This window comes from Eriocheir sinensis, chromosome 48 (assembly GCF_024679095.1).
Source record: "Eriocheir sinensis breed Jianghai 21 chromosome 48, ASM2467909v1, whole genome shotgun sequence".
NCBI lineage: Eukaryota > Metazoa > Arthropoda > Malacostraca > Decapoda > Varunidae > Eriocheir > Eriocheir sinensis.
Window position 1 is genome coordinate 11,724,021 of NC_066556.1, and position 72,089 is coordinate 11,796,109.

Sequence of the window (72,089 nt, forward strand, 5' to 3'; positions counted from 1 at the left end):
GTTGTGCGGGGCGGGGCGCGCGGGCTGTGTGGATTGTGCGGGGCGGGGCGCGCGGGCTGTGTGGGTTGTGCGGGGCGGGGCGCGCGGGCGGGGTGGGTTGTGCGGGGGGCGCGGGCTGTGTGGGTTGTGCGAGGCGGGGCGCGCGGGCTGTGTGGGTTGTGCGGGGCGGGGCGCGCGGGCTGTGTGGGTTGTGCGGGGCGGGGCGCGCGGGCTGTGTGGGTTGTGCGAGGCGAGGCGGGGCGCGCGGGCTGTGTGGGTTGTGCGAGGCGGGGCGCGCGGGCTGTGTGGGTTGTGCGGGGCGGGGCGCGCGGGCTGTGTGGGTTGTGCGGGGCGGGGCGCGCGGGCTGTGTGGGTTGTGCGGGGCGGGGCGCGCGGGCTGTGTGGGTTGTGCGGGGCGGGGCGTTGCCCTCGGGTGAGGCTGGGTGCTGACTTGACGCTCACGGAGCAGGAAGGCCGCGCGCTGCGTCAGCAGAACGCTAGGTACACACTTCTCTGTCTCTGCCCTCACACACGTCACTGAAGTTACAGTTGAGAGAGAGATATAACAATTCGGAGTAGGTCGTAACCACGCTGCACACCATTTTTTGTTACCCTTTTTTTAAGTGTTTTTTTCCTTTTTATATGGGTTTTTTTACTTTTTAAAGTAGTTGGTGTTAGTGTTAAGTATTACGTTTAAGGCGCGAACTGTTATTCACTCGTCACAGGGCCGGTGTTACCGTGGCCTGCTTCACAAGTTGATTGTAGTAAGTGAGATAACACAATAGCCTTTTAGTTAAGTGATGTGTGGCCGAGCGGTAGCCGTTATAAGTTCACTTTAGTTCATTTTAGTTCTCTCTCTCACATGGAGATTAAATCATACGAATATACTTTAAGTATATTAACAGTATTATACAAAAGTTTACAGTTTTCGTGAGCGAGTCGCACGAAATGAGAGACAGCCACACCACATCGTGCAGGGCGGCGGAGCCCCGCTCGCCTGCCCGTCACCCGTCTTCTCTCCTCGTCTTCGCGTTGTTCGCCTGTTTTATTTGCTAGTTTGTCCGGAAGGGTGTGGGTTCCGGTTGATGACGGATGATGAAAGTCATCATTTCCTGATCTTAGTGTCAGTTCATCACAGCTTCCCACGGCCAAAAGCACAACGTGTTGTTAAACATCCTGTGGTGCGACACCGACCGGGTGTCGCCACACGTACAGTCATACATTCACATGTACATTATAATATACACATTACAAGCAAAGCGGCAGCGGTAGCCAAACCAGGGCTGGTCGGTGGACCTGGAGGTGTACTGGCGGTGTGGGACGTGCTCTCGTTGGAGAGCTTTGAGCCGCTCAGTAAAGGCTCTCACCATGGGCTCTGCTCGCCCAGACAGAAGGATGTGCCAGTCTGTCTGCTGCAGATCACTCTTTAGGGAGAGCCAGTCAGCTCTGTCCCTCAGCAATATGGTGTGAGGTGATGATGAGTACTGGGGGGTTTGGTCATGGGTTTGCTCATGTGGCGCCGAATATGAGATTAAATAAACTATACTTTAATACTATGACAAACAGTAATTAATTAAAAACAAGGTAAAAAAAAGACTCAAAGGTCAATAAAACCTACAGGAGGTTGAGGACGCCAGCCTCCTGTAGGAAGCCATAAACGTCATGTCCCGGGAAGAGTGCTTTCTCCCTCAGCAACAGAGAGAGAGAGAGAGAGAGAGAGAGAGAGAGAGAGAGAGAGAGAGAGAGAGAGAGAGAGAGAGAGAGAGAGAGAGAGAGAGAGAGACTCCCACCTCCGCCCCGACCCCGGGGGAGGTACCGCTCTCGCAGATCCCCCAGACTGGGGCACTCGACCAGCAAGTGGCGAACATTCATGGGGACCAAGCAGTGTGGAAGTCATGTGTTTATCTAGTGTGACCCACCCTAAGGCGGGCCAGGGCACTCTCCCTCTTACGACTTCTTATGTGGGAATACGACCAGGGACGCACAACCATGGTTGTGACTTTCCCCATCTTTGTAGTGGCAATCATAGCTACCCACCTGCGCTGCCACACACTCTGGAGTGCAGACCGCACGGTGGGATGCAAGTCCCTAAATGTAAGAGTACACTGCGAGGGAGGGCGAGAAGCAGCGGCCCGCACCACCTCATCGGCCACCTCATTACCACGCACCGAGACGTGGGCAGGTACCCAACAGAAGGTCACCTGATGCCCACGCCACTTTGCTAGAATTAGCCAGCTAAAAATATTTAAAACGATGGGGTGGGTGCTCCTAAAATCTTATACTGCGGACATGGCTGCCTGAGAGGCAGAGTAGACAGTAAAAGTACCGACAGGCAAAGTGAAGATGGTGCGAATTGCTAAAAGAATGGCAGATAGTTCTGCTGTAAAAATTGAAGCGATAGCAGGGAAAGTTCCAGAACGGGAAAAGTCTGGAAAGAAAGCTCCAAATCCAACGCCAGCATCGGATTTGGAGACGTCCGTGTATACTGGTAAATATGTGGCGTGACTAGCTGTGTGGGACAGGAAGAGCTGTCGATCGGTTGCCGCTGAGATGTTTGCATTGATGAAGTTGAAGTACTGGGAGAAATGTATATTTGGGAACTCCCACGGTGTGATGGGGGGTATCTGATAAACTGCTATAGGGAAGTATGGTAGCGAGAGGTCCCCAATGACATTCCGGACACGGAAACCAAAGGGGCGAAGTAGGAGAGGTTTGTTTCTATATATTATATCTACATTGGTGTCTAAAGCAACGGTGTATGCAGGGTTGTTAGGTTTGCGTTGTAGTCTGTACCAGTATTTAATTAGAAATCCGTCTCTATGCAAGTGCAAGGGTGGCACTCCCGCGTCAACTAATAGACTTGACATGGGGGATGATCTAAAGGTACCTGTTGACAGTTGGACTGCAGCGTGATGGACTGCATCAAGTGTGCGGAGGTGGGCGGTTGCTGCCGATGTGTATACTTGGCAGCCGTAGAACAATCTCGACCCGATGAGTGCCTGGTAAAGGCCTAGGAATATTGTGCGGTCAGCGCCCCATAAAGTTCATGACAGAACACGAAAGAGATCGAGCTATCTCATGCACTTTGTTTTTAAGGCTTTTAGGTGTGGAAGCCATGTGAGGCGCCTGTCGAAGACGAGTCCCAAGAACTTGTGTTCTTCCACAACAGGTAGACGTGAGCCGCACATGATGAGATCAGGGTCTGGATGGTGGCCTCTCAGGCGGCAAAAGTGCATGGCAACCGACTTGGAAGACTTAGAAGCACATTGTTGAACGACTACTTCCTTTCAGTATTCACACAGGAGGATCGAACGACTATACCGGAAAGAGTTCAGGTGTACGAGGGCGGGGATGGCGATAAATTGAGGGATATAATCATTACCAGGCAAGTAGTTCAGGATGAGATAGATAAGCTTAAGAAGAACAAGTCGCCAGGTCCTGACGGGATATTTCCGAGGGTATTAAAGGAGCTAGGTGATATAATCAGTGACCCACTGACCGACATCTTTAAGATGTCGGTAAATACTGGCTATGTGCCGAGCCTATGGAAAGTAGCTAATGTGACGCCGATTTTTAAAAAGGGGGACAGGTCAGTTGCTTCAAACTATCGCCCAATTAGCTTAACATCGGTTATAGGGAAGATGCTGGAGTCCATAATAGCCAGGAACATTCAGGAGCATTTAAGAAACACTAGCTTAATTTCACGCAGCATGGGTTCACAAAAGGTAGGTCATGCCTCACCAATCTCTTGTCCTTCTACAATAAAGTATTTGAGGCGGTTGACAGAGATGAAAATTATGATGTAATCTATCTTGATTTTAGTAAAGCGTTTGACAAAGTTCCTCACCAACGACTGTTGCTTAAATTACAGGCTCATGGAGTAGAGAGTAAAGTTTTGAACTGGGTTAAGGTGTGGCTTAACAATAGGAAGCAAAGAATGCAAATCAATGGTAAAAGATCTGACTGGGGATGTGTTACGAGTGGGGTCACACAAGGTCCACTTTTGTTTATTATTTATATCAATGACTTATACACAGGAATTAGTAGTGATGTTATTAAATTTGCAGATGATACGAAGATCGGTAGAGTAATTGAGTCGGATCAGGACGCTAGTATTCTCCAAGGTGAACTCAACAGATTATATGACTGGGCGGATAAATGGCAGATGGAGTTCAATGTAGGGAAGTGCAGTATTCTGAGTGTAGGTAGGAACATCCCTTCACATAACTATTGCTTAAATGACACTCTCATAAGTAGGTCTGGGTGCGAGGGATTTAGGGGTCTAGTGAGCTCTTGATCTCCCCCCAAGGGCACAATGCATTCAAGCTAGAAATCGAGCTAATAGGGTACTGGGATATATTTCAAGGAGCGTAAGCAACAGAGCCCCCAGTCTTCCTCAAACTATATTTAGCATTAGTTAGACCTCATCTTGAATATTCTGTTCATTTCTGGTCAACCTACTATATAATGGATATCAAAATGTTAGATCGGGTGCAGAGGAGGATGAATATGATTCAGGGGTTGAGAGTTGAGAAACATGGAAAGACTCAAACAGTTAAACTTGCATTCTCTAGAAAGGCGAAGGGTGCGTGGAGACATGATCGAGGTTTATAAATGGATGAAGGGCTTTAATAAGGAGACATCAGGTTTTGTTGGTAAGAGAACCGGGTAGGACACGAAGTACGGTTTTTAAACTGGATAAATTCAGATTCAACAGGGACATAGGCAAAATTGGTTTACTAACAGGGTGGTGGATGAGTGGAATAGGCTTAGCAGTCATGTGTGTGTGCCCCAATATTCACACATTCAAAATTAGACTAGATAAATTCATGGACAGCGATAATAGGTGGGGTTAGATACACGGGAGCTTAGGGTCAAAGGAGCTGCCTCGTACAGGCCTACCGGCCTCTTGCAGACTCCTGCGTTCTTATGTTCTTATGTTCTTATGAAGGTGAGAATCGGAACCCATGTTCCTCCCCCCATATGGATGTCTGTCGATGGCATGTTGCAGTTTTCGCTTCGCTGTGGACATCCGAGACGCCGAGTACCAGATAGCCAGGTCGTCGACATAGAGGGAGGACGACACCCCCTCAGGGAGCGATGCTGTAATTCCATTTATGGCCATGGCAAAGAGGGTGACGCTCAGGACGCTTCCTTGGGGAACTCCTGCAGTGTCGTAAGCCTTCCCGAGGTCAAAAAGATGCACACCATGTGTTGTCTGTCTGCAAACGAGCGGCATATAGCTGACTCAAGACGCACAGGGGCGTCTACTGATGATATCTTCTGAAAGCCTGACTGGTGAGGAGACAGGTGGCCATTACTCTCTACATGGTGTACTAGGCGAAAGTTTACCATCTTCTCCAGGAGTTTGCATCGGCAGGATGTTAGAGCAATAGGTCGGTAGTGTAAGGGCTTTGAACCATCCTTCCCAGGTTTACGGATGGGAAGTACAATGGCTTTGCGCTATCCAGTTGGTATGATGCCAGTCTGCCAAATTTTGTTGTATATTTGGAGCAACAGGATCATGGTGGTAGGACTAAGGTGTCGGATGAGGCATATGGGATGTTATCGGGACTTAGCGAGGGGTCGTTACAGAGGGAAAGAGCTGATTGTAGTTCCCGCATGGAGAAGCGAACGTTGTATATTTCGGTGTTGAGAGATGAAAAGTCTAGCTGGCATCTCTCCTGTTCTTTCAAATGCCGGCGTACTTCGTTAGGTCTAGAGTCCCATTGAAACACAGCAGCAAATGCTCTGGCTATGACGTTTGCGACTTCGGCGGTCCCTGATACTATGTTATTGTTGATTTTCAGTGCAGGTGGTGTGCTTGATGAAAACTTTCCTGCTATTTTGTGTACTCTCTTCCACACTAGTGCCAGTTGTGTCTGTGAATTAAGTGTGTATACATAGCTGGCAAATGACGATCGTCGTGCTTCTTTCCGAGTCCGGCGTGCTTGTGCTCATGCTTTCTTGTTGGCGATGTGGTTGAACTCTGTCCTCTGCCTCTTGTAGCAGTTGAAGGCCCGGCGTCGGCAAGCCACTGCCTGCTTGCATGGGTCAGACCACCATGGCACAGGTGAATATGCGCCGTAAAAAAGGTAACTGCATCCTTGGTTGTCTCAAAGTCATCAATATTTATCTCTGTGTGAGTTATGGTCCGAAAAAGCTCCCAGGCTGCCCGATCTAATTTCCAACGTGGTAATCGAGGTGACAGTTGGAAAGTGGAGTGGGAGATGAAGATGGGGTAGTGGTCACTGCCATGTAGATCCTCTGATATTTTCCACCTGAAGTCCAGATAAGCATCGGGGGAATTGAGTGAAAGGTCAATAATTGACCGAGTATCAGTTTGCATATGGTAGTGTGTTGAATGACCGGTGTTCAGTATGCAGAGGTCTAGGTCTTAAATTACAGATACGACAGTGGCTACTCTTGGGTTGTTGATGTTATCCTCCCAAAGTGTATGCTGGCTTTTGCAATCCCCAACTATTAAGAAAGGTGAGGGCAACTGGCGTACCGGTGTCAGGAGGTCTTGCCGATTGATTGGTGTGCTGTATGGGAGATACAAAGAGTACAGAGTGTAGGTGCGTGTTATTTGGATTTGGGCAGCAGCAGCCTGCGATGGAGTATTAAGGGAGAACGGAGAATGTGCCACGTTATTGGAAATGAAAAGGCAGGTGCCTCCTGAAGGAGCTTGTGTGGTGTCTGATGGCGAGTATATGGCACTGAAATTGCGTGGGGGGGAATAAGCGTTTTTTTTTTACAACAGAAAAGACGGCTCAAGGGCAACAAAAAGAGTGTAGAAAAAAAGCCTGCTACTCACCGCTCGCACAACAGACAAAAGTAAAGAGTGACCAAAAATGAGGTCAATTTTGGGTGGAGAGGTGTCTTGATACACTCTTCTTGAAGGAGGTCAAGTCATAGGCAGGAGGAAATGCAGATGAAGAAAGGCTATTCCAGAGTTTACCATGTAGTGTAAGGGATAAAAGAGTAAAGATGCTGGTTAACTCTTGCAAAAGGGGTTTGGACAGTATAGGGATGAGCTAGAGTAGAAAGTCGAGTGCAGTGGGGCCGCGGGAGGGCGGGAGGCATGCAGTTAGCAACTTCAAAGAGCAGTCAGCATGAAAATATCGATAAAAGATAGAAAGAGAGGCAACAAGGTGGCGGAATGCAAGAGGTAGAAGACTGTCAGTATGAGGAGGGGAGTTGATGAGACGAAGAGCATTTGGCTCTATTTTGTCCAGGAGAGCTGTGTGAGTGGAGCCCCCCCACACGTTATGCATACTCCATACGAGGGCGGACAAGGCCCCTGAATATGGACAGCATCTGTGAGGGGGAGAAAAACTGGCGGAGACAATACAGAACGCCCAACCTTGAGGAAGCTGATTTAGTGAGAGAGGAGATATGAAGTTTCCAGTTGAGATTTTGAGTTAAGGATAGACCGAAGATGTTTAGTGTAGAAGGTGACAGCTGAGTGTTTCCGAAGAATAGGAGATAGGTGTTTGGAAGATTGTGTCGAGTTGATAGGTGAAGAAATTGAGTTTTTGAGGCGTTGAAGGACACCAGGTATTTCTTGCCCCAATCGGAAATGATAGTAAGGTCTGAGGTTAAGTGTTCAGCAGCCTCCAGCCTAGAATCGTCTACTATCCATATCAGACCCGATGACATACCGTTTTTCGCAGATTTCTTTCAAACGAAGACTCGGATCAGCATGGGACTTTGCCACAGATTGTTTCACACACTCCGCTAATTTTTGACGCTATTGTGCAATGCCAGATGCGATTAATTATGGCGTTTACTCCTGACTGTGACGGTAAAACCTGCGTGAGCCACTTACACATTCGAACAGGTGAGGCGTGACGTATTTGTGACGTGTATCCACCACCTACCTCCACCCCTGGCTTCCCCTACTCCCATCCTTCCCTTTCCCGCCCTCCTCCTTCTCCCCGCACTCTCTTCCACCGCCCTCTTTCTCCCCCCCCCTCTCTCGATATACATGCGATGTGAAGCGTTGCGCACATATAACTTGTCTATAATGGCGGATAACTCGAAAGTATAGGCTAAGTATGATAGGGTGTTTTATGCACACGACCCTGATTCCTGCTCCAGCGTAACAATGTTGCTTAAGTGCTATGTGAGGTTTGTTTGGCAATTATACAACCATTGAAAGTTGTACGAGTATATGACCCTCCTTCCCACAGGTTACGTTGAGCGTATGATGGGATGAAGCACGTAGCTGACGCTTGATTATTTATAGGAAATCGCGTAAGAGACGGAATGGAATAGGGGTGGAATTTAAGCGGGAATTCATTGCAGAGTAAAAACGTGAAACGAAATTGGAGAAATATATGAATAATTTATTCTGATGTTAGGAAAAGACTGCCATACGCTGTGTTCATGTAGGTATGTTAAAAAGTCATAGCAAACAAAAATAAACAGCGAGTATATGATGGGTGGATTAATAATGTAAATAACTGACCACATAGGCTATGTTACTTCAACATTCATCACCATCGACAAACAGGTCATCCTCGTCATCACTGCTGATGCTGATGCAGACGGGATATAATTTATATTTATCTGCCATTGATTCAAGTAGTAGTACGTGTGCATAGATTCATATCTCGTGTACAGCACAAGTGTTTGAGAAAAAGAAAGAGAGAGAGAGAGAGAGAGAGAGAGAGAGAGAGAGAGAGAGAGAGAGAGAGAGAGAGAGAGAGAGAGAGAGAGATGGAGGTATGAGGGAGAAAGAGGGCGGGGGGAGAGAGTGCGGGGGAGAAGGAGTCTCATGCTGATCCGAGTCTTCGTTTGAAAGATATTTGCGAAAAACGGTATGTCATCGGGTCTGATACAGATAGTAGTTCCTGTTGAGTTGGCCTTCTATCAAAAGAAGTTGAATAATGCAGAATAGAGTCATCGGCGTAAGAATGGATAGGACAATTCGTATTGGAAAGAAGATCATCAATGAACAACAGAAAGAAAGTGAGAGATAGAACAGAGCCCTGAGGAACACCACTGTTGATAGGTTTAAGAGAAAAACAGTGACCGTCTACTGACAGTGATAGATCGGTTAGAGAGGAAACTGGAGATAAAGGTACAGAGAGAAGGATAGAAACCGTTGGAGGGTAGTTTGGAAAGCAAAGATTTGTGCCAGACCCTATCAAAAGCTTTTGATGTCTAACGCAACAGGGAAAGTTTCACCGAAACGGCTAAGAGAGGATGACCAAGAGTCAGTTAGGAAAGCAAGAAGATCACCAGTAGAACTCCCCTTGCGGAACCCATAATGGCGATCAGAAAGAAGATCAGAAGTGGATAGATGCTTAAGAAACTTCCTAACAGTATCTCTTGGAGATATAGACACTGCGGCTGGGAGTCTTTTAATAGTAGCTGGATTTCTTCCCAGCTTCCTCGCAACCCGCGGCAGTTCCACTGTATGATCTTGAATATTTTATTTTTATTTATTCAGGGCGCCCCGGGAAAGGGACGTCCCTGTCTTCACAATGGTCCGTCGCTGGAGGGGTTGACCCCGGCGCTATTATTTTCCTTTTCGGCCCAATGGCTGATGCGTCCGGCCTGGGAAAGTCTTGTTTTCCCCGGCCTATTGCTCCTGCCGGTGGCTTTCTCATCATGCCCTCCCCCATCTTTCCGCCTCCTCGACGAATCGGCAAGGGAGGGAGACACGGGTGGTGCCTCCGGCACAGACTGTGCGGAGGCGGGGGACACGGGCGGCGGCAGGGCAGCACCGTGACCTTGAGCAGCAACGGTCACCAGCTGAGGGACAGCCGGTGGCACTGGTGCAAGGGTGGCTGCCGCAGCCAGCACCCGGGATTCTCCAAGCGACCCAGAAGCGGGCGTAGGAAAAGGCACTTTAGCAGGAGGACTATCCCCATGGGATTCCTCACTGCGCGTGCGCTTCTGCTGATGGGGCTCACTGCAGCCATCAGCAGGCGTCTGGATCGATGAGGTAGCCTTTTCAGACGAAACTGAGGTTGTGGGAGAAAGGGACTCTGTGATGTTAGAACGGCGATTGGCATGGTCATTAAGGGCAGTGGCATATATCATTCCGGGGCTGGACATCTTGGTGAGGGCAAGTTGTTTCGCCTCAGCAAAGGAAACCCTCTCCTGGTTGCGTATATTAAGTACTTCTTTTCCAAACCGGCAGCGCTCACATTCCTTTGATAAAGCTGGGTGAGGCAGGGCAGTCGTCACCGTAGTTATCCAAGCCACAAGACACACATACTTTTGCAAGTCCATTTTTCAAGCGACGACAGGTCTGGGTGACGTGGCCATATGCTTGACATTGGAAGCATCTTCTTGGGTTGGGGACATAAGGCTACACGTTAAGATTAAGCCACGCCAACTTGACAGTCTTGGGCAGTACAAAACGGTTGAAGGTAATGAACAGGGTTGGTGTAGATGTGAGTATTCCGTCTACTCTTCGTTGCACTTAGTCACATCGTAGTTTATGAGTTCGTTCATCAGTCTTTCTTCTGAGTAGCGGAGAAGGTCCCGTGAAAAGATAAAACATCGAGATTGGTTCATGGTGTCATGGGGAGAGCAGGACACTGATGCATCCGGAACAGATGTAAGGGCGCAGAGCTTTGAGCTCTCCTCAGGTAACGAAACTTCAACCAGCAAGCTCCCGTCTGGTTAATTTATTTTTCACTCATCTTATTTCAACTACTTAAATAACAAATAACTCGAAAAACGACGTGAAATATAATGAAAGAAGTGTTAACACATACGTACCTCTGCGGTCATCCTTGTACTTGACGTTTGTACCGTAAAATGCCAGCTTCTATGATAACTTGAGCGGAAAATAACCAGTGACAGACCTCTATCGTGTTAAGCATGTAGCTTGATTACGGGGAGTAAGGAAAAGTGGACCCTCAGTGAGGAGTTCTGACATGCGTAAGTCGCCTGTCAAATCAGTACTTCAGTGTTGGGATGTCAAGTGGCCGAAGATAGCACGTAAAGCACCACTTTCAGATAATACGTTGACCTCGTTGACGAAGACCACGATACAACCTGAACGAGGAGGGAGGCCTCTGCAGCTGCGGGAGTGTGTGTGTGTGTGTGTGTGTGTGTGTGTGTGTTGGGGGGTCTTGGGGAGGCGACTTTTTTTTTATTTTTACATTTTTCGCCTATGGCGCATGTAGGTATTCTTGATAGGGCCTGATGGTATGACCCAGTCCGTTGTGGCGCGGGCAAGTGTTTATCGTAGTCCTCCCATCTTGCATTGGCTCATGCTGCCCCCCGGAGCTCATCTTTGATCCTAGAATCTACACAGAGTCCGGGTTGATAGATGGTCTTCTGGACAGCATGTGGGTAGTCTTAGGCCATTCGGCAGTGGCTGAAAAATCCCACACTATCCACTCAGCCACCGCCTCCCCCGATCTCATTGGTGTGTGTATTTACCTAGTTGTAAAATACAGGAAAAGAGCCGTACTGGGCTCGTGCTGTCCCGTCTCCATAACGCTTATTATCCAGTTTGGCTTTAAATTTATGAATCGTTTTTGCACACACAGTCTCCTCGTCAAGTCCGTTCCATGTTTTATGCTTCTGTATGGAAAACTGTATTTCTTGATGTCTCTCCTACAGTCGCTCTTCTTCAATTTCTTACCATTGCCTCTTGTCACACTTCTGTCACGTACCACAAAGTACCTGTCCAATTTCTCCAATCCCTCTTGTATCCTGAACAATGCTATTAGGTCCCCCGTCTCCTTTCTTCTCTCCAGTGTTGTAAGTCCCAATTTCTCCAGTCTTTCTTCATAAGTATGTTCTCTCAGAGTTTCCGGTAATTTAGTCGCTGCTCTTTGTATTCTTTCCAACTTTCTAATTTCTTTCTTCAATCTAGGTGGCCACACTAATGCTGCAAATTCCAGTCTTGGACGTATCATCGATGTTATTAGTTTCTTCACCATTTCTTCATCTAAATATGTAAATGCTGCTTTTATGTTTCTAAGAAGATTGTATGTTTCCCCAGTTATCCGGTCTATATGTTTTCCAAAGGATAACTTGTCTGTTATGATCACTCCCAGATCTTTTTCTTCAGTTTTTTTCATGATTCTTTCTTCAGTTTTTATCATGATTCTTTCATCACTCAGAGAGTAGTTCCCCGATATTCGTCTACTGCTCTTACCAAACTCGATCATGCTACACTTTTCTGTATCGAATGTCATTTTCCATTTGCGTGACCATTCGCTTATTCTATCGAGATCTTGGCTCAGGGCTACACAGTCTTCTTCATTAGCCACCCTCCTCATTATTTTAGAATCATCAGCAAACATATTCATATAGCTTGTCACCCCTTCTGTCATGTTCTCAATATAAATTACAAACATAATCGGAGCCAACACCGATCCTTGGGGGACTCCACTATAGTCGGTCCAAATTATCTTGGCCAATTTGCACCGAGAGGCCTCTCCCCCATTATGGCTAAGCTCCGCCCCCCTTTCACCTGATTGGCTGTTGATGACATCATGGATTGTATCAAAGACACGTACCAAATATATATGATTGAGATAATCTAACTTCTTTCATGATTAAAAAATATTCGAAACTTAATTGAATAACGACACTCTACTTAAACAATCAATGACATCACCTAAGAAACAAAGTACAATCATAATACTGCAAGTTTTCAAGGGAGAACGGGCCCTGCAAAACGAGCACTGAAGGCGATGATAGTAGGCTATCTATAAAGTAATGCACACTTTCCGTCATTATTTCCTACATAGCTCATTCATATATGCATACCAAATATAATCACATAAAAAAATATATTCTACAGTAGATTCATACAAGTAGGAATCATTGTATTGAGGAATAAATTTCGTATCTGTGGCTGTTGCGCTGAGCGTACATACGTAGCCTACCCGTCGCCCCAAGCCACAGATACATATCTTATTCCTCAATACAATGATTCCTACTTGTATGAATCTACTGTAGAATATATTTTTTTATGTGACTATATTTGGTATGCATATGTGAATGAGCTATGTAGGAAATAATGACGGAAAGTGTGCATTACTTTATAGATAGCTCTACCCACTGTGTGAGGACGCTATGTATTCCAGTTCCAAAACCTTGTTCCCCCATGAAGCTTCACTTCCTTCCGTTGACCAGTTTTTCCATGACACTTCCTTACAATTAAAATCTCCCATTATCAGAATCTTATCCTTCTCCTCTAGCAATCTCCTTAGGCAATCTAATGTATCTTCCAGCTGCTTGTACAATTCTTCTGTCCATGAATTGTTTTTTGGAGGGACATACATCACTACGATATTTCTGTATCCTCCCCTTTGCAGTCTTATTCCCACACTCAAGACCTCCGCTTCCACTTCACCATAGGTGACACCCTCCACTGTCCATTCTTTTTTTCAACTCCTCCTCCTTGTTTATTTTCTCTATTTCTCATCCATACATTATATTTACCATCCCCTAAGTTAAATGCATCTATACTACCAGTCAATTTGGTTTCCGTAATCCCCATAACATTTGTTTTTTCCTTACTCAGGTAATCTCCTATTTCTAACATTGACGATATTAACCCGTTCACATTAGTATATGCCACCTTCAAGCTGTCTCCTCTTCCCTTCTGTACCACTTCCTTAGGTCCATGTCTATCACTCTCCAGTAAAACTTATTTTTTCTCCTCTTCCGACCTTGCTTCATTCTTTTCATTGGCTTGATTCTTCAATTCTCTTATCATGTTCCTTTCCTCCACACTTCTGTCCTTTCTTACCCAGACTTCTTTGTAGGTCTCTCTTCTTGCTAACTTCCATGATTTTCCCATCACCTCTTCTGCAGCCACTTGAGACCTAAATCTAATTTTTACTGGTCGTTGGGCTCCTTCATACTTTCCAAGCCTGAATACTTCTTCGATCTCCCCTACCAGCTCATGACCTTCCTGAATTGTTTCAATTACTTGCTCCACTGCCTTCCTTTCTTTCTTTTCCCTTGTATGTCTGATCGGCATGTGCTCTTCATTAATGCCCACCACTACTACAGACTTCCTTTTTTCAACCGTGTCCCTCACTATTTCTGGTTTTTCTTTTATCACCTTGATCACCTTTTCAGTTATAGCTTCATCCTTAGCCTTGATTTGCTCCTCCACAATTTTCTTAAAGCTAACATTCTCCTTTTCTTGTTCCTCCTTCCAGACTTATGCGTTTCCTTTAATTCCTTGACTTTAACCTCCGCGTCTTCTGCCTTTTTCTCGTTCAAAGTTACCTGCTTGTGCAGGTCATTGTACGCATTCTTCCAAACATCCTTCTCTGTCTTCAGAACGTCCGCCTCTCTCTCCAGCGTCCCCATTCTATCTCTCATATCCTTCATCTGCCTTTCCAAGTCTATGAGCCTCCTTCTTAATATACTGTCTCTTTTTGCTGCTTGCCTTGTCCTGACCCCTGCGCTCTGAGGTGTAAACAATGCCCACGGGGTCGGCAAGGCCGCCGCCCCCGCCTCCTCCTCGCTCATTTCTCAATGTTGTACACAGTCAACAGCCTTTGTTTCTTCGGGACAGCACGATTGTACCCTAGCACGGCTCCCACCTTAGTAATTCACGTCTTGGATTTAATCCCACGAAGCTGTGATGTGAATTTGGAGCACGTCTTGAGATCAGCTGTGTCAGTCCGCCATGTGTGAGTGAGTGTGTGTGTGTGTGTGTGTGTGTGTGTGTGTCAGAGAGAGAGAGAGAGAGAGAGAGAGAGAGAGAGAGAGAGAGAGAGATGAATTGATTGACCTGCATTTCATTCTCTAGTTGGATAAAACACTGCTTTATTGCTTGCCTAAATCCTTTGATTTTGTCACCGTCATTCTCGTGTTCAGCCATTCACTCTCTGACGTACAGTCTCTGGTTTGGGTACGTAAATCAACCGTTCGCTGAATATTTAAGTTATTTATTCGAAATTCATTATTGATATATGTCTGACTAATATGCGTTCTACAGTTACTATCCAAGGATTAGTATGTCCATATTATTTCCTACAATGTTGTTGATTCATCCCTTTTATGCCTTATGTTAATAGTATATCATATATATCAAAGGCTGTAGAGCTATAAAAAATCATTATGATCAAATCATTTCATGAAGATAAATGAAACTCAGGGAATAATCATGAAATATGTCGAGACAAAAAAATATTGTATAATTCTGTTAACATAAAATATCCGTATAGAACACCCTTGCACCAATGAGATTCTTATGTCTGTTGCGGGAGTACAGTCCATGTCAAAGCAGCGAAAATTATTACGAGTCACCTGGTATAGTTTGACACAAATATGAAGTCTGTTTGGGTGAGGCCCCAGTCTCTACAGCTCTGCCGCATCACACTCAATACATCACTTTCTCATATGTCAACTATTTACTATCTGAAATTGGATATTCAATATTCTGTACACATTAAATACGACTATATAATGCTATGAATGTGTTGCATTTGGCAGTGCTTTGGCCCCGAGCGGACCCTTCCCTAACTACCTTAAAAAAAATCATGTACTTCATACTGTACTCGTCTCTCTCTCTCTCTCTCTCTCTCTCTCTCTCTCTCTCTCTCTCTCTCTCTCTCTCTCTCTCTCTCTGTGGCCAGTGGCACAAATTAAAAGAATGAGACGGCTCGTTCATTTTATCAACGCAATCATCACACCTTCCAAACTCACCTCTATGATGCGTCCGGGAAAACCAGCGGTAGCGTTGATAAGGCTACGTGAGAGGCCGAAATGAAGGGGACGAGACACCGGCGAGGGTTTGACGCCGCCATTTGGCTCACACACCGCAAGCATGAAGGTGTTGCTCTCCCTGCTAGCCCTAGCAACCCTCGCCACCGCCTCCCAAGGTAAGATTGTCCTTCATTCTTTGATCTGCGTCGGTTATGAAGGAAATATAACCTTCTCCCTGCATGCTATTTTCTTCCTCCACCTTGGAGGTGGGAGTCGTGATGCTATGTTGATCGTCTCCATTAATTAATCCCCTCCTCCTAGTACCTACCCATAGCAAAATAGTCCTTTCCTTTCCTTATCTTGCCTCCTTACCTACTGATGGCAAAGCTGTCTTCTTCCCTCCCATTTTTACCTTCCCTTCAGATAACAAGTTCGTCTTCTACCTTTATCCAATCCCCTCTCTCCCTCTCGATGGCAGGACGGTCCTATATCTCTCTCTCCTCTTTTCTCCCTCCTTCCTGATGGTAATACAGTCATCTCGCTTCCTACTCGTCCTCTTTACACTTTACTGAGTTCACTGAGGCGAACATCTGCTTATCGTCCACTACTCTTAGTACATTCTCACCCACCTCCCTGCACTCCTACCCTCGTTAATTAATGACTGAAGATGCCTCGTCACAGAAAAGTGGAAGATTAATCAACCAATAAATAAGGGCATATGTAAGGGTTACGTCGCCTTATCCACCCTACAACGCCGATCACGGAGGTTCTTTCGGGCAAGTCTCTATGCACACCTCCTTCCCATTCCGACAGGATTTATCGCCAAGCTCAAATCACGAATTATGTGAGCCTTCCCTTGGCCTCCTCCAGTTGGGGTTGCCTCCTACAGAAACAACCAGGTGGGCAGTGGCGGCCTTTGGGTAGCGTGTCACATGCCCGCATAGCTGGAGTTGGCATTGACAGACTAGGCAGGTAATAGATTTCGAGTCGGGATCTCATAGTAGTTGCTGGCTTGGCACAGTCATTGAAGCAATATTTCACGATTCTGAGCAAGCATTAATTTCCAAAGGAATCCGCTTCTCCAAGTCATTATTCAGTGTATCGGCAGTGTCATATACTCGTGCTGAGCGAGTCCAAAAACCATGGGCAAAGCTAATCCGTCGTAAGACTTCCTGATGATACCCATCCTTGTTCTGAACTAGGCTACCAAGGTATATGAAATTTTACACGAAAATTCAAAAACCACCAGAACCTGCAGCGACTCTGCAGAGGAATACTGTAGCAACGGCAAAAAACAAGATAAGTGGCCTTAACATTGCCAACAGATTCTGCACAATATCTCTGGTCCACAACTTTGCCAAGTACACAGTCAATACAAGTGTTGAAAAGTGATGTGGCAAGGACACAGCCCTGCCTCACTCACGCGTTCGTTCACGAAAGAGCCGGACACGCCTCATACATACACACTTCACAGCACTTTCAGTCCCAGGATACGGGCCAGTCAATAAACCAGCGGTCCTTGCACGAATCCCAGGGAGTCGTGGGATCTCCTGCGAGTCCCTGGGTTTGATTTTGTACATTTTAAAGACTCATTTATGACAACTGAAAAAAAAGGTATCACTTTGTTCATACAATATTTGTAATCAATTGCCTGCTTTTCATTAGATCAATCAGTTCCTTATTTGTTCATTTTCCATACATGCATCTTATTAAATATTGATTGCAGTGAAAATGACCAAGTCTTGACTAAAGTATGGCGTCTGTGTGTGTGTGTGTGTGTGTGTGTGTGTGTGTGTGTGTGTTTTACGCATTCATGCACACACACACACACACACACACACACACACACACACACACACACACACACACACACACACACTCAATGCGTGTCCGTTTGTCTGTGTAAATGGGCATTCCGTTTTATTAAACAGTATAGGAAGCAGCTCAATGGTAAAGCCAAAGCACACACACACGGCCCGGTAGCTACACACGGCCCGGTAGCTGAGTGGATAGAGCATCGGCCTCACAACCAAAAAGACCGGGGTTCAATTCCCCGGCCGGGTGAAGATAAGTTGGATTTATCTTCTTTCACGTGTAGCCCCTGTTCACCTAGCAATGAGTAGGTACGCGACGTCAGGCAAGGAGTTGTGATCTCGTTGTCGCGGTGTGTTGTGTGTGAGTGGTCTCAGTCCTACCCAAAGATCGGTACTATGAGCTCTGTGCTCTTCCGTAGGGGAACGACTGACTGTCTCGAGAGAGACCCGCAGCAGACCAAGAGGTGAATTACACACACACACACACACTAAATACATTAAATCCATCTAACCACTGCTCCTGCAAAAGAAAACAAAACTGAGTTGCCAGAAGAGAGGGGAAACTTCCGATGGAAAGTTGTCTTGATACTCCCGTCCTGAAAGAGTTCTAGTCTTAAGCTGGAGGAAATACAGACGGAAGAAGGCTGTTTCAAAGATTACCAGCGAAAGAGATAAAGGAATAAAGATGCTGATCGATTCCTGCATAAGGGATTTGGATAGAACGCTGCTTGAGGGGTGGAGGCATGCAGTTAGCAAGTTCAGAAGTGCTGTCATCATAATAATACTCGTAAAAGATAGGAAGAGAGACAACACTGCGACGGAATTTTAAGAGGTAGGAGGCTCACTCAGTAAGAGGAGGAGAGTTCATGAAACGAAGAGCCTTCTCGGCCGTATAGATAAACATTCCCATCAGACGAAAGTAACCTTAAAACCTTTTGAGCCGTGAGTGGATCCGTCGCAGCGCGGGGAAAATAACTGAACAGACGACAACAAAGTAGCAGCGCAGGGAATCTCATTCTCTTTCCCTTTCCACTGTTTACCAGTTGGTGTACATTACCTCAGTAATCTTCATTGCATTTATTGATCAGGTTAGCACATTTCATGGGCTGTAGATCGCGTTTTAGCTGTTTATGGACGGGTCATACCTCTGTGTATGGCTAAATAGTGCCGTTGTCTTGTTTAAATAAGTATATGATAAAATAAGCCGGAAGTCTGTCTCATTTTCCTAATAAAATATTTAAAAGGCGTCTAATGTAACGAGAAATATTTGATGATAATTTACGGTTTCTTTGAACTGACGTGTGTGCTTGATTTTTTTTCTTTTACAGTAAAGGAAGCAGTTCAAGGAAAAAAAAAGAAACAATAATGGAAAAAAGCCCGCTACTCACTGCTCCTACTAAAGAGTCAAGAGGAGTGGCCGAAAGATAGGTCAATTTCGGGAGGAGAGGTGTCCTGATACCCTCCTCTTGAAATAATTCAAGTCGTAGGCAGGAGGAAATACAGATGAAGGAAGATTGTTCCAGAGTGTACCAGCGTGAGGGATGAAAGAGTGAAAATGCTGGTTAACACGTACGTAAAGGATTTGGACTGTAAAGGGATGAGCTTCAGTAAAAAGTCGTGTGCGGCGAGGCCGCGGGAGGGGGGGAGGCATGCACTTAGCAAGTTCAAAAGAGCAGTTAGCGTGAAAATATCGATAGAAGATAGAAGGAGAGGCAACATGGCGGCGGAATTTAAGAGGTAGAAGACTATCAGTAAGAGGAGGAGAGCTGATGAGACGAAGAGCCTTAGACTCCACTCTGTCCAACAGAGCTATGTGAGTGGAGCACCCCCCACACCTGAGATGCACACTCCATACGAGGGCGGACATGGCCCCTGTATATGGATAGCAACTGTGCGGGGGAGAAGAACTGGCGGATACGATACAGAACATCCAACATCGAGGAAGCTGATTGAGTGAGAGATGTGAAGTTTCCAGTTAAGATTTTGAGTTAGGGATAGACCGAGGATATTTAGTGTTGAAGAAGGTGACAGCTGAGTGTTGTTGAAGAATAGGGTATAGGTGTTTGAAAGATCGTGTCGAGTTGATAGGTGGAGAAATTGGGTTTTTGAGGCATTGAAGTACACAAGGTTCCTTCTACCCCAATCGGAAATGATAGCAAGGTCTGAGGTTAAGCGTTCTGCAGCCTCCAGTCTGGAGTCATGTAATTCCTGGTGAGAGGGTCTTCTGTTGAAAGAAGTTGAATAATGCAGAGTGGAGTCGTCAGCGTAGAGTGGATAGGACAGTTTGTTATGGAAAGATCATTGATGAATAACCGGAAGAGAGTGGGTGACAGGACAGAGCCCTGTGGAACACCACTGTTGATAGGTTTAGGGGAAGAACAGTGGCCATCTCCCACATCAGAGATAGAACGCCGGGAAAGGAAACTGGAGATGAAGGAACAGAGAGAGGGATAGTATCTGAAAGAGGGCAGTTTAGAAAGCAAAGAGTTGTGCCAGACTCTATCGAAGGCTTCCGATATGTCTAGCGCAACTCAGAAAGTTTCACCGAAACGGCTAAGGGAAGATGACCAAGAATCAGTTAAGAGTTGATGCTATCAAAGAGTATGATTAGACATAGGGTGTGGCTGGTTTTACGGAACCAGTAATTTGGAAGGCAGTTACTCCTTGCCCCCCCCCCCTTTTTTTTTTAACAAATCATCAGTTTGCATGGTAGCTTCCAAGACCTGCACATTTTTGGGATGGGTATAAAAATTCAGTTGCTTTTCATTATAAAGTATGTTTGATGTGATAGAATATATAAGTTTGTGTGTGATGTCAAGTGACCATATAAGTGTTTAATTAATAGTCCTAATGGTCACACGTAGCATGAATTTAGGGAGCAAACGTTTTTATCAATGATTATTCTCTAGGAGAGAGATATGTTAAAATTCTCGGAATGTTTGGATCAGATGTTGGTAGCCTAAATATTTTGTTTATAGCAGCATCCATTTTTTCCAATTGATCATTTTTATATTTCATTTGAGTGTTTTGAGATCTCATTTGTTGTGCTAATAAATAATAAACTTAATTGACAATCTTAACACTACGACTGTGGGGAAGACTATGAAGAACAGAGGATTTGTGAGAGTTAAAAAGTTAATTAATAAGAAAAATAGGTGAATATAACCTAACCTAATAAAAGTAACCTAACCTAACTTAACTAAAGTAGCCTAAAATAACCTAACCCAAGTATTATTGACAACGCCACTTACACTGGTTTACAAAAAAAAAAAAAAATTGCTCTGAGGCAAGCACGCGAATAGGTGTTTTTTTACTAATTTTGATGCGGTGCATTCAAATTTCTGAACAGTTTTGTTCTATCACTTCTAGCTTTTTTGCTTTCACATATACCATTTTTATTATACTGCACATTAATTAAAAACCTAATGTGTTTAAACTGTTTATTTCATCTACTACAAAGGCATATTACAGAAAAAAAACAGCATTGATAAAGAGCATTAATGGAACTAAATCACTTGGGTAGTACAATTCATACAAATCATAGTACAGCAGACACTCAGAAGTGAGTTTTATGGACGATCTCGTGTACTTTGCCTCCGGGATGTCACGTCGGAGCATTCAGGAGAAGTCCCCCTTCATGCTGGGGTTTCACTTGCCTTGGTAGTTGCTCTCCATCTTATTAATATCTTGGTGGAACCTTTCTCCCTGCTCATCACTCACTGCTCCGAGGTTCGGAGGGAATAAGGTGAGATGGGAGTGGAGAAAGTGAATTTTAAGTGACATTCGGCATCCCATATCCTCATAAGCCTGTAACAGTTTATCGATGCACTCTTGGTAACCTAGTACCCATGTATTACCAAGGAAGCCATGACAGACTGACTTAAATGTTTCCCATGCTCTCAGTTCCTTGAGGGTAAGAAGCTCCTCAAATTCCTTATCCTTCAGCATCTCTCGGATCTGTGTGGATACATAGCTGGCAAATGAGGATCGTCGTGCTTCTTTCCGAGTCCGGCGTGCTTGTGCTCATGCTTTCTTGTTGGCGATGTGGTTGAACTCTGTCCTCTGCCTCTTGTAGCGGTTGAAGGCCCGGCGTCGGCAAGCCACTGCCTGCTTGCACTCGTCAGACCACCATGGCACAGGACGACGTAGAGTATTTCCCGTTGTCTGTGGGATTGTAAATTCTCCCGCCCGGTGAATATGTGCCGTAAAAAAGGTAACTGCATCCTCGATTGTCTCAAAGTCATCAATAGTTATCTCTGTGTGAGTCATGGTCCGAAAAAGCTCCCAGTCTGCCCGATCTAATTTCCAACGCGGTAACCGAGGTGATGGCTGGAAAGTGGAGTGGGAGATGAAGATGGGGTAGTGGTCGCTGCCATGTATACAGATTCTTTGATCTTTCCCACCTGAAGTCCAGATAAGCATTGGGGGAGCTAAGTGAGAGGTCAATAATTGACCGAGTGTCAGTTTGCATATGGTAGTGTGTTGGATGACCGGTGTTCAGCATGCAGAGGTCTAGGTCTTCGATTATAGATGCGACAGTGGCTCCTCTTGGGTTGTTGATGTTATCCTCCCAAAGTGTATGCCGGCTGTTGAAATCCCCAACTATTAAGAAAGGTGAGGGCAACTGGCGTACCAGTGTCAGGAGGTTTTGCCGATTGATTGATATTCTTGGTGGGAAATACAAAGAGCACAGAGTGTAGGTGCGTGTTATATGGTTTGGGCAGCAGCAGCCTGCGATGGAGTGTTAAGGGAGAACGGAGAATGTGCCACGTTATTGGAAACGAAAAGACAGGTGCCTCCTGAAGGAGCTTGTGTGGGGTCTGATGGCGAGTATATGGCACTGTAATTACGTGGGGGAGGATGAGCGTATGCTCCTAACAGTGTCTCTTGGAGACATAGACACTGCGGTTGGGGTTCTTTTAATAGCAGCTGGGGTTCTTCCCAGCTTCCTCGCAACCCTCGGCAGTTCCACTGTATGATCTTCAATATTTTATTTTTTGTATTCACAGCGCCCCAGGAGAGGGACATCCCTGTCTCCACAATGGTTCGTCGAAGGAGGTTTAAACCCAATGCTATTATTTTCCTTTTCGGCCCAATGTCCGATGCGTCCGGCCTGAGAAGGTCTTCTTTTCCACGGCATACTGTTCCTGCCGGTGGCTTACTCACTCTGCCCCCCCCAATCTTCCACCACCTCGACGAAGCGGCAAGGGAGGGAGTCACGGGTGGAGTCTCCGGCACAGACTGTGCGGAGGCGGGGAACACGGGCGCCGGCAGGGCAGCACCGTGACCTTGAGCAGCAGCGGTCACCGGCTGAGGGACAGCCGGAGGCACTTGTATAGGGGTGGCGGCCGCAGCCGGCACCCGGGATTATCCAAGCTACCCAGAAGCGGGCGTTGGAGAAGGCACTTTAGCAGGAGGACTTTCCTCAAGGGACTCCTCACTGTGCGTGCACTTCTGCTGATGGGGCTCACTGCAGCCATCAGCAGGCGTCTGGAGGGATGAGGCAGCCTTTTCAGGCGAAACTGAGGTTGTAGGAGAAACAGACTTTGTGATGTTAGAATAGCGATTGGCATGGCCATTAAGGGCAGCGGGATATTTCATTCCGGGGCTGGACATTTTGGTGAGGGCAAGTTGTTTCGCCTCACCAAAGGACACCCTTTCCTGGTTACGTATATGAAGTACTTCTTTTCAAACCGGAAGCGCTCACATTCCTTTGATGAAGCCACCACAGCGGTAACACCGTACAGGGCCAGGACAGTCGTCATGGTGACATGGGGAGAGCAGGACACTGATACACCCGGAACAGAAGTAAAGGTGCGGAGCTTTGAGTTGTTCTCAGCTGACGATACTTCAACCAGCAAGCTCCCGTCCCCTTGTGGCATGATCTTGGGTTCACGGCCGCAAGCCTTTACCAGAGAACGGTGTACTTAAAAACTGTCGAGGTCGTTTATCGAGCAGTCATCCACAGACTTGACTACTATATATTTATCAAATGAAATAGGCTCATATATACCAGGCATATCTTCTATTTGGGAGACTGGGGAGTTCCCAGGTTTACGCGAACTACACCGTGGACATTTCTGTCGCACGGACTTGTCTTGAGCAGAACCCTCTAGGGCAGTGTTATTCACTAATTTTTGCAAGAGAGCCACTTTGGTTAAACACATTGATTTAGAGAGCCGCAGCTACTGCGCGGCCTAGAGCTAGACGTGTCGCTGATGTTTCCCGTATTAGACACGTATGATTTCGCGCGGCCTAGAACTACGTAGACGTGTCGCTGATCAGTTTTCCCGTAGTAGACACGTATGATTTCTGTACGACTAGGGCAGGGATGTTAGAATGTTATCGCTTACTGTGACTTTGTCTTCCATCTCACCTCATGAAAATATATATCTTTCTTGATAAATTATTAAATTATTTTTCTATGTATTTTTTTTATTAATTAATTTATATATTTTTCGAGAGCCGTGAATTGAGTCATTGCGAGCCGCCAGCGGCTCGCGAGCCGCGCAATGAATACCACTGCTCTAGGGCCTAAGCGGTAGGGACTTTCCAGAAGCGCCACCAGGAGCCGTGTAAGGCTTCAAGGTGGCGACGAGAGAAGACCGTTTAGAAGAATCCGTGGACAGACGGACGTCAGGAAGTGAGGCAGGCCGGGGTAGTGGAGTATTAATACTCATACACTAGGATTTGCTTTTCACTACCCCACACCGCCACCCACCACGGAGCCCAACAAGGGGAGGCTGGATGTTGAGGCTAGACCGCACCCAACAGGCCCAGGGGTAATGGGGAAGTATACGCAGCCACTGCCAAGCGTTTAACGGCGGCCGCGGGACCGTTGCGACCGCCCACCCGACAGTGACCGCTTGACCCTAGCCAACACATGACCAGCCGATTGATTCAGCGGGGCCACACTGAATCACCCGTCTTACCCCAACCTTCCCACTAAAGGAGCACGTTGCCCACCGAGGGGAACTACACCCCGCTCCGCGGAGGACTCAGCTCTCAGATGAGAGGCCACGGGGAGTATACGGGACGCCACGCACGACAAACACGTGGAGACAATAGCCCTGCCCTAGGTGGTAAAAGGGCGGGCGCAGACAACATCACCAGAAGGCCTCCTCTACATACTAGTGATGAGGGGGGAGCACTTGGTCCACGAGGTTGGCGGACATCAAGCCCAATCGAGGTAGGCAAGCTACCACGGTAGGTAATTTTTTTTTTTTTTTTTTTTTTACATTGCAGCCTATTGCGCCGGTAGGCTTCTTCCGGTGGATCCTGATGGTCGGTCCAAGGCTTCTTTCCGGTAGGTCCTGATGGTCGGCCCAGCCCGTTCTGGCGCAGGCGAGTGTTTATAGTGGCACCATCTTGCATTGGCTCATGCTGCCCTCCCAGAGCTCATCTTTGATCCTAGAATCTAGAGTCCGGGTTGATAGGTGGTCTTCTGGACAGCATGTGGGTAGTTTTAAGCCACTCGGCGGCGGCTGAAAAATCCCAGCTTGGTGGCACCGGGCGGGGATTGAACTCGCGTCCTCCTGAACACGAGGCCGTTACTTTGACGACTCAGCCACCGCCGCCAACCCTGCTTCAAGTCCCGTCACCACGACGGGGAGCCAGTGAAGACAAACTGCAATGCATGCAACTATGACTCACAAGGAAAAAGTGTGAAAGATGATGATTTGAAGATAGACATAACGAACTTCTGGAAGGCTATATACCAAAAACAACAAAAAAAATGACATCTGAGAAATTTGGGAAGGAAAACGAAATGACTATGAAAGGGAAATAAAACAAGCTGTAGAAGAGAGAGTTAGAGGTAAACTGGTATTGAAAGGGAATCAAGTCATACCAGTACACCTAGCGGAACATTTTGGTGTAGCCCTACAATTAAATAAGAGACATAGCAATAATGTCTTAGGTCCAGACACCCAGACAGGACATAAAAAAAGTTACAAAAATTGAAGGAAGGTACAGCACCAGGTCCAGATGGATTAAAACCAGAAGTATTTAAGTCCATGATTAAAAGTGAAACTTGCATTACTACACTGGGAAACTGTTATATCAAAATACTAGAGAGTGGACACAAAAATGAAAGTTGGAGCACATCAAGAACTACACTGATTTCGAAAAGCAAAAAGCCAACAGCTAAAGACTTTGGACGCATCGCACTTACAAATATTAGTTACAAGATATTTTTGGGTATTATTAAAGAAAAAAAATAGAACAGCACATGAAAGATAATGAGTGAGCCACAAGCTGGATTCACACCATAAAGAAAAATAGTAGACAATTATATGTACTGAAAGAATGCACTGAAAGAAGCTTTAAAAAGAAGAAAACACTTTATGTAATTGCAATAGACTTTCAAAAATCTTTCGACTCAGTTAACAGGGGTAAACCTATTGAACTATGATGAAATACAAAATAGACCAATATGTTATTACAACCATTACAGACATATATACTAATGATAAAGCAAAATTGTATATTAATAATAAATTTCAAGTAGAATTGGAAATAACATCTGCAATAAGGCAAGAAAACAGCAAGAAAACATAGGATACAAAGATGAGCTTCTAATTATTGCAGCATTATTCTTTGCTGATGATGGGCTAGTGCTGGCCCAAAGTCCAGACGAGGCAAAAAGAGCATTTCAAGTACTGAGAGAAATGTCATAACACTGTGGACTTAATATTAACAAAGAAAAGCGCCAAATAATTATATACAACCAAAAAAAGGAAAACCTACCTGACAAGATAGATTGGAAATCTTTAGCCATGCCATCATTCTTATATGCTACAGAAGTATTTTACTATACGAAAAATGACATTCAAACCTTACAGACTCTAGACAATCAAGTATACAGAGCAATCTTAGAATTACCAAGATATACAGCAAGTAGTGCTTTAAGATCAGAACAGGGACCAGCATCCAGTCAGACAAGAGATATCAAGACAAAGATCCTCTTTGTAAAACATATCCTTGAAGATGGGGGAAACACTTTTCTTAGGAACATATTCCTGAAACAATATCACCAAAATGAAATAAATTATATCAAGAAAATTAAACAATACATGAAAGCTCTTGACAGAAATCTGCATAAGATTAGCACCACATCAAAAGGAAAAACTAGTGGAATTAGTGTATGAAATGGACACTGAAAAATTGAAAAAAAGACATTAAGCAGAAAGGAACACCGAGGATATACAAGAAATTCAAAATAAACATCAAATAGATAGACAGGTATGACAACACACTGAAAACCAAAATAATAATTAAAGCAAGAACCGACACACTAGAGCAGGGGTTCCCAACCTGGGGCACATGTACCCCCAGTGGTACATTTGCACTTTTCAGGGGGTACATTGGGTCCGAGAGAATAACCACTACTGTACAATACATGGTGTTGTAATCTGCATTCAAATTGCATAATGTCATGTTATTTTTTGTTTTCAATTTCCTCATTTTACTAAGCAAAACTGTTATTTAAATTATATCATCAGTCTACACATACAGATTTCATTATAAAATAATACCAAAATATTACAATTTCATCGTTTTTTTATCCTAAATTTTTAGGGGTACACGGGAACCTATAAAGATACCCAAGGGGTACAGAGGAACAAAAAGGTTGGGAACCCCTGCACTAGAGATAAAATGAAGGGAAAGACATAGAGGAAGGAATATCAAATGCTTTTGTGGACATGAATTAGAAATGATGGAACACTTTATTTTGAACTGTGGGAATTATAGTGACATTAGAATGAAATACCCAATCATGCAGCAGCCATATGTGGAAGACGCAAAAAAAATAATGCTGATATTCTCATCTTCGAGACAAGTCAAAAGAAGGAAATTGAAGAAAGAAATAATCTACTCTATGATCTCTGGATGGCAAGAAATTAAATATTTCGGGAAATACAAAACGGCCATACAGTGGTCAACTATCACTTAGAACACAGTATAAACAAACAAGACAAAAAATCAACGATAGAAACGGATAGCCGTTACAAAGGCAAATCTCTGCAGTCTACAGTCAGTCGGCTGCTGCTGCTAATGAACCAATAGATGGTACACATAATGCTACACAAGTAATATTTCTAAAAAATATATATATATATATATATATATATATATATATATATATATATATATATATATATATATATATATATATCGATTAGTATCTCAATAATAAGAAATCACATAATATGCAAATTATACATCACGTTATAGTATAAATTATTTTACTGGCACAAAATTATCAAATAATTTTTGGGAAGTGCAATACTATATCAACGAGAGTAAACGTTTCCAACTTTCTTTTTCCAAGAGACAATCATATCAGAATTATCAATAACTGTTATTTGCTGGAACAATTTATCACAGGAAACAAATTTCCATGACCTCAGCTATAAGGATAATCATGTTCTTGAACTTTAATTTAATCAAGGAATACATATTGCTATCGCAACTTTTTCTTTTTTACATCTTGGCCTATGGTAGGCTTGGTATGGTAGGCTTTTCTTTGGGGGGCCTGGTGGTCGCCCCAAGCCCGTCGTGGCGCAGGCAAGTGTTTATAGTGGCGCCATCTATTACTGGCTCATGCTGCCCCCCGAGCTCATTCTTGATTTCCCTTTGACTGTTCTTCTAGAGTCCGGGCTGATGAATGATCTTAAGGACAGCATGTGGGTAATCTTAGGCCACTCAGCGGTGATTGAAAAATCCCAGGTGGTAGCGGCGGATTAGAACCCACATCATCCACAACGGTGCGAATGCGGGACCGGCACACTAACCACACAAACTTCACAGTGCAGAGATTTTATTAATTTAAACAATAAAATCAGCAATTTGGGAGGCGGTGGCTGAGTGGGCAGCGTGCGGGCGCGGCGTCCAGGAGGACGTATGTTTGCCTCCAGCCCGCCCTTACAAACAAGCAGGCAATTTTTCAGTCAACGCCGTGTGACCTAAGACTACCCACATGTTGTTCTGAAGACCAACTATCAATCCAGACTCAAGATTCTCTCTCTAATATGATCAAAGGAGCCCCGGGGGGCAGCATGAGCCAAGCAAGATGGCGCAATTATAAACACTTGCTTGAGCCATATCGGGCTGGGGCAGACCACCAGGGCCCACCAAAGGAAAGCCTACCGACGCCATAAGTGATATGTAAAAAAAAAGAAACTTTTTTCGCGCAATATGATAAATGGACCTTATTTGAAGTGTAATCATCAGTGACGCTGTAATCATCTACATATTTCATTATCTAGGGCTATATTTTTGCAATGGTGGCACTGATACCTAGTGCAGAGGGTTTGCTTAATTAAGTAGATATTAGGTAGTTACTAAACGCAGTTAATATGGGTTCAGATGCTAATGGTAGACTATTTCCACGAAGTACATCTTTAATATCTTTATCGACCAACAACATTTTGTTCGCAGCAATACATTGCCTAGCTGTAGGATTATTGCTACAAGCCCTCATACTTTTAACTCTACCAAAAACAGCTCAATATGATTTGACTAATTTTGAAAGTTTAGAAAGGGATCACAATAAGCAACAAAATGTGAATACATCTTTTGCAAGCCGTAAATACAAATAAGAAAATCCAGGAAATCAGTCATACGATTAAACAAGCACTGGGTCACCAGGTTCATGTCCCCACCCTAATGGGTGTCAACCTGAGTTAGCTGCTTCACCCTGGTCAGCAGATGCCCCGCCTCCACCAGTTCATCATCATATACTAGGTGGATCACCCCCATACGGGGGCCCATACCGGGGCGTACAAGGCCTTTGTATATGCAAATCATCTGGGATGGGGAAGAAAATTGGTGGACACGATAGAAAACGACTAACCTCGAGAAAGCGAAGTTAGTAAGAGATGAAATATGAAATTTATAGTTAATATTTCAAATTCATAATAGACCGAGAATGTGACGTATTTAATGCTACTAATGGCACTGACAGAGTTGGCTAAGGATAAAGAGTTGATCCTCATGGTTCTCATAGTACCAGGCACACCAACAGCTCTCTCCTCCTAAACTTTGCAAGATCCAAGAGCTTGAAAATTGTACATTCTTGACGTCAAGAACCAGAGGGGCAACGCTGGACTTGGCTTAACGATGATGGAGGGGTTGCCAAGGAGACTGACCACATGTATTTAAGCACTCGTTTCAAGTTCTGACTCACTCACACACCTTTCATCACTCCCCGCACCTTCCCTCACATTTCCATATCCTCACTCACCTCCATACTCCTATATTCTAACTCATCACACAGTAGAACATGATCTCACGTAACCATAAAGTAACCACGAAGTAAAATAATGATGACTGGTTGTAGAGTGAAAGTAGGAGGGACAGGCGAATACTCTCGGTCATAGTCAGGAGCCTACTGGAAAGGAAATCAAGTCTACTGACTTCACTCCGATGCACCACCCTCTGCGCCAATTGGTTCCAATTTTGGGAGAGAAGTTATCCGACTTGATATTAGTGACTGCGATACCTTTCCAAGGTTAAGGCGGGCACCATGCCGGAGCAGTATAATCCATCCATTTAAGCTTGATCCGTCCCAGCAGTGGCTGGAACCCTAGCCGAGTATGTAAGGACGCTAATTGGTTGTTGCTGGGCGGGATGTCTAATATTTCAGTCACCCAGCACAATCGAGTGGTTTCAGATAATATTCATATTTCTTTACCTACCTCAACTGTTACAAAAGGTAAGTAAATTTTATTGACGCCATTGGATTGAAGAGTGATTGTTTAACTCTAACGTGGCTCTCAGAACTCGATAGGGTAAAATAATAAACTCAATATGGTGAGTAGAATTCAGAGGAGGGGTTGGCTGAGTGGTCAGCGTGCGAACGTGGTGAGCCCGTTGACCTAGGTTCGAGGCCCACCAAAACACGCTGATTTTTCAAGTATTCGCCGAGTGGCGGCAGATTACCCACATGCTGCCCAGATCTTCAATCAACCCTGACTTCAGTGACTTCGTTGAAGTGGAGCACCGGGGGACAGCATGGCCCAAGCAGAGTCATATATCACTACAGCCACTATAAAGAGAATTCGCCTGCGCCACTAACGGGCTGAGGTCGTCCAAGAGGCCCCTTAGGAGAGCCTGCCGGCGCTACAGACGGCATAGAAAAAAAAAACTATATGTTTATACTTTTTACAGATTCTTTCTTGTTTCCTCGAATATCGCACCCTGTCTAAAATCTAAAGGCACCGTTGTAAAATGAGATTTTTTTTCTCACCAAACAAACGTAACATTCTTTAAAGCAAGTATCAATAACAAGTGTAATAACATGTATAAATATTTAATGTCGTTTTTTTTACTTTACTCACCATAATTTCTCTATATTTTTTACCAAGTGAGTTTTGAAAATCGTGTTATTGGTGTACAATTACTGCCTAATCAAATGATGTCAACAAAATTTACCTATCTTGCGAAACAGACAAGCTAAGTAAATAAATACGGATATTTTCTGAATCTAGGCAAGTGTGTTGGGCAACGAAGACGTCAACAGACGCCAATAGCCAATCAGCAGTGTCCTTACTTTATCTGCTAGAGGCCAGGGATCTAGCTTAAGTGAATGAACTTGTTGCAAGTGTGCACCCATTTACTGATCTCGTCATTGCCAGGCCTCTTCGTCTCAGAGAATCCCACGGTATTAACCTTCAGCTTTCTGAGCTCAATTCGACAAATGTAGTCAGGGATCCTCCAACAGGCTCAAAACGTTCCAGGAGCATACACGCAAAGGCTTTCGAAGGTGGATCCCGGTCCCTGTTCTGCTGTCGAGCGCCGCTTTAGCACCACCCTCACCTTATCTCACCTCACTTATCCCGGAGTCTTGGAGACCGTCGAGGCACCACAGAAGACTTGGCAACCAGTTCCCTCCATTCTTCCCGGTTTTCAGACGCTTTTAGGCAGCTGCTAAATGCGAGGCCAGTCCATTTACTGATATTGTCCTCCCATCTCTTTCTCTGTCTTCCTTTCCTTCTGCCTCCTCGCACTGTTCCTTGTAGAATGGTTTTGGCAAGTCATGTTGATCTTGATACATGATCATACCAACTCATTTTCCTTCTTTTCACTGTGAACAACAGGTCTTCGTATGGTCCAATGGCTTACCTTACTCTGGTCTGGACCTCCAAGTATGTGAAAATGTGGTCTTTGTATGAGATGCCAAGGATCTTGCGGAAGCATCTCATCTCTAATGCCTGAATTCTTCTCTCAAGTTTAACTGTCAAAGTCCACGTCTCACAGGCATAAAAAAATATGGCAATGACCAGGGAGTGCATCAGTCTGATCTTGGAACTGCTTGCGATGCTTCTGTCATTCTTTGTGGGTTTCAGTCTGGCTAGCGCTGCTGTCGTTTGCGCAAGTCTGGACAGCACTTCAGGTTTTGATCCCTCATCTGAAATAATTGCCCAGAGGTACTTGAAGCTCTGAACTGTCAAGAGTTTTTTTCTCCCTTGATAGTGATGTTAGCGCTGATCCCGTTGGTGTTGCTGGTCATCAGTTTTTTTCTTTTCGGCAATGATCTCCATGCCGGATGGTTCAGAACATTTATGAAGGCGCTCTGCTGGGTTGGCTAGTTCCTACTCTTTTCTGCTAGCCCGTCGATGTCATCGGCAAAGCGTAGATTTATTACTACCCTGCCACCAATGCTTACTGAGCCTTGATGTCCCTCCAGTGCGTCAGTCATAATTCTCTCCAGGTAAATGTTGAAAAGAGTGGGTAAGAGTAAACCGCCCTGCCTCACTCCAACAGTTGTCTTGAACCAGTCTCAAATGGAACCATTGAGGAAGGCTGCGCTAGTGGCCTTCTCGTAGAGGCATTCAATGCTTTTGATCAGGTTAGCAATGATGTTATACAGTCACATGATCGCCCATAGGGCTTCATGTCACACCCGGTCGAAGGCTTTCTTGAAATACACAAAAATGTGGTACAGGTCCTACTTGTGCTGATGATATCTCTCACACATTATCCTTTTTTTATATTTTTTTACAGCAAAGGAAACAACTCAAGGGAAAAAAATAATAAAAAAAAGTCAGCTATTCACTGCTCCTATAAAAAAAAAAATCAGAGGAGTGGCCAAAAGAGATGTCAATTTCGGGAGTAGAGGTGTCCTGATACTCTCCTTTTGAAAGAGTTCAAGTCGTAGGGAGGAGGAAATACAAATGAAGGAAGATTGTTCCAGACTATACCAGCTTGAGGGATGAAAGAGTGCAGATGCTGGTTAATTCTTGCATAAGGGATTTGAACAGTATAGGGATAAGCTTGAGTAGATAGTCGTGTGCAGCGGGGCCGCAGAAGGGTGAGAGGCATGTAGTTAGCAAGTTCAGAAGAGCAATCAGCGTGAAAATATCGATAGAAGATAGAAAGAGAGCCAACATGACTGCGGAATTTAAGAAGTAGGAGACTGTCAGTAAGAAGAGGAGAGTTGATGAGACGAAGAGCCTTAGACTCTACTCTGTCCAAGAGAGCTGTGTGAGAGGAGCCCCCCCCACACGTGAGATGCATACTCCATGCGAGGGAGGACAAGGCCCCTGTATATGGATAGCAACTGTGTGGGAGAAAAGAACTGGCGAAGACGATACAGCACGCCCAACCTCGAGGAAGCTGATTAAGTCACCGAAGAGATGTGAAGTTTCCAGTTAAGATTTTGAGTTAAGGATAGACCAACGATGTTTAGTGTAGTAGAAGGTGATAGCGGAGTGATGTCAAAGGATAGGGAGAGGTGTTTGGAAGATTATGTCGAGTTGAAAGGTGGAGAAATTGAGTTTTTGAGGCATTGAAGGACACTAGGTTCCTTCTGCCCCAGTAGGAAATAATAGCAAGGTCAGAGGTTAAGCGTTCTGCAACCTCCCATCTAGAGTCTTATAATTCCTGTTGAGAGGGTCTTCTGTTGAAAGAAGTTGAATAATGCAAAGTAGAGTCGTCGGCGTATGAGTGGATAGGACAGTTTGTTAAGATCTTAAGTTAAGAATCTGTCCGTGGTACTGCGACCTGTTATAAACCATGCCTGTTCTTCAGCAATGATATTCTTTTCTTCCGGCTTTAGTCTATTCAAAGGGATCTTCAGAATCACCTGGCTCGGGTGACTGATCAGACTGATGTTTTGGTAATTTTGGCATAGTTGTTAATTGCCTTTCTTGGGGAGAGTGATGATCAGGGATTGGGTCCATGGTGTTGGCAACTCATCATTTTACCAGCTCTTGTTACAAATGACACTTAGGGCACTGATCATGGTATTTCCTTCTTCTTTCACCAACTCGGCTGGAATGTTGTCCATCCCCACTAGTTTTCCCAGTTGCAAGGCTGTAACTGCCTCTACTTCTTTACGCAATATGTAGAAGATGTCATTGTCTGTTACTGAAGGGGCATTCAAGACTTGTGGGTCTCCTGCTGTGTTGAAGTTGTATAATTCGGAGCAGTATTCTGTCCAACGACTGAAAAAGACTTTCTTTTGTGAGGAACTTTCCGGACTAGTCCTGTATAGTGGAAACTCGCCCTTGCTTAGGGGTTGTCAAATCTTTACAATTTGGTATACTTTCCTACTGTTGTTCTGTAGGTTGTCTTCAGTGTCTTGGCACTGCTCCTCTATCCATATCTCCTTTGCCTTCTTCATATTTTCCTTTATCTCCTTGCTAACTGCTCTATATATACCTTCTTGCTCCATCTGCTTCGTTTTTCTTATTCTTCAGTTCCCTTCTCTCGTCGCACAAACAAAGAGGGGGGCTAGGAGGCCCTGCTTCTTTCGTGATGCAGGGGTCCTTTAGGCTTAGCCCTACACTTCTCAAGGCGGCAGTCACACCCGATGCAGATCCATTGATGAAAGTTGCCGAACGGTTTGGCCCTCAAGCAGAATCGGACCGGGACGAGGCCGACGCAGTGATCCCGACCTCTACTTTAGTTATTTTTGGCTTTGAGTATAGCTTCCCAGGGCAATATTTTCATTGAGTTTTAGTAGTGGACAAGGACACCTAAAGTGATAAATCCCCCGGCCACCTGTAAGTGGTACATATTTGCCCCTTGACAGAAAAGGGTACTATTTTTTTCACGTGCTAGCCTATAGCGCTGGTAGGCTTTCTTCAGGAGCCTGTCGGCCCAAGCCCATCATGGCACAGACAAGTGTTTATAGGGGCGCCATCTGAGGTGAGGTTAATGGTATTTCAACTCAAAGTTAAACCTTATTGAAATAAATGTAGACGTAGCTCCCTTCTCGCACCACCCTCCCTCCTCCTCTTTCTTCCATTCGTCTGATTCTTACAAGCCTTTTCCACCTCGACATAACATTAGCTTCAACTATTTTATATTTCTTTCTCTTGAGTTCCTCTTTAAGTCAATACTTCCTCCTTTCTGAAGCCTTCTTCGTCCCTCTACTTCATTAGTACTAACTTTTGTTACAGTTTCCTGAGTTTTTCGCTGTTTTTTCAGCAGTGGGACAACATAAGCATTTTTTTTGTAATCTAAAATGTAACTAACAGAAGAAAATATAAATCTTTGTTTATTTATCTGCCTTCCTTTCTTTCCTACATTTCCTTAATCTCAATTTCTTTCATTTTCGTCTAAACTCTAATGTCGCTCTCAAACCATTCTCTTGGAAGGCGGCGCTAGGGAGCAGCTGCAAGAGGACTTCGGCTACGTGGAGGTGCGTCCTGGCGCCCACATGTTCTGGGTAATGTACCACGTAGACCAGCCCGGCAACCACACCGATTTCCCGCTCATTATGTGGCTCCAGGGCGGCCCAGGTGCTTCAGGGGTTGGCTACGGCAACTTCATGGAACTGGGGCCTTACGACATCAACGGCAACCTAAGGGAGTACGCGTGGGTGAGTATAGTAGGAAGAATGGCAAGGCGCCCTGATTCAATCCGTAGTCCCGCAATCACCACGACCGAGACCAGAAGAGTTGCACAGCAAGAGACTACTTACTGGGTCGCCACTTCTTCACAAGTAAATAATAAATACCAGATGGTGAGAGGCGTAAACCTCATAGTCGTGTCAGGGAGCCTCTAAATTAGTCGTGAGGGTAGTGATTAAGATGGAACTCAGTCACTGTAATGTAAGCTTGAAAATACCAACCTAGGTCTTGACTATATTATGCTTGTGATATCACACTTATAGTCACTGCAGATACATCACCATGCCAGTTATTCTCGTTTGCATATTAAAGCTTGTTGTTCCTGTAATTGCTCCATAGTGTTACCATTACAGAGTTGGAGTGAACAAAAAAGTTTAACACTCAAATGCAAATACGAAGACATAATTTATAAAAATACGAATATAAAGAATACGGTGACTTCGAATGCATATACTAATACTGGATGACCGTGTTCATGGATGCATTCATGAATGCATTCATGGATACATTTCTTTAAAATATATCCTAGCTATAACACAGCAATAGTATAATAATAAAATGACGTTATGGGCTTCATGAGTCAGTCTAGATTCAATCGGGGTATCACATTTACCAGAAAGGCTATGGGTAACAGAAGACAAAGGCTCACTGACGATAAAGGGTATCAATATATCTCACCCGTCCGCAGTCGATACGATTAACGACGTGCAGTGGACACATCAAGAGAGCAGTACAAGCTCAAACAATTTCGACAGGTTGAGAAACACCAACTCCATACAATTTACATCATATTTCATTTTAGGTGAGTAAAAGTTGACATGAACCCGGACATTTAATATAACAGGCCAATTTTGCCATATAACTGTTCCATTGGGTAGGCTTACTCACCAGAAAAATTCAACCAAAATCAACCTTGGGGAAACTCGGTAATTAATTAGTTTAATTAGCGACGATGGAATACCATGAAAAATAAGAAAAGAGCACATTACGCACCAATATCTTTATTTCAGTACAGCATGGAGTTCAATATGTAAAATAGTAAACTTTTTTTGTAAATGCTAAGCATTTTAGTCACATGGTCATATGGTAACCATTTTGAATATATAATGAGCAATCGCCAACAAACAGATATATCAGATATTATTACAAGCAAACATGTCGAGTAATACATAGAAAAATATGTTTCTTGTGTCAAAGAATGCATTTATCATGCTGAAAAGTTATATCTAGTACCGTTTAGCTTATATCAGTTATAATCTAAACAAATGTTTACTATGTTATGAAGGCTAATGTTGATAAAAAAAAAATGCGAAGGCCAATGTTGTACACCACGGAGTGTAAATAATCACTGTTCAATTCGCTTGTCACATGAAATATTAGCTCTGATAGCAAAAACAAACATAAAATTACTAAACAATAAATAATAAAATAAAATTACTAAATGTGTCAATTTTCTTCAAATATTCTATAAATATAATTGTTTAGTTGTATATATACTTGATCATTATTGCAGAATAAATTCTTTCCTAACACTTATTCATTATCAGTTTGACACCATTTTCACATTCTCCTGCACACTTGCAGTGAATACTGCAGGCAAGTCTCTTTTTAGAACAACTACTGTTGGAGCAAAGATTTCTTCCACTTTTGCATGAACAGCGGATGTCCAGAAGCAACTGCTCTGGGGCAGGAGCCATGTCCGTTTTCACTGGCAACAAGCTTCCATTTTCGATCTTAAAGCCATATTCTTCCTTATCCAGGACAGTTTTCAAATTTATCCAGGTACTTACTTGGTGGTGTACTCGTAAACAATGGAAGTAACATGCTCGGCTAGTTGGTGGCATTCTCTCAACAGGCACATACTTGGGAGAGATAACGTGTAGATAACGCAGTTCATTCAATCCTTTTGCATTTGTACCTCCACTGTTTGGAGTTGTCACAAATTGCTCTCCCATTAGTCCTAGTTCATCTTTTGGTACTTCATTTTCTCCAAATATAAGAACATCAGATCTAGTCTTCTACGATTCTTGTAATACCTTCATGACTTTGATCTTTCCAATGCTGAACAATGCTGACGTAGTGTCACACCCTGATATAGCATGTGCAAATGGGAGACACATTGCCATCTCTCGGCCCAGAACTTCTTCTGCATTGTTGATAGAAACAATATGCTAGTTTGTTTGCATATACAGATTGCATGACATTTTGGCTTGATGGAACAGTAACAGAATTAAAATATCAGTGTTATCCGCAATTACCAACACCCGAGCATTTTCTAAAGCAAGCTGCAAAGCCACCTGAACAATCACAACATCAGCATCGCCTTCATCTCATGCATGCTTCACGTTGATTCCAGCTTCCGCCAGATATTCTGCTATTAGATCAATGAGATTTTGCTTGTTCTTTTTGTTTGAAAGAAAGACAGCCCTATTTCCTGGAACTGGTGTTTGTTTCTCCACATTTATATCAAGTGATGGTTGTTCTGTTCGTCGCCGCTTTTGCTCAGGCTCTTTAGTAGTTGACACATCGTAATTATCACACACAACCTAGAAAGGGAGTTATGGGCTTCTCATGCTGACAGCAGCAGAGACATATGCAGTGCAGACTGAATGTAGGTTTCCATCCTTAGGCCATGTCAGTCGATGTAGCAGAGCACAACCATCAATCACTCTTGCAGCAGGTACTTTCATCTCCTGCATGAGAATGTCGGAATCTAACTGCATACTGTATTTTCCAAGTAGTGATTTCTGAGATTTCCTGATAATTCCTTCATCTAGAAACAAACAAGGGGCAACAGGGGCAAGTTCATATGCAAATATGTCAGCATCAGGTGGTCCACTGACACATGCAATGGATAACACACATGCAATGGATAACAGACGCTGGTAGAGCTCAGCAGAGGACATTCTTTTTTCTTGTCCACCTGTATTGCTTTCCTCATGACTGCAAAAGTCTTTGCTTGTTCAGACCTCTTTAGTGTGATGTTCTTCCATGTAACGTCAGTCATGCTATCATGGATCTTCTCGCCAATACTGACCGCTTCCTCAACAATGACGCACTCATCAGCAATCAGTCCGGTTGCAATGTTGACAAGCTGTGAGGAATTGTCTGCTGCGAACGGGTTATGCATTTGCAAGAAATGTATGAAGGTCTGAAGATCATTATGGTCAAGTTTCATTGCAGCTGGCCTTACTTCTCTATGTTGCTGAGACCAAGTGCCTGAATAGGTGTCTGTAAGAGACCTTAGTGCCTCGGTGTATTGGGCCATAACATGAGCAGTTAAGAGCTATTTGGTTCTTGCTGCTTCCCGGTGGGTGATGTTTATAAGGCCTCCTTCCGTATTTGCCGCTCTCATTAAGCACTGTTTGATTGTCATGTCTGTCCATGTTCCACTCCAGAACAGCCAACTGTTTCTTCGCAGAGTGAACAGGCCATCAATCAGTGGTTTCTGCAGACATGGTCAGAGGTCTTGACAGTCTTGTAGATAAAGGCGACAGCATTTGCTGTAATTGTTATGCCCTGCAGCAGCAAAGAATGGCAGCATTTCCTGTGTGGCTTTAAGATGGAGCATCCAATTGCCTGTTGTCTCTGCTCTTATGAACATTTTGACAATTGCCACAAAGTTCATGAACCTCACCCACAGCTTGCCAGTTCTTGACTGCTCTTGCTCTTCTTTCAGTTTTCTAATCTTATTGTGGATATTGCATAAAGGCTCACAGGTGGTTATATCTTCGGGCTTCATGTCATGTGAAATAAGTCTCTTGTACAGCTCTTCAAGTTCTTGACAGACCTCGGACATTGGTTCGCTTTCATCTCTGCTCAGAGGCAAAGTTGGTTCTGTGTTAGTGTCATCTTCCTGGTTAGGTGTCTCTTCACTATCAAACAGCACTTCCTTCTCAGTGTCATCTTCAAAGTAACTAGACATACTCCACAGTTTAATTTGGCCGGTGTGGAGTGTTATTACAGAGCCCAAGTGAAAATCCGGTACCTTTTTCATTGATATCGGTACTAATTACATAATACTCAATGAACGAGTTTCCCCAAAGTTGATTTTGGTTGATTTTTTTTTTTAATATCACAACCACCAATGGAACATTTTGGTAGCATAATTGGCCTGTTATACTAAATGTCCGGGTTCACCACATATGTCGATTTTTACTCACCTGTTTATAATAATTCTCCGGGTACCTGAGAAACCTTGGGAAGGAATGTGGCAACCTGAATTTTGTTGCACTTGCCCTGTCCCCCGAGGTAATGGATTCCCACCCACAACTGGATCAAGGGCCAATGGAACGGAGATGACCACCGAGGCCACGCCCAGGAATACCGTATCCCCCAACTTTACTTTTACGTGCTGTCAAACATTTCATATCATATGGTATTACCTCTCTGTGCATTCACACTTAAGTTTACAGTCAAATGAATTGTTAATTTTCATAATTAAAGTATGACTATTCATCAGATTATTCGAGAAATATGGATACTTTACCCAATTGTACGAATATGAATAGAATTATTTTGATCTTTAATAACCATAATTTGAATAAGAACACGTATAAACCTAGTCATACTGTACTCAAATCCATTCGCCTATGAAAATCGAGTACGATTGCACCAACTCCTATCCAAAACATCATCATACTAGATACTTTACATTAGCTTAAAAAACTTTTAAGTCTGAAACACATGGCGCTGACGCTCTGACTCTTGTTTGGATAGACGAAGAAGGCCAACGTGATGTTTGTGGACAACCCGGTGGGGACGGGCTACAGCTATGTGGAGGACAGTTCGCAGCTCGCCACCGACAATGCCATGATCGCCGCCGACCTGGTGACTCTCATCAAAGAAGTCTTCTCTTCACACACGCACATGCAAGTGATGCCCTTCTACGTCTTTGCCGAGTCTTACGGAGGGAAAATGACGGTCGACTTCGCTCTTGAGTTTGACAAGGTGGGAAAATATCAACAAGTATTGTACAAATTGGTGGGAAATAGGTGTAGTACAAATACAAAATAAGTACAAAAAAGGTACAAAATAGGTGTGTATAAATAGGTGGGTTCCATACTAAATATGTCCAAGGCAATAAACTAATCATTGTTAGAGGTAAAAACAGTTGTTTGTTTGAGTTGTCCGATAACTTCTGACTCCTGTCTCAGGCCATTAAAAACGGCGAGGTGGTGAGTGACTTCCGTGGCGTAGGGCTCGGGGACTCCTGGATAAGTCCTATGGACTCTGTCAACACATGGGGCACCTTCCTGTACCAGATGGTGAGTGCCTGCCTGCCGCTGGATTCTGCTATGGGCCGCATACCCTTCCTCAAAAATAATCACACTAATGTATAAATGAATGAATGAATAAATTATTAATATACCGGTTTTGTCCAACATTCTTTTTCCGGTCCTCCACATTGCGTGCAGGTGACCTTAAACATTTCTTCCTCAGGGCTTCGTCAACCAGAAGGGCCTTCAGGCCGTCGACAACGCCGCCGCCAACACTCAGGCCGCAGTGGATGCCGGTCTTTGGGAAGAGGCTACGAACAGGTGGAGCTTGACCGAACTAGTAGTGACGGTTTACGCAAACAACGTGAACTTCTACAACGTTTTGGCCAAGGACGACATCTACAGAGCAAAAAAAGAGTCTAACTCACCCGATCTTTCCTTCATGTCACCCGATATCCGTCAGTATCATAACACTTCTTGTAACAATGTAGCTTCACGAATTAATTTCTTATGATAACATGTAACACATTAATGTTTGATTAATTTTTGCGCTCTGTATTTTTTTTCTCACGAGGCAGGCAGACTGTATGACAACCACGTGGCGCACCAGACGCGTGACGCTCTAGGCGACTTCATGAACGGGGGTCAGGCGGACAAATGGGGCATCCCTGACGGTGTGGTGTGGGACAGCCAGGGCGGCCTGGTGTTCAACACCCTCGCAGGGGACTTCATGAAGCCAGTCGTGGATTCTGGTGGGCATTAGCTACTCTTTTCTTGAATCTTAACTGCCATTTTCTTTTTGATAATTATTATTATCACTGTTTGAAGAAAAAATGAGTGTGACAAATCTTAACCCAACAGTGGTGAGACTGTTGACCGAGACGACCCTGGACGTGGTAGTTTTCACTGGTGATCTTGATCTCATCTGCGACACGCCAGGTATTAATTATTATTATATTACAGTAGAGGAGGCTGGCTTCAGGTTAAGAATTTTTTTTCTCTAATGCTTGCATAGACCACATCAAGATCTTTTTAAAACCGTCTGAATTATATCAATCTGTCTTAATAGGGGCCTTATTATTATGTGTACTAGCATTAGTGTTATGATCATGATTATATGTTAAATATTATATATGTGACTACATATGTTATGATTATTTGTTTTATATGTAAGTTGAGCGAAAAGTGGTAAAGGTAAATTAAATACTGGTACCATTTAAGTGGAAACAAAGTAGTGGTTCTCAACACAATAAAAATTTAGCTGACACAGGCATAGGTGATCGCGTGATAATGCAAGGCTTTGTCCTTCACCTGAGATGAAATATGATGTTAAATCCGTACATCAGTAACATATTTCCCAGGTTCATACTAATCTCTCACTTGTTTTCCTAGGTACCTACAGGTGGATTGAGAACATGGAGTGGCCAGACAAGACCAACTTCACGGCCGCCGACAACACGCCTATCTACATCACCGCCTACTCGTCCCAAGCCGCCACAATCCAAAATTCAGGACAGCTCTCCCTGTACACCATCTTCCGCTCGGGACACATGGTTAGGCATGCTGCAGATTTTTTTTTCTTTGGGGGTGTGTGGGTGTTTCTATTTTACGGCAAAGTTGGCAGGCCAAGGGCTATTTTTTTAAAACAGCATACATACTCCACAATCCACAGAATATGTATCGCCCACCATATTGGACAGTTTCATCTGATTTAATCGGAAAGGGGCCGGTCCACATCAGCGGAAGCAAAAAAAAAAAAAAAAAGTCTGGGCCGAATCACCTCCCAATCCACTTTCGGTTTCATCTAGAAACTTCCACGATCTTACCTAAAAGACAGGCGGGTTTATCATCATGTCCGCCTCAAGTCATTCTTTCAATCCGTTTTTTTTCTGATTTTTTCCCCAATATTCAGTCATTTTTTCACTTTCTCCGAAAAATCAGTGACAGAGGATATTTTCATGTGTATCTGGTTACTATAGATATTTTGGTAAAACAAACAAACAAACGTTCTGACAGACGAACAATGACCAAAGCAATATCGCATTAACGCTCTCATAGAAAGTAGCGAGGCAGACAATAAAAAAGGCCCGCAACTTGATACTCCCATATATGAAAAAAAGCTTGGAGAAATGCGAAAGAAAGTTGGATACGCCTTTTAATTTTTCCCTTTAGAATGAGGGGCTTGGAGAGGCTGATTGATACCTTTGGTATTAAATGTCTACGCAGAATCATGGGACATCGCTGAAATGACTGTGTTAAACCGGCGACTACCCAGTGAGACTGATTCGACATATACTGTATAACCTGTATAGTCCGTCAACACCAACTCAGGCTATACGGGCATGTGGTACGCTACCCAGAAGCAGACACTGCTCATCGGGTTGTTTCTGTAAGAGATAATTATGAGTGGAGGAGGCCAAGGGGATGCCCACAGAGTTCTTGACTTGTGCAAGTCAATAGATCCTGGCAGGACTTACTCAGGATGAAAAGGGGAGACAGAGACCCCTCTATGTGTGCCCAGCACATTACCGGGGTAATGGAATGGAGGCACACATCCCACGTAATTTCTTTACTTCTGTAACTAAAAAGCCCCGGTTCAATCATGCTTGTTCTCGTGCTATAAAAGATACAAAGGAAACTCTCGAAAGGTACCCGAGACTTCGTACTCCTGCTGATCGTGATCTTAAGTTTTTGCCCGGAATTTCGCCAAACTTCGACACAAAATTCTTCCATAAATAGAAAGTGTCACAACCTTGCTTTCTCTAATTCTTCCTGAAGGCAGCACACATGGCACATCTGTCCCTAAAGCTGAACTCTTCGCTCAAACTTTCTGTACAGGTTGTGCCAGGAATGACCTATGCTGAAGGTGAATGCTAAAACACAATTGGTAAAAGACACCAGATGTAACTAAACAATCAATCCTCGGGAGGACAGCAACAGCGGCTGGAGACAGCCAGGGCAGGCCGGCAAGGTGGCGTTGGTCCCCACTTCCTTCCGGGTAGATGGAAGCAGACGGCGGGCACGGGTTCAGCCCACAACAAAGGACGGTGGGAGACGTCTCGGTTCGTTTCTCTCTTGCAGCCGGTGGAGGAAGCCCTTGGTCCGGCAGGAGCTGGAGGCAACGGCAGAACGGGTAACGGGTCTACTTCGGTCAACTCAACGAAGTACCAAGCCAGTCGGGTCACAGGCGGGTTCGTCCCTTGAGACGGGGGACGATAAGGACTGCCAACTCTGCTCGGTCCAAGGCAGGAGTGTGCAGTCGAGAGTGCGTTAGTCCAATCTGCCCTGGTGTGATGGTGGACAATCCACGACTCTTGCTTGAAGCCGTGGAGTTGCATTCTAGGTAAATGAAGCTTCGGAGCGCGTTGGTAGGCTTGATTCCTCCCGAAGCAACAATGAGTAAACGAATCCAAACCCTGGTTCAGAAGAGAGTTCAAGCTTGACTTTGACACCTTCTCTTAAAAATTCCACTCTGGACGAATCAAGGCATATTCCGCCTACCCTACTCTCCTCTGACTCCACTATATGTATCATAAAAAGTATTGAGAATGTATTCTATACCCTTTCCTGCCTCAATCCTCAGAAGGCTTCTTAAGCCGATGGAGTGCCTGCCATTCTTCTTAACTACTCGTTTCCGAGCTGACACCCTGTCTGGTCAAACTCTTTTTGTTTCCGTCTCTCAAAATCTACCTTTCCTTACTGTTGGATGTACGCTTCTATACAACCTGTGTCTTAGAAGGGTGACCGTTCCAATCCCTCAAATTACCGTCCTTTAACTTTGCTTTCTTGTCTTTCTAAATCTTTGAGACAATCCTTAACCAGAAAATTTTTAAGCATCCAGCAGCTTCTGACCTCTCTGATCCCCAGTATGGTTTCCGCGTAGGGCGTTATACTGGTGATCTTTTTGTCTTCCTAACTCCTCTCTTAGTAGTTTCGGTGAAACTTTTTGTTGTTGCCTTTGACATCTCGAAAGCTTTTGACAGTCTGACACATTTTTTTCTTTCTAAACTACCCTCCAGCGAATTCTATTCCGCTTTATGTACTCTTATCTCCAGTATTCTTTACGGCCGATCTATCTCTGCTGCGATAGACGGTAACTGTTCTTCTTCGGGACCTATGAACAGTGGTGTCCCGCAGTGCTTAGTTCTATCTCCCACACTCTTTCTGTCCTGTTGTTTGTCTTCTTTCCAAAACAAACCGTCCTATCCACTCCTACGCTGATGATTCTATTCTGCATTACTCAACATCTTTTAACAGAAGACCCACCCTACAGGAATTTCAAGACTTTAGGATGGGCGCAACAAAATGCTCAACCTCAGACCTTGCTCTCATTTCTTAATCCTTTAATGACTCAAAAAGTCAATTCTCCACTTGTCAATTTTCAAACACCTATCCCTCATTTTTCGAAAAGACTCAACTGGAAACTTCACATCTCATCTCTTTTTTAATCAACTTCCTCGAGGTGCTTGTATCATCTCCACCAGTTCTTTGCCCATCCTCAGATGCTGTCCATATGCACGGCCCTTGTCCTCCCTCGTTTGGATTATCATCTCATGTGTTGGGGTGCTACACACAAACAGCTCTGCTAGACAGGTGGTCCTAGGCTTTTCGTCTCATCAACCCCTTCCCCTCGTACTGACACTATCCTACCTTTTAAATTCCGCCACACTGTTGCATATAATTTTTCATCTGTCGATATTTTCACGCTGACCCCTCTTGTGAACTTGCTAAGTGCATAACTCCCTACCCTCTCTCTCCTGCGACTCAACTGCACACGACTTTCTACACTTGCTCATCTTTATTCTACCCAAATCCCTTATGCAAGAGTTAATCTGCATCTTCATTTTTTCATTCATTCCGCCATTATAAACTCAGCAATAGCATTTCTCCGACTGTATTTCCCCCTGCCTACGACTTGAACTCTTTCAAAAGAAGAGCATCGAGACACCTCTCCTTCCGAAATTAACCTCTCCTCCGCTTCATTCCTTCTCTTTTGATGGACATCATTGGCGGGCATTTTTGCTGTTCTTTTTTTCTAGCCTTAAAGCTGCCGCCCTTATTGTGTGTGTGTGTGTGTGTGTGTGTGTGTGTGTGTGTGTGTGTGTATTACGTTTCTAAAATAATATATAAAAGGAAGTTTTGTTAGGAGATATTGGTATGTAAGCTACAAACAGGTGTAACATTTTACCGTCGAGTTATTGCGTTCAGTACATAATTGCATATGTTTACCGTTTACCGTTGATGATGTTTCAGGCACCGCACCGCTGCCAGCGCTCCGCAAGAGCCGTTATCAATTACGATGTTAGCCTCAATAATAATCCACAATGCACTTATTCGCAACGTCGTAATGAGTGAGTTAGTTTTGATTGCTTTCATAAATATCCTACTGATGTCTTTTTAATAAACTTGGCATTATCATAAGTCATTTGGCCATGTTTAGGTTCGCACTAATCTCAATATCTTTCCTATCCATAGAATCACAAATATCCACTGTTTCATTTTCCATTCATCTGATGTTTCGTATATAGTATCACAATTCAATATCCAACGATTATTTCCAACTCACTGAACATTAACACACAATTTATCTTCATGTATTAAACACTAAATGATAGCCATGATCAGTTATGTTACGAATTCTCTCAATTTCAGTCTGAAGAACTACAGAACGCTGATCATTCGCTTAGTGGTTGATTTCGGGCTTCTTGTACCTTACACAATGGATGCATCTCTTTTCAGCCATGGTGCAATCCTTTGATTTATGATCACCAGAACACTTGTAACATTTTGGGGGTTCTCCATTGTTCTTGGCAGTATAGTTGGCCTCAAGATGGCCGTATCTCTAACAGTGGTAGCATATAATTGCATGGTGTCTGTCTCACGGTATGCACCCCCCATTTTAGCTTTATCTTGTCATGATGTTTGTAAATCAACTCTCTAACAGTTGGATCACATTTCAAAATTGTACCATCAGCAGCAGGCTTGTTAAAAAATCTTTTCAATTTTCCCCTCAACTCCAGGAATCGTGCGTAGGAACTCATTCCTGTTTAACAGTGTCCCATTTGTCTTTTCCCCGGGCTCCTCCTTATGCCTATTGCAGATCATGATCTTTGTTCTTAATTTTCCCACACGTTTTGTGTTAACTTGCTCTACATTTTCCAATTTCTGAGCTGCTTCATTCCTTATATTCTCATCATCAAAATTCATAACAATGTTACCTCCATTCGTGAATTTTTAATCAGTAATCTGAATGCCTTGTAATGCCTGGGAAATTTTATTTCATCTAAGTAGCCTTTTTATCTTGATCAGAGGCCTTGACGACAAGGAGATGCTTCTTCCTCCTGAGCTTGGCCACGTCAACCCAACTAGCGCCACTCGACTCTGCTTGCTCAGCGCAAAACACACCAGCTATACCTCACTCAACTCCTCCCTCACACTAGATACCCCAGATTCAACCTCATCTTTAACCACATATATTTCTTTAGATAACTCTTGCTTGAATTCATCCAATTTTTCAACAACGTTGGTAGCGAGAGACGCTTTGTGAAGACATTAAGTGCAAATCCAATTTATTTTAGGTATATTATCCTGCTTGATTCCAGTCAAATTAGCAAATTTCACATGGCACCACTTAGGACACAAACAGCATGCAATTCACTTCTCGCCTGTAAAATATTTACAGACGCAACACAAGTCTCTCAAGTTCCTGGTTCTGCCCGCCATTGTCGACTCAGCAGTACCGAGGAGCTCACGCCGACACACATCTACACTACCCCTCTCACTCATTAAAACCCACTACTGCACTGATGAATATTATTTTTTGTGCACATGAGGGAAGAAAAGGCATTTTGTTTGTAAAGAGATATTTTATGAAAAGTGTAATCATTCATATGTGATAATATTCAGTGGCAAGTGAATTGCAGTAATCAAATACGTTGTATTAAAAACACACAGAACACGTCTAGCTAGGATGACTGAGAACAATCTCATGGATAGGCGGTGATGCTACTACGCATACACTCAAAAAACTATCGTTACACATTCAGCACGATACAAACTGACACCATGGACGAAGCCATTGAGAACAGGCTACTCATGTTGGTATCATTGCGTGTGTTGGGTGTGGGTTCACTTGCTTGAACCAAGTGAGCGGGACTCGTAAATGAAGCAGTAGAATTTGAGCTGGCACAGTAACGCTTCATGAAACACACAGGTGGTCTTAGTCGAAGTTATTTGATCTGTGTTCTATGTAGCTATAATATTGCAGTGTTTGGGGTAATGAAATTATGCTTTACCACCTCACACACAAGTAAGAGTTAAAATTTCGTCCATTTAGGAGACAATATGATAAACACCTTGCGGTGATGAGTCACTCAGGATTCGGATATCAAAGTGAATCCCACTGACTGATCGCCACATACGGCTCCACTGAGCCTAGGAGGTTACGTAAAACTTTTCTAACCCTCATGATAGATTTATAGTGGATTATAAACTTGACTTTTCACCCAAATGGTAAGATAACGTTGGCATTGGTTTCACTAGTATAGCATGCACTACTCGAGTCACGGTATTCGCTTGTCTCGAAACAATCATGGAATGCACCCAATAAGATTAATTCTCCAATAATTATCGGCGAGTCATTATACCAACATGTTAGACAAATCCTGCATGCAAACTATTTAATTAATTACTCTTCTCCAGAGACGGCTTATTTCGGCAATTCAAAACGCCCGCGACAAATTCCTTATTCAACTTAAAAAAGCGCGCAAATGAAGCAGCACAAGAGAGAAGGGTAGCCCAGGTGTAGATTGAAACAACCTGTAAAAGTCCATGCAACTCTGTTTAAACTTTATCTTTCTTACCAGCAATGCTTTTAGCGTTGCAATTTGAAGTTGTGTTTTTTTTAGATGCCCACAACTTGTTCATGAAAGAAAAGACACGTTTAGTGGAAGCATTAATTCCAGGATGGCACATTATGAACTGAACTATATCTGACATGCGTTGATGGTTGTTTTTGTCTTTGACATGGGAGAATACTTCTACCCACCGCTGTTACGTATATCATATGAGCATTATTGTTTAATAATTATTTGTGAATATAAAGCTTAAACATGTAGCAGTCAAATCACTCCGTTAATATTATGGTGATATCTGATATCTCAGTGTCTCCCTTCCTCTCTATCCCTCCCTTACGGGGCTCCTGTCCTGCTCCTCCCAGCAAAGCTGAGGTGGTGTGGGTGATCACACTCTTACCAACCCCGTCGAGATTATCGGGTTGCTTAGTGTGAAATTCGTCGGACCCCACTGTAACGATAGTTTTTTGAGTGTGTGTACATGTAGCTCTGGTAGTGGTGGCAGGGCGTTGTAAAAAAAATTCTGACCTGGGCCAGGTGAGCGTACGCGAACGAGTGCGCTCTGCTCGACCAATCCTTATGTCTCCCCAGCATCATTTGCTATGCTGCAATTTAGACATTTACAGTTCCTTTCATCGTTGAGGGGAAAGGATTGGAGGATGGATTCAGCATTGTTCCCATCGAATTGAAACAATGTAAGAAGTACAGCTTTCTTTATGGATTAGGAGATAGGGCAGAATATGAAGGTTGTGAACGGTGGGCCCAAACGCAGGTCTGGAGTAGGTAGGAAGACACCTACCGAACGGGCGCAAGCCACTCCCGGTGAGGTATATATGGGAAGTGAGGAGGGTGCTGAAGCCCTCCTAAGACCCTTCCCATTACCTCACTAACCGTTTCCCTATTGTCTCATGAACACCAGAGAGTAGTTCAGCATGCTCTCTAAAGACAGATCCTCTTCTATCCACACCACACAACACACACACCTTTTCCCAAAATTCGAAATTTAAAATGGCGTTCAACAACAGTGCCTCGGAGTCCCCGCCTGGGAGTGGACCACAAATTCCCCCAGGGAGGACTCCCCTTCTGGCTGCCGACCTGAGAGAGGCGTCTTGATAACTCCTCGAGCCTTTTTCTTGTCAATTTCTGCAACGTTCGCGGTCTTCGTTCTAATTTTCATTCTGTGGAACACCATCTCTCCTCCTCTAAACCTCACCTTCTCTTCCACTCCGAAATACAGGTTTCTGGGGCTACTGACAGCAATCTTTACTCTGTTCCTTCCTACTATCTTTATCCTAAATTTCAGTCCAAAGCTGGATGTTGCGTCTACGTGCGCAACGACATCACTTGTTCTCGTGCCCGCGACCTTGACCCTTCTGAATTTCCCACCATCTGGCTTAGACTTCATTGTCATTCTATTACTAAATACATCTGTGCTGTTTAGCTCTCACCTAACGCTACTGACTATGTAAAATTCTTTGATTATATGAACTCTGAAGTGGAGCACATCTTGACCCACTCTCCCTTCACTGAAATGTCCATCTTGGGAGATTTCAATGTTCACCACCAGCTTTGGCTTTCATCCTCTTTCACTGACCAGCCTGGAGAACAAGCCTACAACTTTACACTCATCAACGATCTAGAGCAGTTGGTTCAGCACCCTACACGTACCCCCGACCGTGTTGGAGATCGGCCCAACATACTAGACCTCTTCCTTACTTCTAACCTTTGTGCTTACTCTGTCAAACTGTTCTCTCCGTTGGGCTCCTCCGATCACAACCTTATTTCTGTATCCTGTCCTATCGCTCCTGTACATCCTCTGGACCCAGCCGATGAGGCAATGTTTCTGGCATTTTGCTTCACATCGGTGGGACGACCTGAGGATCTACTTTTCCAATTTCCCGTGGAATGATTATAATTATTGCTTCCAGGAGAGAGACCCCTCTGTCTGTGCCCAGCGCATCACAGAGGTGATTGTCTCTAGAATGGAGGCATACATTCCACGTTCTTTCTCTACTCCTCATGGTAAAAAGCCTTGGTGTAATCATGCTTGTTCTCGTGCTATTAAAGATAGAGAGGCAGGTCACAAAAGGTATCAGAGCTTGCGCACTCCTACTAACCATGGTCTTTATATTTCTGCCCGGAATCGTGCCAAATCCATTCTCTGACTTATCAAAAACTCCTTCATCAATAGAAAATGCCAAAACCTTGCTTTCTCTAATTCTTCCCGTGACTTTTGACATCTAGTTAAAAATATCTCCTCCAATTTCACTTCTTCTTTCCCTCCTCTCCTTAACCCTGACAGCAACACCGCCGTCTCATCTATCTGTAAGGCTGAACTCTTCGCTCAAACTTTCTGTAAGAACTCCACCTTGGACGATTCTGGGCCTATTCCTCCTACTCATCCCCCCTCTGACGTCTTTCTGCCTATTATTAAAATTCTTAATAATGAAGTTTTCTATGCCCTCTCTGGCCTCTACTCCCAGAAGGCTTATGGACCTGATGGAGTGCCTCCTATTGTCCTTAAAAACTGTGCTTCCGTGCTGACACACTGCCTGGTCAAACTTTTTCGTCTCTGCCTATCAACATCTACCTTTCCTACCTGCTGGAAGTACGCCTTTGTACAGCCTGTGCCTAAGAAGGGTGACCGTTCCAATCCCTCAAACTACCGCCCTGTAGCTTTACTTTCTTGTCTATCTAAAGCTTTTGAATCAATTCTTAATCGGAAGATTTAAAAGCACCTTTCCACTTCCCACTTCTAACCTTCTATCTGATCGCCAATATGGGTTCCGTAAGGGGCGTTCTACTGGCGATCTTCTTGCTCTCTTAACTGACTCTTGGTCATCCTCTCTTAGCCGTTTCGGTGAAACTTTCTCTGCTGAGCTAGACATATCGAAAGCCTTCGATAGAGCCTGGCACAACTCTTTGCTTTCTAAACTGCCCTCTTTTGGATTCTATCCCTCTCTCTGTTCCTTTATCTCCAGTTTCCTTTCCGGCCGTTCTATCTCTGCGGTGGTAGACGGTCACTGTTCTTCCCCTAAACCTATTAACAGTGGTGTTCCATAGGGCTCTGTCCTATCACCCACTCTCTTCCTGTTAATCATCAATGATCTTCTTTCCATAACAAACTGTCCTGTCCACTCATACGCCGACGATTCCACTCTGCATTATTCAACTTCTTTCAATAAAAGACCATCCCAACAGGAAGTACATGACTCCAGACTGGAGGCTGCAGAACGCTTAACCTCAGACCTTGCTATCATTGCCAATTGGGGTAAAAGGAATCTTGTGTCCTTCAATGCCTCAAAAACTCAATTTCTCCACCTATCAACTCGACACAATCTTCTAAACACCTATCCCCTATTCCTCGACAACACTCAGCTGTCACCTTCTTCAACACTAAATATCCTCGGTCTATCCTTAACTCAAAATCTTAACTGGAAACTTCACATCTCTTCTCTCACTAAATCAGCTTCCTCGAGGTTGGGCGTTCTGTATCGTCTCCGCCAGTTCTTCTCCCCCGCACAATTGCTGTCCATATACAGGGGCCTTGTTCGCCCTCGTATGGAGTAAGCATCTCACGTGTGGGGGGGCTCCACTCACACAGCTCTATTGGACAGAGTGGAGTCTAAGGCTCTTCGTTTCATCAGCTCTCCTCCTCTTACTGATAGTCTTCTACCTCTTAAATTCCGTCGCGATGTTGCCTCTTTTTCTATCTTCTGTCGATATTTTCACGCTAACTGCTCTTCTGAACTTGCTAACTGCATGCCTCCCCCCCTCCCACGGCCTCGCCTCACACGGCTTTCTAATCAAGCTCATCCCTATTCTGTCCAAACCCCTTATGCAAGAGCTAACCAGCATCTTCACTCTTTCATCCCTCACGCTGGTAAACCCTGGAACAATCTTCCTTCATCTGTATTTCTTCCTGCCTACGACTTGAACTCTTTCAAGAGGAGGGTATCAGGACACCTCTTCTCCAGAAATTGACCTCTCTTTTTTTCCACTCATATGTACTCTATTCGGAAGCGGTAAGTAGCGGGCTTTTTTTTCATCATTGTTTTCTTTTTTTCACGCCTTTGGACTGTCTCCTTTTCCGGAAAAAAAATGGAATTTAAAGTAAAAAAATTATAAGAATTAAAGAAGAGGTACATAATATTAAAACAGGAAGTGTCTAGGGTGCTCAAGGATTCATGTAGGGTGCTGGACGAACGGGTCTAGGTAATTAAATAAAAAGTTGTAGGCTTCTTCATCGGGTTGGTCAGTGAAGATTAAAACGATAGGGAGATGAATATATTATTACATATTTATAATACCATTCCGTTCATTCATTATGTGTGTGTGTGTGTGTGTGTGTGTGTGTGTGTGTGTGTGTGTGTGTGTGTGTGTGTGTGTGTAAATAATAACAATAAGAAGAAGAATAAGAATAAGAAGAAGAAGAAGAAGAAGAAGAAGAAGAAGAATAGTAATAATAATGATAGTTATAGCAATAATGATAATAATAATGATGATAATAATAATAATAATGGTAATAATGGTAATAATAATAATAATAATAATAATAATAATAATAATAATAATAATAATAATAATAATAATAATAGTAAAATGGTTTATTCAGTTTCGACAGCCGTTATGCTGAAAATTTTTACATATTATACAAACATTTTTTTGGGTAACTTCGCAAAATAAACAAGTACAAAAGTGTGTGTGTGTGTGTGTGTGTGTGTGTGTGTGTGTGTGTGTGTGTGTGTGTGTGTGTGTGTGTGTGTGTGTGTGTGTGTGTGTGTGTGTGTGTGTGTGTGTGTGTGTGTGTGTGTGTGTGTGTGTGTGAAAATTTTAAATCTTGTTTGATTTTTACTAGGTTAAATCAAATTCTTCATACCCCACGTGTTATAAGTATCGTAACATTCCATTCACCCATTGTGTGTGTGTGTGTGTGTGTGTGTGTGTGTGTGTGTGTGTGCTGGCTGCGAGGTTATACAGGTGCTCTGCTATCCACAGGTGCCGATCGATGCTCCGGAGATGGCCCTCAAGATGCTGGACTTAATCTTTGCCAACTCGAAAGATAACAAGCCCCAGCACGACCCAACCAAGCATGAAAAGACAGCCAATTCAAAGACAGCAAAAGCAGCGAAGAAAGAGGCCGTCACGCAGGAAGACCAGCCAAAACAGGAGATGCCTATGCAAGGAGAACCTGCCCAGAAGTCCTTACATCCTAAGCCTATTAAACTTGCGGACCTGCATGAGGAGGCTTTGAAGGAAGAAGCCGAGAAGGAAAAGGAAGCAGCCAGTCAGGACGAGGAAACTGATAAAAAAGCTAAGCAGGGAAAGGAACAACAAAATAAACAGGAGAGAGTATACAAACGGGTAAAGAAGCAGATGGCTTCTAAAATGGAGAAAATGCCTCAAAAGAAAACCAAAAAGGAAAATAAGCAAGAGAATAAGAAGCATGAGCAGAAAAAGGAGCCCAAACTAGAAGAAGTCAAACATAAAGTAGATAAGCAGGTCAAACAAAAACAGGAGAAGACACCTCAGCAGGAACAGAAGAAAAAAAAGGAGGCGCCCAAACTGGAAGAAGTCAAGGATAATGTAGTTAAGCAGGTCAAACAAAAACAGGAGAAGACACCTCAGCAGGAACAGAAGAAAAAAAAGGAGGCGCCCAAACTGGAAGAAGTCAAGGATAGTGTAGATAAGCAGGTCAAACAAAAACAGAAGGCACCTCAGCAGGAACAGAAGCCAAAAAAAGAGGCGCCCAAGCAGGAGACTCGCAAACAGGAGGCCAAAGAGGGCGGACCCTTAAGAGAGGTGAAGAGAGTCAAGGCAAATATCTTGGAAGCTCACCAGCAGCAAGGACATCAGCGCTTGCACAGCCCGGGCCCCCTGCCAGACCCTCGCCGCATGCGACGCTAGTTGGCCGCCCATCGCTGCACGTTGAGTTTCCACGCCCCGCTGCTATCTCCCAGACTCATGCCTTTCATCCTTTAAAAAATAAAAATATATCCTTAATCAAAGGTTAAAAACACACCTTTATACTAGGCTATTTCATATTTAGAAGAAAATACGTAATCTTAAACAAAAATTGAAAGGGATAAAACTCCCCATGCCAATGCAAATATATGATCTATAGCATCTTAATATATCGGGCTGAAACCTTTAAGAAAATTAATCAGTATTGTAGTAGCCATCATCCCTTCCCTAATAACACATAAATGGTTAATTGTCAAGTTAATAAATAAATAAAGAATCTTAAAATACTGAAAAAAATGTCTGCTTTGATACCAAATGTTCAAGGTGGTCGACATTTTCTCCTATAACCTATCATTGATGTCGATTGCCATCATTTCGCATCTCTAAGGCTGAACTCTTCGCTCAGATTTTCTGTAAGAAATCCACCTTGAACGATTCTGGGCATATTCCTTTTACTCACCCCTCCTCTGACTTCTTATGCCTATTATTAAAATTCTTAATAATGATGTTTTCTAAGCCCTCTCTGGCCTCAACTCTCAGAAGGCTTATGGACCTGATGGAGTGCCTCTTATTGTCCTTAAAGACTATGCTTCCGTGCTGACACCCTGCCTGGTCAAACTCTTTCGTCTCTGCCTATCAACATCTACCTTTCCTTTCTGCTGGAAGTATGCCTTCATACAACCTGTTTCTAAGAATGGTGACCGTTCCAATCCCTCAAACTACCGCTCTATAGCTTTACTTTTTTGTCCATCTAAAGCTTTTGAATCAATCCTTAACCAGAAGATTCAAAAGCACCTTTCCACTTCTAACTTTCTATCTGATCGCCAGTATGGGTTCCGCAACAGGCGTTCTACTGGCGATCTTCTTGCTCTCTTAACTGACTCTTGGTCATCCTCTCTAAGCCGTTTCGGTGAAACTTTCTCTGTTGCGGTAGACATATCGAAAACCTTCGATAGAGTCTGGCACAAGTCTTTGCTTTCTAAACTGCCCTCTTTCGGATTCTATCCCTCTCTCTGTTCCTTTATCTCCAGTTTCCTTTCCAGCCGTTCTGTCTCTGCGGTGGTAGACGGTCACTGTTCTTCCCCTAAACCTATTAACAGTGGTGTTCCACAGGGCTCTGTCCCATCACCCACTCTCTTCCTGTTATTCATCAATAATCTTCTTTCCATAAACTGTCCTGTCCACTTATTCGCCAACGATTCCATTCTGCATTATTCAATTTCTTTCAATAGAACACCATCCCAACAGGATGTACATGACTCCAGACTGGAGGCTGCAGAACGCTTAACCTTAGACCTTGCTATCATTTCCGATTGGGGTAGATGGAACCTTGTGTCCTTCAATGCCTCAAAAACTCAGTTTCTCCACCTATCAACTTGACACAATCTTCCAAACACCTATCCCCTATTCTTCGACAACACTCGGCTGTCACCTTCTTCAACACTAAATATCCTCGGTCTATCCTTAACTCAAAATCTTAACTGGAAACTTTACATCTCTCTCCTCTCGCCTCCGCCAGTTCTTCTCCCCCGCACAATTGCTATCCATATACAGGGGCCTTGTTCGCCCTCGTATGGAGTATGCATCTCACGTGTGGGGGGGCTTCACTCACACAGCTCTATTGGACGGAGTGGAGTCTAAGGCTCTTCGTTTCATCAGCTCCCCTCCTCTTACTGATAGTCTTCTACCTCTTAAATTCCGTCGCGATGTTGCTTCTCTCTCTTCTCTCGATGTTTTCAGGCGAACTGCTCTTCTGAACTTGCTAACTGCATGCCTCCCCCCCTCCCGCGGCCTCGCCTCACACGACTTTCTAATCAAGCTCATCCCTATACTGTTCAAACCCCTTATGCAAGAGTTAACCAGCATCTTTACTCTTTCATCGATCCCTCACGGCGGTAAACTCTGGAACAATCTCCCTTCATCTGTATTTCCTCCTGCCTACGACTTGAACTCTTTCAAGAGGAGGGTATCAGGACACCTATCCTCCCGAAATTGACCTCTCTTTTTTGGCTACTCCTATGTACTCTATTCGATTAAGATTAGGTCTTCGGTACGAAGAGGTAGAGTTCGCGCGCGTAATTGATACTGTAGAGTATATATAACGCCTCTGAAGGTATGCTGCCAAGATTTGCTTATTTCTGCAACTACAACGCAATGCCACTGCTGCTACATAGTTAATCAATCTGTCAATAGAAAAAAGATAACAGTACAACAAGCATATGTAAGCGTCAATCGAGCCCCAATTCAATTTAAAGTTTTAGAAATCCTTTTACAAGCAGGCACACATGCACGCACGATAAATTATTATGAAACTGCATAAATATGCTTCGCTCGTTTCGCTTGTTTTGCAATTTTCACCTTTATGTTAACTTTCTCTTAGAACTTCCATGCTCTTCTTTATTTTCATTTTTGGCGGGTGTAGTGGCAGTGGCGCAACACGGGGACATTGCAGTACAACGCTTACGCAACTTTGAACCAGGAAAAATTTGCTGAGGAGCGCACATTCATATTCTTTTTTTTTATTCACATTTATTATTTGCTGTGATTTATTCCGTGATAATTATTAATCTTTCGTTGTTCGATCCCAGGAGTCTCAAATCGTAGTTACTTATGCTCTGGCAGGTGTACATGTGCATTTATTATAGTGTGACTTCCCGTTTATCTGTAGTACATTTTATGGCTCGTATGTTTTGATAGTACAAACATTTCATGTACGTCTGCATATAATTATAACATTGTTATATATTTTCATATTTTCATGGTCGTGTGGTTGGAAGTTTCTTCAGTTAAAAGAAAAAAAAAATCAACCGTAGAACCCTGCGGCTGAGAAATGTAACAAATCCCCTCTGCCTTTTCTCTGGAATTCAGAAAAAAATATAAATATATTGAAAACAAATATATAACAGATTAAGTTTTCGTGTTATGTAGCTGACACAAAAGAAAACAAAAACAAAAGATATATGTTTTAATAGTAATTTCATGCCTTCAAAATAGACACTTATAAACACTTACGCTCCTGAATTGATTGACTTCCTGCTTGACCCCTTCTGGATATTCCAGCACTGCCACCAGTTAGAGGGCGATCGACAACAATAATTGTTTCAAAATTTCGAAAATGAGTTTCGAGCACTATTATGCCCTGAATTAACTGTATGAAGTAATAAATTACCATAAACATTATATCAGTGTTACGTCAAATAGGATGTAAGCAAAACATAACAGGGTGTTTCCTTTTTGGGTGAGGCTTAGTGGCTTGGATTTGCTTGCGGAGCTGGTGTTGGTAACGACGTGCACCTGTGATATTTACGATGGTGGTGGTAGTTGTGGTGCAGGGAGAGTTTGGCGGGGACGCAAGAACCTGACGCCGCTCGCTCTCCCCATGTCGCTTAATCGTGTTTTCGTGGTAAAGGTAAAGTTGGGAGCATTCGCTATAGCTGCGCGTGGCCCTGGTGCTGATATCCGTAACATTGGCCCTTTGAACTTGCGAATATGGTTGGTAAGAACCTTTTAAAATAAGACACAGGGCGAGTACAACATCCGGGTTACCACAGTTTACCTTCTCCAGGTTTTCCCAGGCACCCAATTATCAACCGTCACGAAATGAAGGATGAACAGTTGGGTGTGTTGCGCAACGACTGCCCAAGCAGGGATTTGAACCCAGGCTCGCAGGTCCGTAGTTAGGTATGTTAAGCACTGCACCACGGATACGCTGTTGTAGGGGTAGGTGCTCCCGTTTTTTACTATTAAAAAGCTCTCTGACCTTGAAACTGTACCGCGACCGTGAAACTGCAATCCTATAATATTAACATTCCATTAATAAAAAAAATCACAAATAACATTTACTAGATCATCAAAATGGTAAAAAATTCCATTGTAGGAGATGAAGGCGATGCTGTTTCACCTTGAAGATGGAGAAGGCACAAAGCATCTAGAACACGCTTTCCTATTGTTCAGTTGGGCTTCAGTTGAAAGAAACGACATCCGCCGCCTCGGCTTCTGACGCCAGAGTCCATGTCATCATACAGAGTGCAGCCTGTGGGAAGAGAGGGGAATAAAGAGCTGGGATGTGTCGTTGTGAAGTATAGTACGTGAGTCGAGGTTGTCCTTTTGCTACTAAAGGTTATTTTGGTATTAAACATGCAGATGAGTACATGAGAGTTACGACTTGGAGGTAAGAAATAAGAGGATTAGATAGGTAATAGAACCTGTCGACTGACATGTACATTAATGGACTGTTTGATCAGTATATCTTGTTGCCACAACAGCACTAGTCAAATGGCGCCGGATATGATTTATTTCAGGCAATGGAAATAAAAGTTCAAGACCACGACATTGAGCACTGCATGAAAACAATAGAAAACTAAGTGCAAAACAAAATATAAGTAAGGAATGAATATAGCATGCTTAAAATGTTTTTTTTTTTGTTTTTTTTACAGCAAGGGAGACAGGCAACAAAACAAACAAACAAACAAAAAACCCGCTAGGCGCTGCTGCAATAAAATCAAACAGAATAAGAGGCCAAAGGAGAGATCAGTTTCGGGAGAAGAGGTGTCTTGGCACTCCTCTCTTGAAAGTGAAAGAGGCCAAGTCATACACAGAAGGAAATAAAGACAAAGAAAGGCTGTTCCAGAGTTTACCAGCGGAAGGGATAAAAGAATTATGATGCTGGTTAACTCTAGCATAAGGGATTTGGACACTATAAGAATGAGAAAGAGTAAAATACCGAGTGCAGCGGGTCAGCCGGAAGGGGGGGAGGTAAGCAGTTAGGAAGTTTAGAAGAGCAGTCAGCATGAACATATCGGTAGAAGATAGAAAGAGATGCAACATTGCGGCGGAATTTAAGAGGTAGTGTAATGCCCCGGGATCTCCCGGGGGTTATAAACTCATACTTCTTTTTAATGAATTTGAGCAAATTATTATTTAATTTGATGAATATGGACAAATGATACTGGATAACTACTCCCGCGTAACTGAGCGCACTGATGAAGGTAGGCTGCCACCACCCCACGATGAGGGTCGAAACCCCCTGCTCAATGGGGAGAAAAGACTGAAATGACTGAAACTAGACTGATGACTACACTCAATCACGCCGAGTGAGACAAAAAAAAAAAACTAACTTGAGGTAGCGTGAAACTTTATGGAGGACGTGATGCACTTTTTTCCCGTGTGCAGCGTCCGGCCAACCCACCGTAACCTTAAGTATTAGATGAAAGGGACAATGATAAAAACAAGAAAAATAATGTAGTTACAAGGGGAATTTACTTTGATATTACATTTTTTTGTTACATTAATAAGGAATGGTATAATAGTTGAACTGTATCCTAGGCTAGTCTGGTAAACCTTATAACATGAAAAACAAGGACTTTTGGTAATCTTACACCCTAACAACCTGCCCTTGCCGGTTCTATGAACGCTCACAAGGGTAACAAGAACGCGACTACATATTTAAATATAAGTTGGGATAAGAAGACGTTTGGAGGAGTGTGAGTGTGTGTGTGTGTGGACGGGAGTCACGTTGTTGGCGGTAGCGAGTGTTCTAAGCGCTAATTGGTTCACGGATATAATAGGGCAATATCCGTCAGAGTTACTTTATTGATCCTCCTCCTCCTCCTCCTCAAAGATTTATCCCTGCGCGGGGGAGCACGGGCTAAGCCGATTGGCGGCCCGTAGCAGGATGCCGACAGACCGAATCTATCGGCGATCGAAATCTAACCGACCGAGTCGGTCTGTCGACGAAGACTGGCGTGTCTCTGACTTTATTGATAAAAACATACACAGGTCATTGACATGGACAAGACACATAAAAGAGGTGGTTGAGTGTATATGCGTGTGTATGAATGTTGTTTAGTTTAAGTGATATATAAATGTTGGTGTGTGTAGTAAACAATGTGTAGAAGGAGTGTATAGCAGGACGAGGACAGACAGTAGAAGATAAACGAGTAACAATAGATAAACAACTGAGACGCAACAGGACAACAGGGAGCGTGACGAGAGACAAGAACATTAAAACATAAATGACAAAAAATACAGTTTATGCTGCAGCACTCACTTTTCCTTGGTTACTGTTAAGTGCTTTGAGCGGGGACTCGCCCGCTACAGCACTCCCCTCCCAGTGACTTCAGAGAAGGAACGAAATCTTCCTCTTGCGGGGATGTTGTGGCACAGACGGTGTTGCTTCGGCGACGGAGAGTTGGGGCGTCTGGTCTGGGGCTAGCAGGAATGCCGGCTTGACTCTGTCTATGGAGACCGCGTCCTGAGCACCATGTTTGTCGATCGTGACAGTCTTTCTGGTCCGTCTCAGGACGCGGTAGGGTCCTTGGTAGGGCTGCTGCAGGGGCCGCCGGACGGCATCCACGCGCACGAAGACGTGGGTGCAAGTGTCGAGGTCCTGCTTGACGAAGGTCTTCGGGGAAGAGCGAGCCTGCACCGGCTGAAGGCTCCTCATGGCACCTTTGAGGCGGGCGGCGAAGTCCTGAACGCCGCAGGAGCCGGTGTCAGGTGTGGGCGCTAGAAGTTCGCCTGGGAGCCGGAGGTTGGTGCCGTAAACTAGTTCAGCCGAGGAGTGGTGCAGGTCTTCCTTCAGGGAGGACCTGATGCCGAGGAGGACCCAGGGACCAGTTGTCGCGTTGGGTGGAGGCCATGAGGTATGACTTCAGCTGCCGATGGAAGCGCTCGACCATGCCGTTAGCCTGCGGTTGATAGCTAGACGTTCTGTAGCGGCAGATGCCGAGGAGGGTCATAACTTTGTTCCACACGTTAGCCTCGAACTGGCCGCCGCGGTCCGAGGTGAGGCTGAGAGAGACACCGAACCTGGAGACCCAAGTAGCGATGAAGGCGTGGGCGACGGCGTCCGTAGTGATGTCAGCGGCTTCGGGCCAGCGTGTGAAACGATTCACGCAGGTGAGGATGTAACGGTGGCTTGCGGAGGGTGGCAGGGGACCGACAAGGTCTATGTGGACGTGGTCGAACCTCTCCGTGACGGGCGTGAAGGTGCCGGGTGGAGAGCGAGTGTGTCGCGTCACCTTGGAGGCTTGGCAGTCGGTGCAGGTTTTGGTCCAGAGTTTGACGTCTTTGTTAATTCCCTCCCAGATGAAGCGGGACGTCATCAGGCGCTGCGAGGCTCGGATGAGAGGGTGAGAGAGGTCGTGAAGCTGACGGAAGGCCTGGTAGCGGTGTCGCTGTGGCAGATAGGGACGGACGGTGACCGTGGAGACGTCAGCGTAGAGAGTGACCTTGGTGCCTGGGAGTGTGATTTTCTTAATTTTAAGCGCCGGGTTGTCCAGAAGCTTCTCCAGCTCTGCGTCACCGGACTGATCGGCGGCTATGGCGGCGTAATCAAGTGAAGAGGACGTCACAGCGGTAATGTTGCGGGAGAGGGCGTCAGCTGGAGCGTTGTCTACACCTTTGATGTACCTGATGACGGTGGTGAACTGCGAGATGTAGTCCATGTGGCGAAGTTGACGTGGTGTGTAGGAGTCTTTGTTCCTCAGGAAGGTAGTGGAGAGGGGCTTGTGGTCGGTGAACACGTGGAAACGACGGCCTTCAATGAAGTAGCGGAAACGCTTGACAGCCTTGAAGATGGCGAGAGTTCCCGGTCGTAAGCGCTGTACTTGGCTTCAGACTTGGTGAGCTTACGGGAGAAGAAGGCAATCAGCTTCCAGGCGTTGTCGGCGAACTGTTGTAGGACAGCACCAGTTCCAGTGTCGGAGGCGTCTGTTGCTATGGAGATCTCCGCGTCATGGGCAGGGAAGGACAGCATAACCGTGTCGCTGAGGGCGTTCTTAGCAGCGAGACAGGCGGCGTCAGTGTCCGGAGTCCAGACGAGAGTGACAAACTGGCCACGCTTGCAGGGCTTCACCATGGCGTAGAGAGGCTGGAGCATGAGGGAGCAGTGTGGGACGAAGCGGTTGTAGAAATTAACCATACCCAGGAATTCCTTGAGTTTGCGCTGGGTGGACGGTTTAGGGAACTGCTGGATGGCTTCAGTCCTCGAGTTGACTGGAGCGATGCCCCTCTGGAGTAACAGTGTGGCCAAGGAAGGTGAGGGAAGTAACACCGAGCTCAGACTTGTCAACGTTGATCTGTACTCCGTAGTCTTGCAAGCGGGTGAGGACTTGGTGAAGGTGTTGTTTGTGAGAAGCTTCATCCGGGCTAGCGATGAGTAGATCGTCTATGTAGGCGAAGCAGAAGGGTAAACCGCGGATAACTTCGTCGATGAAGCGTTGAAAGATCTGGGCCGCGTTCATGAATCCGAACGGTATCCTGACGTATTCAAAGAGACCGAAGGGCGTGATGACGGCGGTCTTCGGTATATCATCAGGATGGACTGGAATCTGGTGAAAGGCCTTGACGAGGTCCACACGTGAGAAGATGGTAGAACCAACAAGTTTGGACGAGAATTCCTGGATGTTTGGCACCGGGTATCTGTCCATCTTAGTGCGCGAGTTAAGGGCTCGGTAGTCCTCACAGGGACGTATGTCGCCGTTCTTCTTGGGGACGACGTGGAGGGATGATGACCAGTTGCTGCTGCTGGGCCGTACAATACCTTGACGCAACAGGGACTCGAACTTGGCCTTGGCTTGACGGTAGCGTTCAGGAGCTAAGCGACGGGCCTTGGGGTGTACTGGAGGTCCTGTAGTCTCGATGTGATGCGTGACGTGGTGTTTGACGGGCACGCTGGCTGTATAGGGCTGTGTCAGTGTGGGGAAGGATTTGAGCAGGGCAGCGAACTGGTGGTCCTTGTGAACGACGGCGAGTTGCGAGCTGTCACCAGGTGCTGGTTGTGCATTGGAGAAGATGGAAGTGAGAGGGTCAACCAACCTTCGTCCTTTGACGTCGACTAAGAGGTTGAAGTGCCTTAGGAAGTCTGTTCCGAGGATTGCCTGCGAGACGTTCCCGACGTAGAAGGTCCATTCGAAGCAACGTCGTAGGTAAAGGTCCACTTGCATGGTGTGTCGCGTGTAGACAGGTATTTTGGTACCGTTGGCGGCGTACAGGTGCAAGAGTGGAGGTAGAGTTCGCTGACTGGCGGTTGCTGGGATAATACTGACGTCAGCGCCGGTGTCAATCAGGAACTTGGTGTTGGAACGGCAGTCATGAAGGTGGAGCAGCGCTGAGGGTTGGTAACGAGCGCTATGCTGCACTAGTGCTCGCCCTTGGAGTTTGACGCCTTGTAAGTGCGCGGGGTGGTACACCTCGTGGCTTTCTCGCCGAAGTTGTGGTGGTACCAACAGAGTTCTGGGCTTTTCGAACGGGAGCGGCGCTGGGGTCGGTGAGGAGTGGGGGAGCGAGAGCGGTGGCGGTCTAGCCGCTTCTCAAGAGAGGTGACTTTCGTCGCGAGCAGGGAGACTTGTTTGACGAGTTCGTCAAATTGAGTGGTCCCTTGGGAAGCGACGAATGACACTGAAGAAGCTAGCGGTCCAGGTAAAGTCGCCATGAATTCGTCTGCTAACTTGGCGATGGCGTCAGGCTTCAGGTTGTCCTTAACGCTGAAGAGGCTGCGCTGGACAGCAGGGGGCAGACGTTGGTAAAACAGCTGTTTGAACAAGTCGGGGTCGAAAGACTGGTACTTGTCGCCGAGCAGCTGCTTCATGCGGCGTAGGAGGTCTGTCGGTTTCTCATTACCCAGCTCTTCTTTGGAGAGAAGTTCACGGAGGCGGGTGGCGACAGAAGACTGAAGGCGTTGGAGTAGGGCAGTCTTCAGGTCTTCATAGGCATGGTCGGAGTTGGAGACTGAGGCGATGGCGTCGGAGACTTGTGAGAGGACGTCGGCGGGCAGGAGGCTAACAGCGTGAGTGAATTGAGTAAGGCTGTTAGTAATTTTGGAAGTCTTGAATCCGCGCTCCAAAATTGCAAACCACATGGACGGGTCATGTGAGCAGAAGGGCGGCGCTTTGAAGGACACCGCCGCCACAGCGGAAGAGTTGTCGTCGTCATGCATGGTGAAGTTGAACGGTGCGGAGCAGATTGACAAGGGCGCTGGCGTAAAACGGGCCAGGGGCCACGGCAGTTCGAGAGAGCGTCGAGGGAACTGCGTGTGAAGGCGCTAGCTGCCAGCGTGCCAGGGGCCTCGGCACTCTGTGAGAGCGTCGAACTGCGTATTATCTAGGAGCCTCAGTGTTTCAGGGAGCGAACCACAGTGTCCAAGAAGGCACTAACACAACACTGCACGCTTAGCAGGCATTGTGACACTGACTGTTGATGGGAACTCACTGCACTAAACTGTTGATGGACACACTGCACTGTCCATTAGGATCCACAGGTGTAGGGTAATCCAAGAGGGCGGTGGTAAATCCAGGAGGCGGTGGTTAATCCAGGGGGCAGCTAGTAATCCCAGTAGGGTGTCACAGTGTACTTGTCTCACTGAGTCATTGTGTGGCGTGTGGTGGCATATGCACTGAGTCTGTGTGGCACTGTGTGTCTCAGTAATGTGTCGCACTGTGTTTGAGTGTTCACTGAGTCTGTGTAGTGTCACACGGTGTGCGTGTCTCAGTCGCCGTACCAGCGGGAGGGCAGGGAGGAGGAGGAAGGGTGGGGGCGGGTGGGTGTGTGGGTGAGCGCTGGGAGGAGCACCAGGGGGCACAGAAGGTGCCTGGAGAGGGGGGCACAAAGGGTGCCTGGAGGAAGCGCTGAAGTTGCCTGGAGGAGGCGTAGAAGGCGCCTGGGGACGGGGCACAGTGGGTGCCTGGAGGAGGCAGAGTGTGTCTGGAGGAGGCACAGATGGCATGCCTGGAGGAGGCGCAGAAGGCGCCTGGAGGAGGGCACAGAGGGTGCCTGGGGGAGGGCGGGGGACAAACCCTGAAGCTGGCAACTACGCCATAAGGCCGTAATGTTTCTCCTGACCAGGGGCTCAACCTCACGAACCCCGAGCGGGGTGAGGTTTATTGCGCCAGGAGAGGGCGGACGAATGGATAAGTTACCCTGCCCAGGTCCTCCGCTCTGGGAGAGAGTGCCCTAAAAACGGCACCGGTTAAAAGCCACCTTGAACCATAGCAACACTGCAGGGTCACCAGTTGTTGGCGGTAGCGAGTGTTCTAAGCGCTAATTAGTTCACGGATATAGAAAGGCAATATCCGTCAGGGTTACTTTATTGATAAAAACATACACAGGTCATTGACATGGACAAGACACATAAAAGAGGTGGTTGAGTGTTTATGCGTGTGTATGAATGTTGTTTAGTTTAAGTGACATATAAATGTTGGTGTGTGTAGTAAACAATGTGTAGGAGTTTATAGCAGGACGAGGACAGACAGTAGAAGATAAACGAGTAACAATAGATAAACAATTGAGACGCAACAGGACAACAGGGAGCGCGACGAGAGACAAGAACATTAAAACATAAATGACAAAAATACAGTTTATGCTGCAGCACTCAATTTTCTTTGGTCACTGATAAGTGCTTTGAGCGGGGACTCGCCCGCCACAACGTTGCTGGGCAAGCTCGGGCCTGGAGTTGAAAAGGGGGGCAGAATGAGGGCGTGTGAGGGGCATATTTCACTAAGATAGTAAGCAATATAATAGCAGGGGGAAAATAAATGCACTCCCTGGGGAGATAGGGGGTTGGATTCACTGGGGGGTGGGGAGGGCTTTATTCAATGCACAGAAGCGCTTACCTGGAGTTGAAGAGGGGGGCAGAATGAGGGGCGTGTGAAGTTCAGTAAAGATTTACCCCCCTAATAGGGCTTTTGCTCAAAGGCGGCCCTGTAAGGGGGGGCGGGCAATTCAAGTCCCGGCGGGTGTAGGGACGCGTCCGCCCCCGCCACAGCCACGGGTAACAGCCGGCGAGCAGCGACGGAGGCACGGGCCCTCCGGGCAGGCGCCCAGAAGCAGCCCGTAGCGGTACACGGGCGAGCAGCCGACCAGCCGACTTGACTGCAGAGGGGGGGCCCAAAGCGAGGATGACCACGCGGGTCAACCTCGCCGCCGCAGAAGGGCCACCCGGCTGCCCGCCCACGGAGTGCTGGCGTTCCACTGGGGGCGTGTGAACTGTACTGTAAAGATTTACCCCCTTAATAGAGGGACAGAGCCTTTGCTCAAGAGGCGGTCCTGTAAGGGTGGGCGGGCAATTCAAGTCCCGGCGGGTGTAGGGACGCCTCCGCCGCCGCCACAGCCACGGGTAACAGCCGGCGAGCAGCGACGGAGGCACGGGCCCTCCGGGCAGGCGCCCAGAAGCAGCCCGTAGCGGTACACGGGCGAGCAGCCGACCAGTCGACTTGACTGCAGCGGGGGGGGGCCCAAAGCGAGGATGACCACGCGGGTCAAACTCACCGCCGCAGAAGGGCCAACCGGCTGCCCGCCCACGGAGTGCTGGCGTTCCACTGGGGCGTGTGAATCATCATCATCATCGAAGATTTACCCCCTAACGGGGGAACGGGCCTTTGTCTTATGCGACGGCCCGTCACAGTGTTGGCTGTGGCTATACATGTGCGTACACGGCACGCCGCGCGCACATGTGCATGTACATAAATACATACACACGCACACGCACACGCCGATGTACGCACACGTTTAGAGAGAAAACGCCCCTTCCCACTAGGTGGGTTGGGGCACAGGCGCACCAGGTGTCCTGTAGCTGTATGTTAAAAACAACACTCACGCACATACTCACACACACAAACACACACACATACATACACACACCCTAACACGCCCACATATACAGAGCACAGAGCCTACCTGGGCGGCTTTTGGACCCTTCTTTTCTTGTATTTTAATTTTTAATTTTTTATTTCATTTGCATTAGCTTGTATTAAAACAACTCTTTTACCACTCATTAATTACTCCATAAATGATCTCACCGTCTCGTATCCCTGGTAGCGTGATCCGGCTTAAGTTGTTATTGGAGACTGGTGTTCGGGGATAAACAAGGGAAAAAGAAAATATACATTTATTTAAAATTAAATGAAAGTAATTGCCTTACGCAATATTCTATGCTCAGACGATCATAACGCTGGCATATTCAGCAATGGATACAACATATGACAAACGACATGTCTTTAAACATAATACTACAATTTGTGCTCAGTTGTTGCCAATAATAATAACACTCGTCATTCCACAAGCAGTGATTTGTTTCTCTCTGCTTACATCACAATATTTAAGTACTCTCCTCACATCCTAATAACACATTCCTATAGTATAATCTACTACAATTTCACGGAAGCACCAAATTATACCACGTCCAGTGGTTTCTACCTTTGCTTTACATTCCAAACAAATAATCACAATCCTGTCCCACTCACAATCCTACAACACATCTCCTACATTATAATCTCCAGGACAAAACAATCGGTTTCCCTTAGATTCTCGAATTTCTACTCACGATTAAGATCACAACAGCCATTCTCAGCTGAGTGAGTAGCAAGTCTGCTTGAAGCGAGTGCAAGGCTCGGTCTGCCAATATCACTGTTGTCTAGGTCACATTTTCCTTGCTTGAGGCGGAACTACATCTTTGACACGCCTTCATTTTCTACATAACCAGTAGCCAATACTTCCTGTCAACAACCATTGGCTCGCTCATTATGTTATATTGTTTACTTCTCCTACTATTTGTGATTTCACTCTTAAGACACTCCCACAGTGACTTCTCTTTTCAGTTATTCGCTTATAGCATTTCGTCACACCGCACGTGACATGTTAGAGTCCTCTTGAATGGTTATCCACACTTCCTGACCACTCCTACTGGGTATCTGTTTTCTGTATGTGGGTCTGGGTATTTTCCATAACCTCTCAGTAGTGTTAGTGCTTATCATCTGTTTACAACTTTGTATATCTGACTAATTGCTTTCCTTCCCTCTCCTATCATATTTACAATTCCTGTCTCCATATCTCCACTCGGTATTTGCCTCTGATTGGGGTCTCTATTAATTAACTGTGCTGCTATGGTCGTCTTCTGTTTGTCCATATGCTGGGTCCCAACACGGCTCATACGCCCGCACTAGGGAAGCAAGCGCCCTGTCGTCCAGCGCCCCCACCAAGGCTGGCGCCGATAGCCCCTCCCGGTTCGGAATCAGCCGGCGCTTTGCACAGCACTCGAGAAGATAGTGGAGGAGCGGCTGGAGGACCTCCTCCTCGCAGTGAGGGCACACGACAGGGGCAGGATCGTCAGGGTCAAGGACTGATGCACACTTGTAACCGAGACGGAGGCGGTGGATGTTCGATGCCACCCGTCTCGGCAGGTTTGGCGGGCGCCGGTGTTGGTGGCCGCCGCGTACCAAAACACGGACGGCGAGCCCGCAGCCAGGGCCTCCTCCAGCTCCCTGACTACCCCAGCAGCAGTCTGTGCGGCCATGCTCCTTTTTATTTGTGACAGGCTTGCCACAACGGGCTGCGTGACAGAGGGCAGGAGCGTTGCCTCGTGCGCAGCGCCGTCCGCCGCCTCGTTGCCCGCCACACCCGAGTGGCTGGGCAACCAGTTGACGTGTACTGGACGCCCCGCCTCCCCAATCTCTGCCAGCCTCGTGAGGATGGAGGTGAGTAGGGACACGTTGTCGCTCGGGGGGTCCTGCAGCAGAGAGCGGATGGCAGGGACTGAATCGCAGTGGATCACAACAGGGCCCCGACCCCCTTCCACTGCATGATCCAGAGCCCTGCCAATGGCTGCCAGCTCAGCCTGGGTGGATGAGCACCCGTCTGGCAGACGAAATACCGCGGTGAGCCCATCGCCGACAGCCCCCGTCTGGTGGTTGACGGAGCCGTCCGTGTAGTACACGGAGGCTCCAGGGCGCGCTGCTTCCCGCTCCCTGCTGGCGGACTCCCTGGCCAGCCTCTGAGGGGTGAGGAGGGCCTTCCTTGTGGCGAGCGGCCGTATGGTGGCTGTTAGGACAGGCGGCTCCCACGGGGGGCGGGCAACGTAGGTGGGGTGGGGGGCGTCCACAGCCGTCACAAGGGCGTGGGGTTGTCCGCCAGACCGAAACGTGGCAGCCGCCACAGTCGCCCACGTCCTCTTGCGGAACAGGAGGGGGGCCTGCAGGAGGGCCTGTCCGACGGAGGCGCGGAGCTGCTCCGCCCCCATGCGTCTCAGCAGCGCCGCCAGGTGCCCTACCGAGAGTTGGGCGACTCTCGCGGCGACGCTGCACACGCGTGCCTCAGCCCGCAGGCACACGCATTTGGTCCACATGGGGGCGCCGACGATGACGCGGAGGGCGGCGTTTTGAGCAGTCTCCAGCGGCCGAAGCACCGCCGGACCCACCGTCAGCAGGCACGGCGTCCCGTAATCGATACAGGACCGCACGCCCTGTACGTAAAACGTCCGCAGGACCTTGTCCCCAGCCCTCCCCCGCTGTTCTGGCAAGGGTCCTCATCACATTAGTGCGCCGCCGTACCTCCTCCCGCACGCTGGCAATGTGCGGGGCGAAGGGCAGACTGGAGTCAAAAGTGACCCCGAGGTACTTGTACGAGTGCACCCACGGCACTGGCGTACCCTCGAGGTCGAAGGGCTCAGGAAGGTGGCGGTGGCGAAGGGCCATGGCCCTTGTCTTGGCCCTGTTGACGACCAGCCCTAGGGCGGCACACGTCTGGGTCAGCCGGCGGAGGAGCTGGCGGGCGCAGGCCACGTGGTTGGGGCCCGACACCACCATGGCCACATAGTCCGCATACGACAGGACTTTGGCGTTTCTGCTCGTCGGAAGGGATGTTAACTTCTCGACGAGCAGATTGAACAGCACGGGGCTCAGGACCCCACCCTGAGGCGTGCCATTCTCGAACGTCTCTATCGCGGACGTGTGGCCCTGAAATCGGACGGCCGCTCTACGTCCCTCAAGGTAATGGCCCACTCATGCCAGCAGGCGGCCCCGGACGTCCTTTTCAGCCAGAATGGCGAGTATGGCGGGGCTGAGGCGAGCTCAAAAGCCTTCTCAAAGTCGAGAAAGACCACCACCGCCTGTCTCCCCAGGACACCAGAGAGGAGGGTGGAGATGCAGTCCCTGGTGCCCATGCCCCGGCGGAAAGCAAAGAGGTAGTGATGGAGGGGGCCCATCGCCCACTGAAGGCGCGGAAGGAGGACTCTCTCCATACACTTGCCGAGGCAGCTGAGGAAGGAGATCGGGCGATGTTGGCTTCCAAGAGGCTGGCAGCGCCCCGAGCTCAAGGGAACGGTTGAAAAGTCCCAGCACCTCCGCCTGCATGTCCGGGCCCGCGTGCGCCAGGAAAGAGTAGGGGATCCTGCCCACCCCGGTGGCGGTGTCTTTCCCGGGGATGGCCCGCTCCAGCTCCCACATCTCTATCGGTGCGTCAGCGGCATGTGCCTGTAGGCAGGCCTCCCTGAAGGCGGCTACTCTCCCGGGATTTGCCTCCCTCAGCAGGTCGCGGGTGTGGGCCGGAAGTCGGGCGGAAGCGGCACGGGAGGAGAAGGTGGTAACAAGCCGCGACCTGGGGCTGTGAGTGCAACGCCGGGCGTGCCATCGCACCCCTCGCGACGGCCCTCAGCTTTCGCCAGAGGACCGCAACGGACGCGCAGCCGTCAAGTCCCTCGCACCACGCCAGCCAGTGCTCCTCCTGCACCCGGTCGGCGGTTTCCCTGGCGCGACGGACAGCAGCGCGCAGCAAGCCCCGCGTCGACTCCGTGTTCACTCTCCTGTTGAGCTTGCGGGCCTGGTTGACTCGGTGGTTCGCCTCCCTCACCTCCTCGGTGTAGTACCACCTGTCGCGGTGTGACACCGCCACAGGCCGGAGGAGGGGGATCGCCTCATCAGCCGCCGCTGTGGAGGCGTCAACCAGGCGCGCGTCCGCCGCCTCGAGGTCGTCAGGCCGGATGGTGGCGGCCAGACGACGGGCGACGGCCCCGCGGAACCGAGGCCAGTCAGCCTGGCGCAGGTTCCAGCGCGGAGGCCGCTGTGGTAACACAGGCGGCGGGACAGGGAGTGCAACAACGGAGGCGAAATGGTCGCTCGCGAGGTGCGCGTGGAGGGCCTACGTTGCACCGACTGCAAGCGGCTGCGAGACAAAGCTGAGGTCCAAAATGCCACCAGCCTCGTGCGTGGGCACCCCGGTGTTGAGGAGAGCGACTCCAGGCACGTCCTCCAAAGCCGCGGCAAGGTGGGCGTTGAAGTCGCCCCCGATGAAAGTGGGTTCGTCGTTGGCCAGGGAGAGGAGTTCGGTGAAGTCGGGCTCGGCATGTGGCCCGCTATACACGCAGTAGAACGCGACACACGCGCTCGGCAAGGTCACCTTGACTGCCAATACCTCCACACCGGCACCGCACAGCACGGGGCGATGCACTCGAGAACAGGGAAGTACATCCCTGACCAAGATACAACACCCACGCGCCGCACCGGCGACGGCAGGGAGGTAAAAGGCCCTGTAGCCCTTGAAAGGCACCGACTGGCCCTCCCAAAGGAGCGTCTCCTGTAATAGGATGACGTCAAAGCCGTCGGTGCCGATCGCGGCTCGCAGGAGGTTAACCTTGCCGCGCACGCCGCACACGTTCCACTGCACAACACTTAACGGCCGGTCGCCGAGGAGGCCCCCGGGGTGGTCACCCCGGTGTTGAGGAGAGCGACTCCAGGCACGTCCTCCAAAGCCGCGGCAAGGTGGGCGTCGCGCGCAAGGGAGCCGGCCCCCGGCGCTTCGGAGTCACCATGCGCTTGGGCTGTGGGATACGAGAGCGGGTTGGAGCCGCCCGCACAGGGATGTGTGAGCGGGGCTTGGCGGTCTGGGTTGCCGGCGCCGCCGCTGGTTGGGAGGACCGGGAGGGCGCGTCGACCTCCGTGCGGGCCTCCCTCGCGGGAGGTGGAGCGTCCT

The 72,089-nt window shown here is 46.1% G+C and overlaps 1 protein-coding gene across 2 annotated transcripts; it reads left to right on the forward strand.

Moving 5' to 3' along the window:
* Positions 1–15,649: 15,649 nt before the first annotated feature.
* LOC126981599 (retinoid-inducible serine carboxypeptidase-like) lies at positions 15,650–54,647 on the forward strand. 2 transcript variants are annotated; one of them, XM_050833043.1, is made up of 10 exons: positions 15,650–15,812; positions 35,060–35,283; positions 40,034–40,264; positions 40,471–40,581; positions 40,757–40,991; positions 41,112–41,285; positions 41,395–41,472; positions 41,926–42,086; positions 53,385–53,888; positions 53,985–54,647. In XM_050833043.1, the coding sequence occupies exons 1-10, from the start codon at positions 15,758–15,760 to the stop codon at positions 54,291–54,293; spliced, it is 2,082 nt and encodes a 693-aa protein (XP_050689000.1). In that variant the 5' UTR covers positions 15,650–15,757; the 3' UTR covers positions 54,294–54,647. The 2 variants fall into 2 exon arrangements, with proteins under 2 accessions (XP_050689000.1, XP_050688999.1); XM_050833042.1 differs by having other exon boundaries at positions 53,385–54,647.
* Positions 54,648–72,089: the final 17,442 nt, after the last annotated feature.

Bases quoted from the DNA above. Each gene is read 5' to 3' on its own strand.
- LOC126981599 (XM_050833042.1), top strand. From the start codon at position 15,758: ATGAAGGTGTTGCTCTCCCTGCTAGCCCTAGCAACCCTCGCCACCGCC. The intron at 15,813-35,059 runs GTAAGATTGTCC...TTCTCTTGGAAG, and splicing joins CCTCGCCACCGCCTCCCAAG to GCGGCGCTAGGGAGCAGCTG. The intron at 35,284-40,033 runs GTGAGTATAGTA...TTGTTTGGATAG, and splicing joins ACCTAAGGGAGTACGCGTGG to ACGAAGAAGGCCAACGTGAT.